Source organism: Vanellus vanellus (genome assembly GCF_965231255.1).
Source record: "Vanellus vanellus genome assembly, chromosome: 15".
Taxonomy (NCBI): Eukaryota; Metazoa; Chordata; class Aves; order Charadriiformes; family Charadriidae; genus Vanellus; species Vanellus vanellus.
The window spans coordinates 13,982,546-14,041,237 of NC_138920.1; the positions used below are offsets into that span (position 1 = coordinate 13,982,546).

At 55.4% G+C, this 58,692-nt stretch overlaps 3 protein-coding genes across 3 annotated transcripts; 2 read left to right on the forward strand and 1 right to left on the reverse strand.

The window, feature by feature from the left end:
- Window positions 1-3,942: 3,942 nt before the first annotated feature.
- STK35 (serine/threonine kinase 35) lies at window positions 3,943-10,749 on the forward strand (the record flags this gene model as incomplete). The annotated part of the gene is made up of 2 exons (XM_082491003.1): window positions 3,943-4,387; window positions 10,037-10,749. The coding sequence occupies exons 1-2, from the start codon at window positions 3,958-3,960 to the stop codon at window positions 10,747-10,749; spliced, it is 1,143 nt and encodes a 380-aa protein (XP_082347129.1). The 5' UTR covers window positions 3,943-3,957.
- A 23,944-nt stretch (window positions 10,750-34,693) lies between these two features.
- On the forward strand, window positions 34,694-35,581 carry FNDC11 (fibronectin type III domain containing 11; the record flags this gene model as incomplete). The annotated part of the gene is made up of 1 exon (XM_082490900.1): window positions 34,694-35,581. One exon carries the CDS (start codon window positions 34,694-34,696, stop codon window positions 35,579-35,581), a length of 888 nt encoding a protein of 295 aa, XP_082347026.1.
- A 1,947-nt stretch (window positions 35,582-37,528) lies between these two features.
- HELZ2 (helicase with zinc finger 2) lies at window positions 37,529-58,402 on the reverse strand (the record flags this gene model as incomplete). Its single annotated transcript, XM_082491338.1, has 19 exons — window positions 37,529-40,086; window positions 40,612-40,779; window positions 41,230-41,386; window positions 41,698-41,916; window positions 42,164-42,298; window positions 43,468-43,660; window positions 44,241-44,357; window positions 44,817-44,958; window positions 45,226-45,393; window positions 45,612-45,743; window positions 46,142-46,227; window positions 47,049-50,562; window positions 51,939-52,014; window positions 52,601-53,384; window positions 54,418-55,050; window positions 55,419-55,942; window positions 56,605-56,712; window positions 57,115-57,298; window positions 57,402-58,402. The coding sequence occupies 19 exons, from the start codon at window positions 58,400-58,402 to the stop codon at window positions 39,962-39,964; spliced, it is 8,466 nt and encodes a 2,821-aa protein (XP_082347464.1). The 3' UTR covers window positions 37,529-39,961.
- Window positions 58,403-58,692: the final 290 nt, after the last annotated feature.

Consider the following 58,692-nt stretch of genomic DNA (forward strand, 5'->3'; position numbering starts at 1 on the left):
CTGCATCTCCCCAGGGCCAACGAAGGAGATGTCTCCTGCGGGACCCATCCAGGAGGCAGCAGTGCTGTGGCAAGGGGGGACGGAGGCTCAGGCCCCGTGGGGGCACAGGCAGAGGACAGCCATGGCCCCCCCTCACTGCGGTGTGCTGGGCTGTGCAGGCACAGAACAAAGCCGAGGAGAACAAAACGAAGCTGCAAACCACCACAGATGCTGCAGGCATCCCCTGGGCAGGTTTAACCCTTGCTGCCGGCACCAGCAGTCCTGTGGGCACCTCAGACTCAGTGGGGAGGAGCATTTCTTACACCAAAACCATTCTTTCTATCAAATAGCCCTCCCAAACCCTGAAGTCCATCCCTAAAGCCCGACCTCCCTGGTTCAACCTGCTGTCATGCAGGCAAATGGCTCCGTCCAGGAGCCGTGACATGTCTCCAGGTGAGAGCAACGGCATCGCCCCAAAGGCCGGTGCCTGCCCGGGGGACACGGGGCACCGAGAGGAGTGGGGTGGCCAAGGCTGTCGTCAGCTCCCCACCCCAAAAGCAGACCTGCTTGCAGCACCCCCCTGGAGCCCAACGGCCCGGGGTGCAGCTGCCTCCCCGTGCAGGGTAATTGCACCGGAGGGAGATGTGCTTCTGGAGACAGAACAAACCCCACAGGCACAGAGAAAAAAAGTCGTTTGTAATAAGGTTCCTTCCTCGGGGCTGATTCTTTTTGCTCTGGGAGGGAGGTCGAGATACTCCTGTCCCTGGAGCAGAGTCGTCTTATTTTCAATATGTGCCACAGATGTGCTGAGCCAGGTGAGAAGGTCATCCTGGGGCTGGTCACAGTCCAAGCAGGCACGGGGGGGGGGGGGGGGGGGGTGACAGCGTCCCCCCCGGGAGAGGAGCTGGGAGCGAGCCCACCCACCAGCAACTTTAATTAATATTCATCTGCCGTTTCCTAATGGGAAACTGTCTCTGAGTCACACTGACATTTCCCTGGGACAATGGTAATTAAGCACCTGGGTAAGAGAAATGTGCAGTAATAGAAAAGTTAAGTTTTCTTAACTACATAAGTGAAAAGCAGGTTTGGCGAGGAGGGGAACGAGCGTGCGTACCAGGCTCCCGCGAAAGCAAGTGGGAGTTAATGGCAGATAACGTCACCCGCGACAGTGGCACAGCTCTGCCCTGACGCCCCCAGCCCGGACACGGCACCTCCGGCTCTGCTGCCATGAGGGTGTCCCGCTCCCTGTCCTGAGATGGGGATAAGTTGTCCCCACAGGCAGGACGAGCTCTGCCGGCCACCTGGGCTGTCCTCAAGCAGTGGGACCGTAACTCAGTGCTGCCAGCGGGAGCATCCCATGTTAAGGCAGTTACTCCTCTGTGGTTCCTCCAGCACCATCAGCTTTACCCTATTCAGTGGGACAGGGCTTTTTCAGAAAATCCTAAAATACTCAGTCTCCCACCCGGCCCTAAAGTGACACCACGCTGCTGCGGGCAGGGCAGGAGGTGGCTTTTTCGCAGGCAGATGTGGGCATGGGGCAGAGAGAGCTGCCTGCAGCTGCTGGCCTGAGGGTTGAGGGATGCGCTGGATCCATTTCATGGGTCATGAGTGACCCCGACAGCTCCGTGGGGAGAATTTGGGGGGGGTTAAGCTCAGGGGTCCACTCCCAACCACCCGCAGGAGCCGTGCAACCTCTGATTGACCATGATAGCACTGGAGTGAACCTCCGGTGGCTGAATCCACACGATCTGGAAGCAGATGCCAGGCGGGCAGCGCGGAGCACGGGGAGGTCACTGCTGTGGGGGATGCGGCAGTGGGCACAACAGCAGCGTGGGACCGGGAGCCGATTCAGCCCCTGTCTGCGTGACACAGAGGTGGATCACCGTGCAGCCCAGGCAGGCACACGTGCGGGCACTCGGTGACCTCCCTGCGTGGGCAGGAGCACAAGTGGCTACTCGACACCTGTAGAAAAAGCAAAGCCCATGTAAACACAGCAAGTCACGCTGCTGCCATTGTCCCTGCTGCCGGCACACGCCACACCAGGCTGCCGAGTGGCACTGGGAGCATGGGGCTGCGGCATGGCCCCCTCATCCCCCGGCCCAGGAGGTGAAGTGGCTCCATTTAAAAGCAAATCGAGTTCATACTACTTACAGGAGCTGCAGCCCGCACCGCGTCGCCGTGCTGCTGAGGGTCAGCCCCGCTGTGGGAGCCATCACCCGCCCCACACGCTGGGCCCTGGGTGCTGGTGGCTCCGGGGGTCTCAATCCCGTCCTGGGGGAGGGGACACCAGCATGATGCAGCCCGGAGCTGCTGTGGGCTGCGTGATCGGAAAGGCACATGCCTCAGAAATGAGTCAAGAAACCAGTAATTTTTCAAGCTCTTCTGAAAACTGGCTCTGCAGGCGCTTTCCTTGACCGTCGGCAGAGTGCCTGCCACAAACGTCACCCGTGCAGGGGGCAGGAAAACGCAGGGAGAAGCGGCTGGAAAAAAACCTATTATGGGGTTTTATCACCATTCTCCCCCCTCCCAGCCAACAGGGAGCCATATGGCAGCGTGTGGAGCCCCAAAACACCGGGGCCACCAGCTGCCCACCCCCAGCAGCACCAGGCCCCGGCAGCCCAGTGCCAGGATTAGCCCCCCCCCCCCCACCGCCCAGGGTGGACGGATGCTCGTGAAGTCCCCAGCCGGGGGGTCGAAGAGTAGTTTGGGGACAGTGTGTGGGACAGGGACGCCTGCGTGGGGACACAGCCACACCACCTGCAGGATAGATGCGGCCAAACCAGCCCCACGGGGAGCCAGGACCCAAATCACAGGGGACACGGCCATCCTGGGGGGACATACCGCAGCCCCCGGGGGCTCCCACCCGGCCCCCGTCGCCCCTCAGGATCCCGACACACAGCAGTCGCGGTGCCCCACGTTTGGTGACCCATTTCCCATCCCACGGGCGACCCCCCCCGGGATCTCAGCAACTTTCCTGGGAACTTCCAGCTGGAACCCCCCGGTGAGACCCGGGGGCGGGGGGTGTCGCAGCGTCCCCGGCAGAGTGAGTGCAGCGCCCGGGATGGACCCCCGAACGCCGCCGGTGCTCTCAAACCGCCCCCGAGCCCCGAGGCCCGCACCCCCCCTTCCCGGTGCGGCTGCGCAGCCCCGGTGCACCGACCCCCTGGCACGGCACAGCCGCCGCCAAGGCACCGGCTGCCTTCTCCCGTTGCACGGCCCCCGGGGCACCACCCCCCGCCGGTGCACCGACCGTCCCGGTGCGGTGGGGTGGTGAGGGGGTGGGGGTGGGGCGGATCATCCCCGCCGTTACATAAGGGGTTACGTCAGGGCGCGCGGCCCCGCTCTTATCCCGCCCCGCCCGTTCACGCCGCCGCCGCCGCGCAGCGCCCGGTCCGGAGCCCCCGCCTCCACCGCGCCCCAGGTGAGCGCCGTGAGCCGGGACCGCGCCGCGCCGCCTCCGCTAAGCCGTGACGTGTCCGGCGGAGAGGGGACGGGTCAGACCGGGCCCAGCCGGGGCGGCGGCGGCACATCGCGGCCGCCCGGATGACCGCCCTGTTTACACCGGGGCGGCGCGTACCACGCCGTCGGCGGGGGGGAGGGGGGGCGTGGGGGCCAGCCGCCGCGCTGACACCCACCCCCCCCACCGCGCTGAGGCGCCCCGGCGGCACGGCTCCCCGGCTACCGGGTAGGAGCTGAGAGAACCGAACCGCCGCCTCATCCACCCGCCCCGCCGCTGGGGGGAGGCCGGCGCCCGCCGCGGCGCCCTCTGCCTTCCCCCCTCCACCCCCCCGCTACCTTCGTGGTTCATCCCGCCCCGCCGTGATTGGCCGAACGCTTAAAGGGGCAGGCAGGGCGCGCTTTTCCGCCCTCCGACGCGGCGGCGCGTGCCCCCTCGCCCGCGCGGCGCTCCCCGGCTCCGCGCTCCGCGGGGCGGGCGGGGGGGGGGGGCGGCGGGCGGCGGCGGCGGCGGCGGGCGCCATGGAGCCGGCGGACGGCGGCCGCCGCGGGACACAAAGGGCGACGCGGCGGCGGGCGGCGCGGCGGGGCCCTATGGTGGCGGCGGGGCCCGGCCCGGTTATCGGTGGTGGTGGTGGTAGCGACGGCGACGGGGCTCCGCGGTACAGCCTGCTGGCCGAGATCGGCCGCGGGGCCTACGGCGTGGTGTACGAGGCGGTGTCGGGCCGTAGCGGCGCCCGCTTGGCGGTGAAACGGATTCGTTGCGACGCCCCCGAGAACGTAGAGCTGGCGCTGGCGGAGTTCTGGGCCCTGACCAGCCTCCGGCGGCAGCACCCCAATGTGGTGCGCTTCGAGGAGTGCGTCCTGCAGCGGCACGGCCTGGGGCAGCGCATGAGCCACGGCAACAAGCGCAGCCAGCTCTACCTGCGCCTCGTCGAGACCTCCCTCAAAGGTACCCGGCACCCCCCCCCCCTCCCCGGGCCACCCCCCCCAGCGTCATCCTCCCTTGATGCCCCTCACCCCCAGGGGCCTCCTGCCCGCCCCGATATCGTTCCCCCCCCAGGAGGACCCTGGGTCTGACACACACACACACACCCCCCGCTGTCATTGATGTTCCCATACCAGGTAACCTCTGGGATATACCCCTGGTGCTGCCTGCCTTCCCCCAGGGCACCCCCACCCTGGGCAACCCCCTTGACCCTCCCCCAGCATCACCCCATTGTTCAAATCCCTCCTTGGCATCACCTGCCCTCAGAGGAGCACTCAATGTCCCCCCCCTACCTCTCACAACACTCCTCCCTCCATCTTAACTCACCACTTTTTGCAGTTTAACCATCTCTGGGCTCCCCCCACTGCACCCCTGGTTGTTCCAGTCTCCTCTGTCACCCCTGCCAGCCCTGGGGTCCCTCTGCACTGCAGTGGTACCTGCCCCAGGCGTGCTCCCTGCTGCTCCCATCACCCTCCTTGTCCTGTCCCTGCAGGGCTCTCCCACAGCGTCCCTCTGCTGCCCCAGCACCCCTCTTTGCTGCCACCCACTCCAAGCACCCTCCAGGGATCCCTGCACAGTATCACCGGGCCTGGGCCCTGTGTGTCCCCTCCACTCTCTCCCCTTCCTCTGTGTGCTGCTCCCAGGGACACCCTTCCCCTCCCCGTGGGGTCCCTCCCTGCGTCCTGCACCTCTGCAGCACCCCAGCCCTGTGCCCCTCCTCTTGAGGGACCCCATTGTCACCTGCAGGCTCAGACCCAGCCCTGGGGAGCATCCCTGTGTGCTGCCTGCAGCCCTCCCCTGCACCCCTCTGCCAGCACTTTCCTCCTCCATTATACCCCCCCGGGGGCTCCCTCTGTTACCCTGACCTGTGCCACAGCCCATGCATGTCCCTTGGGGAGTTTCACCTGTCTTTGCCCTGGTCACGCCAAGGGGACATCTCTGCCTGATGCAGTCCCATCTCTTCTGAGCAGCCCAAGGCTGCAGCCTGTTACAGTGCCCTGCCTGTTTGCTCGAGGTCTTACAGCTTTGGGACCGTTCTTTGTGCTCTCCTGTCCCTGTGTTGCCCCCTCCCCCCCCAGTGCTGGCTCTATGGGGATAGCCCTGGAGGCACCAGTGCCTGTAGCCTGGGGTGACACCCCCTTCTTCCCCTGGGGTCCCTCAGCAGCATCATGGAGCTGTCAGGGGTCACCTTCTTCTGCCACAGTCAATGACTGTGATGGTGACATCTCCAAAATGCTCCCTCCCTCCCTCTGCTCTCTTGGCCGCTTGTCAGACCCAGCTCTGCCAATGTGCAGTGAAGATGTGGAAAAATACCAGAGCCCTGTATCCTCGATGCCCCCGTGCCCCCCAGCCTGCCGCAGCCAGAGCCAGCTCACCCCAACCCCTCCCTTCCCCTGACCTGTGTGCCAGGACTCCCCAGCTCTCCTTGGGGAGCTCAGTCTCCCCATTCTCCCCCAGTGGAGGAGGCAGCCTCCAAAGCCTGTGCCGGGCACGGACTTCACACAAGGCTGCCGAAACCTGAGCAAACCTCTGGCTCTCAGATTGCCCCTGTCCCCTCTGCACTCCTGAGGGGACATGTCCAGACCTGATCCTGCTCTCCCTTCAGACTCCACACACAACCATCCAAGGGAGCCTCCCCAAGAAGGGCAGTGTCCTAATTTCTGTATAGCCTGGGTGCTTCCTTCGTGTGCTCTCGTGGGCATGATTCCCTGGGAGAGGAGCCAGCTCTTCCCTTCGGGTGCGTGTCCAGCCGTAGCAAGTCAAGCTTTCTGGCAGATATGGGGGTTTCCTGCCCTGCCCTTTGTCATCTTACACACCCCAAGAAGAGGTGGCACGGCCTGGGGAAAGCTCTTGGGTAGCTATAGGTGCGCTCTGTCTCTAGGTGGGGAGAGAGCTCCCCGACTTCCCTGCCGTGGGGAGGGCTTTGCTTGCCCCAGTCCTGCTGCAGCCCTCTGAAGAGGGGAGCAGAGTTGGGCTTTTCATCCTGAGGCCGAAGAGCAGCAGTTTCACTCCTCAAACCAGTGTGCATTCTCCCCTCCATCCACCTTCCCCCTGACTGCTCTCTGGGCTGTGTTGTGCTGGCCACAGGCTCGGGCAGAGGCTGTGCTCGCTGCCTTCCCAAGCTTTGGGTCTGATAAGGCACTGATAAATTTTTTCGAAACAAAAGCTAGAGCTACATGAGCCTCCCAGGTCCGCTGGCTCTCCTTCCCTGTCTGCAGTGCATGGAGCCACTGGGCTTGTTGCTCCAGCCGAGGTAGCCAGCACGTAGCTGTGCTGCCGTGCCATTCTGCACGACCGCAGCTGGGCTATTTACGGGGCTGCACAGATGCTGTGCCAACGCGCCGGGGCTCAGGGCACGGGGGGCGGATTAGTCGGAGACTTTCTGAATTGGGAGCACAACTGTCGGGATACTGGGTGATGTCGGGTCTCAGCTACAGTGCGGAGCCTGAACCTTCATCATTTTAATGAGATGTGGAATAATAAATTTAAGGGCAGAGTATAAAAAGGAAGCTGAAAGCCCAGCGCTGAGCCTGGAAGAGAGGCATGTACTTGAGCAATGTGCCTGATGCCCCGATACACGGACACCTTTGGGGCTTGTGCACAGCCACGTGCCCCTCTTGTTGTTCCTAACCCACAGCAGAGATAGAGCTGCCTTAAGTGAACCTGTATAGGGTGCCGCTTCCTAGCGTGTCACCCGTGGGGCCACTGATTCGCTACCGGTGCTCAACCACGCTCGGAGGCTGTCCATGGGTGTTACCATCAGTCCAAGCACCCGGGCTTCATGCTGCTGGTTCTCATATCTCTGGCACAGCCTCTTTGCACAGAGGGAGTCGGAGGTTACACGTGGCAGTGGGATGCTGGTTCTGCTGTCATTAGATTTTTTTTTTTTTTTTTTTTTTCCCCCCCCAGTGATGGTAAGCAAATTAGCAAACTGTTAATGAGCTCCCAGGATAGGTGATGGGAGAGCTGCTGGAGGTTCAGAGAGGTTAGCGTGTGCCGTCCTGTGTTTGGGCAGGGAGCACATGGGGATGCTCGCTTCCTGATGGAGAACAGGTCTGGCCTGTCATCTGCATCTCTTCAGCTCTTGGCTGCTTGACTTCAGTTTGCGAACATCTCATCTTTAGGAAGCGGCTTGCCAGCTCTTTATGTTTAAAGCTGTTTGTTTTGAAGGCAGGAAGATGATTTAACAACTAAAACACTTTCAGATTATAGAAAGAAAATGAGGAAATATTACTCTTGGCTTAAGCCTCTCCTAGCAGCACTCCACCCAAAGCGAGGTGCGTGGTGCGAGCAGCTACCGCTGGCTCAGCGGTGTCTTCCCTGTGCCTGCTGACATCCAGGGGCCAATTTTTAAATTGGAGGCTTCATTATGCTAAAATCAAACCTTGGCTTGCTGGTGCCAGCAGGTCCTTGCTGCTGACAAGCCGGTGTTTGAGCCGATTCCCTGTGGGAAGGGGGCTGTCGGCAGCGCTGCCGTGTGAATGCTCTCGCCCTCCCACCTGCGTGCCCTGGCTTGGTGCTTCAGGCCACGTGTGGGCACGGGGTGCTGCTGTGGTCCCTGACATGGTGCAGTTCCTGGCTGAGAAAAGCCAAACCCTCCTACTCCCCGTGTCGGGGCTGCATGGATGCTGAGGGGACCGGGAAGGCAAAGCCCTGTGCCCCGCTGCGCTGGGGTTTAGCAATCCAAAGTGGCAGCGGTGGTGTGAGCTGGGGCTGTCCTGGCTGTGCAAAGGTCTCTGCTCCCGGGACGAGTGGGCTCTGCTTCCGTTTCCGTGCTGTCACACTAGTCGCACCAAAGGCTGGCTCGCACCAGAGAAGCTGCTTTTCCTCCTTGATGTTTCGATCTCCAGAGCCAAGCTGTCCTGCTCCCAGTTGGCCTTTGGGCTCACATGCTGAGTCCCCCTTCGGCGCTTCAGGTGTCTCATTTGGCCCCTCAAAGTGCACCCAGTGCCCCATGTCTCCATCCTGTTCACGGTCTCTCCCATCCCCCAGACCTAACCTTCATCTTCTGCTGAGGGCAGGGAGGTGCAGCCAAATCTTTCTGTTGTGCAGACTTTCATTTCCATAGCAGTAGCCATGGATACAGACTGTTTGTGCAAATAACCAATATTCCCACCCACACCGATTACTGGCCATCGCAGGCACAGGCGCCGGGCAGCCCAGGGCTTGGTGTCCATGGCAGTCGTTGGCTTTACCTGCTGCTGGAAGTTTGCTTTCCCAGATGCTCTCTAGGGCTTTGCTACAACAAAACCCAACTTTGTTAAATGGGTGGAGTTATTTAACTGCTTTCAAAACACTTGGATTCGTCTGTGTGACTTGTTAACTGTGGCAGAAGTGAGTGGTGTCCTCCAGCTTCTCCTTTATGGTGCTTGAAGGTTAAAAAAAAAAACCCCAAAAACTAGTTTCTAGAGCAAAACGATGCCCTGGTTGTGTGTGCAGGCTCTGCCTGTCACCTGGGTGCTCTGTGCAGGTGATTTGCATCCCGCATGCAGGATGCAGCAGGTTTTGCATCCTGGCATCAGCTAACAGGGCTGGGTCTGCTGCCGGCGCTCACCAGGGCATCTTGGCGTCGCGTCGCCAAGGATCCTATCGCTGTTAGCTGATACGATGCTGTTGCATTTCTGCACGTGTCTGGTTTTATGCGCAAGAGAGCGATATGCCTTGGCAGGGGGGTTGTGGAGTAAAACCTAGATGCAATGAATTGGACCTGAGATGCTCTGAGCTTGAAGAGCTCAATGAGATGTCTGGTGAAGGAGGAAGCTGTTAGGAGCATAATATTAAGTAGCAGCACTAACGAGCGAGGCAACAGTTATATTCATAAGTGTCGCTGAGATTGCACTTAAACGTTTCCTACTTGGGCCTCCAATTTCTTCTCTTTAAAGACTTGTTGGCACTTAAGGAAAGCTGTATGAAGTGGCAGAGCTCCCCTAGCACAAACACAACACTTAAACGCACAAATTTTAGCCTAAGAGGAGTCAGCATGCTGCAAAGCAGCGACACTGGTGTGACTGCTATTAGCAAGGCTGCACTGGCACAGCGTTAAGGGGTGTGATTTACTCCCCGCTTGCAGTTCTACTAGTAAAGCGTAAGGTATAAGCCAGACTTTGCATCCTGCGGCAGAGCTCAGGTGGGAGAGCTGGCATTCATGTAGAACTGTTTGGTTTGTTTTTTTTTCCACGTAGACTTGCTGCTAATTGTGCTTATAGTGTCTGCTGCTTTGGCTTTCAGAGCCTGGGGAGAATTGTCTGACGGTAGCGCAGGAAAATAACCCTCCACTTCCAAGTTCCCTGCAAGCACCCAAGAAGATGTCTGCTCGGTCTCACTCGCAACGCCTGCACTTTGCTGCCAGCAGGTCCCTGAGCGGGCTCCCAGGCACTGGGCTCAGATAAACGTGGTGCTGGTGTGTGACACTCAACAGGATCCTAAAGCACTTGAAGCCACAGCAGTGCCAGCATCACTGCTGGTACCCCATGGTGCGATGGGTCCCGGTCACATTCTTAAGGCCTTTACTGTCCGCATAAACCATACCCCTTCTTTGCCCGTGCTGAGTTAGTGTGGACATTCTGTAACGTGTCTGAAAAACCCACTCTTTCTTTTGTCCTTTTTGGTTAGGTGAGAGGATCCTGGGCTACGCGGAGGAGCCTTGCTATCTCTGGTTCGTCATGGAGTTCTGTGAGGGGGGAGACCTCAACCAGTATGTGCTCTCACGAAGACCCGACCCAGCGACAAACAAGAGCTTCATGCTGCAGCTGACCAGCGCCATTGCCTTCCTGCACAAGAACCATATTGTCCACCGGGACCTGAAACCAGACAACATCCTGATAACCGAGAAGTCTGGCACCCCGGTTCTCAAGGTGGCCGACTTCGGGCTGAGTAAAGTCTGCGCGGGCCTGACTGCTCGGGGCAAGGAGGGTGCGCATGAGAACAAAAATGTGAATGTGAACAAGTACTGGCTGTCTTCGGCTTGCGGCTCCGATTTCTACATGGCGCCCGAAGTCTGGGAGGGACACTACACCGCCAAGGCTGACATCTTCGCCCTCGGCATCATCATCTGGGCCATGATTGAGAGGATAACTTTCATCGACGCGGAGACCAAGAAGGAGCTGCTGGGGACCTACATCAAACAGGGGACTGAGATTGTGCCTGTTGGGGAAGCGCTGCTAGAAAACCCAAAGATGGAGCTGCACATCCCTCAGAAACGCAGGACTTCCATGTCTGAGGGGATCAAGCAGCTCTTGAAAGACATGTTGGCTGCTAACCCACAGGATCGACCTGATGCCTTTGAGCTTGAAACCAGAATGGACCAGGTTACATGTGCTGCTTAAATTCAGGGCAGGGCACTGCTGTGCTTTACCGCTGGTAAGTGATCTGCAGTTTTTGTATTATTCTGCCTGCTGTACCAGCCTGATAACGCACTTTGTAATGACACAAAGGAGTCTTTTATGTTCCCAGAGCTATTTCTATAGTGATTCATCAGAACACTGCTTCGTAATTTTTATTTTTGCAGTAGACTAGGTGGAAAAAAAAGTAGAGGTGGGAAACAGAATTAGCAGCTGCAGGTCCTGCTGCTGCCCAAAGCCCCAGCAGAACTGGCAGGGCTGGGCAGGAGCCCTGCTCCTCCGAGGTCCTGGCCAGTGGCTGAGACAGGCTGGTGCATGGTGGAGAGACCCACGAGCACCCTCTGACATCAGCTTTGGGTCTGTCCGTCTCTCCTCTGACATCAGCTTTGGGTCTGTCCGTCTCTCCCAGGGGCAGGGAAGGAGCTGCCAGTTCTGCCTCCTCTGCTGCATGGGGTAATGTCTGTGGTCGGTGCTGAGAGCGCCTCGCTGTCTAGCACAGTCCCCTTCCCCTCTGAGACTCAGGCGGGACACCTCGGGGCTCGCTGAGCGGGCACCGCGTGGAGTGGCAGGTCCGTCTCAGCGCAGACAAAGCTGTTTCCTTTGCTTTCACCTACAAGGCACGTGGGTCCGTCTCGTTTCGTTTCCTTGCTAAAGGCAGGACTTCCCTTTGGTGTGAACTGCAGTTTCCCAAACCCAGTAGGACGCTTTGGTCTCCAGCATCTGAGGTTTTAGACCCGTGTCTGCTCAGGAAGGAAGCTTACAAAAACAGTTGTGCTCAGACTGAGCTCAGCTCAAGCAGAGTCCCCTCCCTTCTCCCCCCAGCTTGGTTCCTAAATACTCTCAAGCTCAGAGGTCCCAGTTCTGCGGCCTGGGTGGTCACACGTGGTCTGGAAGAACCCCCAGGGACATTGGGTAGTTTGTGGTGTCATTAACCAGTGACACCGAAGGACTGGGAGGCGTTGCCTGCATGGCAAAGCTGTCTGTAAACAGGAGCTGTTACTAAGGTTTCTCTGGGCCAAACACTTCAATGAAACTGAAAAATTACAGATTACGAGGGGTGAGGCTGATGTCTTCCCAGCCCAGGTTCTTTCTCAAGCTCCTGCAGCACTGCCTGACCGGGGCTGGTCACAGGAGACCTCTGAACGCCTGTCATGGTCAGGCGCTGGCATTGCAGCCCTTCCCTCACCCCGAAGCAGGCAGACCCTGCTGGACCAGAGCAGACCACAGGTACAAGAGAGCAGAGGGGGATGAACCGGCTGCTCTTAACTGGCAAACACCCGGCCGTGAGCCCTGCAGCCGACGGCTGCGTGCCTGGCCCTCTCCCCAGCGCCACCTCCAGCACCAGGGTGGTGGGGAAGGTGGGGGGCAGGTTTTGCTTTAAAAAAAAAAAAAAAAACAAAACTTAATTGCTGCCCACCTGAGTGTTCCCGAGCTTACATAAAGCGATGTGCTGCCCATCCCCTCCCTGCGTGTGCGCCCAGGTAAGCTTTGCACTGTTTGCAGAGAAATAGGGATACAGGAATGGAAAGGCCCATGGGGTAGGTCTAGTTCTGTCACTGCTTGTTTGTCCAAACTGGTCCACAAACCGTCCCCTCCGCACCCCAGCACAAAATATTTAACGCCCTTAAGATTTCCAGCGCAAGTAATTGATGCGACTGCTTCCGCCTGGGGCTGGGGCTCGTTACTGGTCCCAGTGCAAATGTGGGCTGGGGATTAGGGTGGGGGAGTGAATCTGCAGAAATGTGAGCCTTAAGATGGGTGTGATAAAATCCTGGGGCAAAAGCAGGGCACCCCACCTCCTGCCCCGGGGCGAGGTGTGGGTCCCCTCTGGCTGTTGGGAGCAGCTCTGCAGCGGGTCGGTGGGTCAGGTCGGGGTTTGCGGCCGCCATCTGCCATCGCTCTGTGCTGACACGATGCTGCTGCGTTATGCAACCCGTGCCCTCCGGGGAAAATTCATCCTGCGCAGATCTGCAGAATAGTACATGCAGGGATAACAAACACCGAGGGGACAGTCCTACCCCGGGGCTGTTTGCTTAAAACCCAGCTGCCTTCTGCAAATCCCCCCACCTCCATCCGTGGATGGAGCCAGCCGTGAGTCTGCACCGATCGGCTCCGTCCGTGACACAGCTGCAGCGGAGATGGATGCTCTTGTATAACGCAGCCTGGCATACATAGCGTGGCTGCTTGGCCCAGATAGGAGCCCGGCGCAGGCCATATGTTTGCTGCAAATCCCGAGCATTGCGCTGTGCAGCGGGGGAGCATTCCTCTGGCTTGTTTATGGGCCGGCAGAATATTTGGTGTGCTTTCCTATAGGGTTTTTTTTCTAATGCGTTGTGCATTTGTGCATTCAAATCAGCCTGCCTCTGGCTGTTAGTAAATGCAGACCTTAAATCGGAAACCGGCTTGAGAAGCTTAAAATGGGATTTAGAGCAGGGCCTGAATCTGAATTCTGCTCTCAGGTAATTTACGTTGACCGAGAAACTCGCGTAACCTCTTCCAACTTAATTGTGGCACTGGCACGTAACTTACAGGGCTGCTGGGTCATGCAGTGGGTTCCTCTTCCCCAGGACAGCTTCAGGCCCTGCTCAGCCTTGGTTCATGTCATAACCTGGAAGACTGTAACCCTCCCTGACCCAGGCAAGCAGATTTTTGCTTATTCTTTGGTATGCCACTGACCTCTTCTGATTTTGCTTCATGTCCCAGCAGCTCTGCCTTTAGTTCCGCTACAGATGCTGCACCCACCTGCCAGTTGGCAGCCTTCATGCTCTGTTACCCTTCTAAAATGTAGACATTAAATGTCAGTTCTCAGCCAGGAAAGTATTTCTGGCTTGGTTTCTGCTGGACACCAGGGTGTCTGGGGTGGAGACAAGCCTGCTTCTCTCCACACTCCCCTGCCCAGTGCTGCTGGTGGTCCCGGGGCGGTAGGTCCAGCAGAGGTGGGCAGCGTTTCCCTGGGCAAAACGAAGGTCTTCTCTTATTTGAATGCTGTGCTTCCCCACCTTCTACAGCAGGAGTTATCTAAAGCCGGAGATTGCTGTTCCCAAAAGCATGCCTTTTGGGCAGAGGACAAAAGCCTTTCTAGTACAATTTGGGAGTGGCTGGACTGTGCTGGGTACCTGCTGATCGCCTCTTGTTTGCCATGTGATAACCCAGCCCTGTGATTGCACCGCATGCTGAGGGGTATTTCACCCCTCCTTGTCAGGTCCAGGAGGTTGGGTTCGCTCTGCCCTCTCCTCCTTTCCTGCAACCTGAACATCTTTTTCTTTGCGTCTCTCCTCCTTTCCTGCAACCTGAACATCTTTTTCTTTGCGTGTCTTGTAGCTGCCCTCCGAGTTCCCCACGGCAGGCGAGGGGCCTCCGGTGGACCCCGCCTCAGTGGGACCCTCTAACGCTGGGGGTTTGCACGGTGTGGATTGAGCACTTCTTAGACAAGTCGTGAAGGAGCGAGGTCCAGCCAGAGCACGTGGCTGTTTGCAGCTCGCTGGAGTGGCACCAGTGCTCTTGGCTGCAGAAACAAGGGGGTTACAAGGGGAGCAAGCGGCAGCATCACCCACCACCTACAGATTTACATTTAAGAAACTTTGCCGCTTTAATTCACTTAGGACACCAAACTGCAGTGGTTGTGTTCGGTGTAGAAGGCAGCTTGTTCTGGTAGTGCATGTTCCGTGATATTTTCACTGTGTATAAAGCAGCAGGTCTGATTTTGGGGTGGATGCTGGAGGTGAATGGCAGGAGTCTGTGTGTGCGGTGCGGTGCAGAATGCAGCATCTCGGGGGCTCTGACAGCCAAGGCCAGCCTGGTTCACTCCAGCGCTCCTCATCTGTCACCGCTTTTGATCATTCCAGTTTCAGCTGGAAGTAACTGTTTGCATTTCCATTGTTCTCCTCTTTGCGTTTTCAAATTGCAATGGCAGCTGATGCTGAACAAACTCATCTGATTTCCCTGTGTGATGGTGTCTATCCCCGGCGAGAGCTCGCTGGTGCTGTGCCTCCTCCTGAGCACCGCTAATAAACTGCTGTCCTACGGGATTTCAGAGCTGGAGGGCAGGGGTCGGACACGCATCAGCGGTGTCTGTGATGGTGAGCTGTCAGCAAGCAGGGCTGTTGCATCGAGTTAGGTCTTGTCTGTTAGTAGCACTCAACTCAAACTTTATCGTGCGGTGAAAGTGCCGTGACCCGGCTGGCCAGGAACAGGTGAGCAAGTCAAGGAAAAGGGTAGCGGTTTTATTTCTGAATGTTGGGTTTGACTTCAGACTGGTTTCAGTGTGGTTTGTGACTCTTGGCATGGTCAAAACAAGCCACGGGACAGTAAAAGCAAGATTGGTTCCTCTTCTCAGCCATAGTGGCGGGTGCAGCATCACAGGGCCACCCCACGGAGTGGTGACATCTTTCTGGGTGGCGGTGATTCTACCTGGAAGAGAAGCAGGACCCTGAGGATGAACTGGATCCCGTCACCTCTGGCCAGATGTGTTAGCGTTTTCATTTGCTCAGCATCACCCTCCTGTCCTGGGGGAGGCCACTGTAGCTGGATTTAAGGGACCTCCCAAGGAGTGCGTCACAAGTATACGTATAGGGCATGAAGAAGAACTCAGGAGATAAAGCAGGCTCTCAGCCCCCTTCCCTTGTACCCTGTGTTCCCACGCAGCGGTAGATAATGTGATTAACACGAGAAGGTGCTGGGTTATCTCTCCTGCCCCTGCGCCAGGTCCTCTGCTACCACCCAGACCTCATTGCCACCTCCCATCTCTGCCGTGACCCACGCATTAATGTCATCTTCCTCAGGTGCTGGATGAGGACTCCATGGGCTGCTGGTTCATATCCTGCTGATGCCGAACGAACATTCGAGCTGATTAAAACTATAAGTGGCATCAGTGGAGGGATTAAAAGCTCTTGAACAAGCCCCTGAAACAACGTGCGTCAATGGAGTGAGCTCTCCTGTCTCAGAGCTGTGAGCTCGGGGCCGTTCGAGCAAGCGCCTGCCCTGAAAATGCTCCTACTCCAGGGAAGCACAAACAGAAACGCTGCCCTACTTGCTAATGAAGCTGCATCACAGGAGAAATCTTCCAGAAAATTCCTTGCGCGATTGCCCCTGACCTGATGTCCGGGTGCCTCTCGCAATTCTTGCCTTCTCAAGCTGAAAGGCTTTTTTTTTTTTCCTCTCTGATTGCAGCCCGCAAAGACGACATCTTCCTGTTAACCTCTCCTGAAAAGCAGCATGCCCATGGCCGCGGCCTCTGCTCTGAGCAGCAGAGGCCAGAGACAGCCTCTTCCTTTAGAAATGTGTTCCTCAGGCACGGATTTCTTTAACGAGATTTCCTAGGGCTAAGGGATTTAAGTAATTTGCTGGGCAGTGGCAGTTTTTCTTCAGCAGGTCTCTCCTGCTGCTCCATCGCTGTCGCTCGGTGTCTCCGCAGGGCCCCTTGCCTATTCCAGTGGGAGAGGATGTGGCTGTACCCCCCCAGTGTGGACCTGCCCCTGCTGAAGGGGGGAGCTAAATCCACTCCCCCAATTATTTTTTTTTCCATGTAACTGTCTGACCTCAGAGCTCAAGTTTGGGGGAAAAAAAATGAACTGCTGTTAACTCCTGGAAAATTCCCACCCGTGCGTAGCACGAGGGGTGATGAAGTGGGGCAGGGTCCTCCCCTTGGCTTGAAGGTTTGTGTGTGTTTCAGTGACTTCCAGCCCTGCGCCCCGCGGCAGGAGGAGCCAGTGGGCAGAGCTGACAGCCGTGGGGAGACCCCCAGGTCTTCATCAGGCGGGTGGGTCCCAGCTTTCAATGAACCATCACCGTCGTTTCCCAGCACAACCCCTGGCCTCAGCTCTGCTGGTCCCTCCCCTGAAGGCTGTGACATCCTGAATGATGAATTTCCAGTTCCCATCTCGTGCACATGTGCTGTTCCTGTGCTGGGACCAGCCCTGCTGCTGGATGGGGTGTCCACAGGGAATTTGCTGGGTTGCAAACAAACTGGGAGGAAACTGCTGGTGGCTTATGTGCAGAGTTGAGCGTTTCTGCATCCCTGAGTGAGGACAGGAGGTGCGGTGCCAGGGCTGTGGAGGGATCTGTGCCGCGTCCTTGGTGCTTCAGTGGCCGTGGGGGATGCTGTATGTTGGGGCTTTGGCTAGAGCAGGGACCGGTGCAGCAAAGATCTGCCTGTTCTTCCCTGAAATCCCTGGCACTGAGCATCCTCATCTCAAGTGCAGGATGTGGCGTGGCCGTGCTGCCAACCCGTCCTGCTCTGCTTTCAGTTGCACCGAAATGGATTTTAACTGCCTCTTGGCAGAGCCACTTGAGAAGTCTGAGCTGCTGCTGACGCACAGGGCGCGAGCGGTGCAGGGCGTCCTCGGTGTCACAGCTTGTTCCACCTTTCCTGGTGGAGGACCAGGAGCCAGCGCGCACGAGCGCATCACGTGGACCCTCAAGGCCGGGCTGTGCTGCGGTAACGCTCATCCTTGTTCCAGTCAGGCTGTCACTGCAGCGAGCCCTGCGGGATGGGGCAGTTATGGGCATGCGGGGCGATGCTTAACCCCCAGCCGACCCATCCCAGCTCAGCCCACGCACTGGGGCAGCTGGAAGCATACTGACCTTGGCAGCAGGCTTTGTGCGGGGCTGTCTGAATCACTGCGGAGAAAGAAACAACTGTAACCTGAGTCCGGACCCACAGCGCCTGGATCGGTAACAAAAGCACTGCGAAGTGGAGAGATGCGGCAACGCTCATCTCTGACTAACTGGAACCAGTGGGAAGGCTGTGGGATGGGGTGCCCTCTCCGCAGCGGTGTCCTCCAGCCCTTCCATCCAGCAGCCGGATGACTCCAGCACCAGTCTGGTTACTGTTGCACCTTCCTCCGGGTGCAGTTGTTCGTAAGCATTGCTGTTTGCAGTCATCGTTTGGGGCCGTGTAATGAGAAGGCGTGCACTCGTCTCGAGTTCTCTCAGACCCTCGAATGATGCTTTACTTAAGGCTTGGCAATGAAAGGAGAGGTGCAGCAAGCACACGGAACCAGCCATCCTGCTTGCTTTACCTCCCTGCAGTCTGGGTTGGGTGGCAGCGGGAGGGTTGGCAGGACGTTGTCTCAATGTAGTGACTGGGACAAAACCACGGACATACCTGACTTCTCTTTCTCCTTGTTTTTCTTTCAGGTTTATTTACCAGGGACCCATAATCTCCATTATTTCCGTGCAACGAGGGAAGGCAAAGATAAGGGAAGATGATGATGCAGAAGATCCCTGGTCTGCAGGATCTCTGGCAATGTGAAATCTTTGGGTGTTAGTTTGTTTTGTTGGGAAGAGGTGTTCTGGCGGTGCGGGAGGGGGCTGCAGGGGTCTGTAGAAGAGCACAAGCTGGCAGCCGTCACGCTCACAAGACTTTTGAACAAGATCCGGAGAGCAGAGCTGCCCTTGCCCAGTGCTCCCTGTGTCTCCTGTGCTGCTGTTTGACTCAAATGTTTCTAGAGAAGATCTGGTTCCGTAAGGAGGTGGGAATTGGCAGCCCGGCAGTGTGGTGTGCTGCCAGACACCAGCTCTGAGTCTGGCTGGGCACAACTTTGGGTATAAAGCTATTGCTTTTGCCTAGGGGAAATGGGAGCAAAATGATTGCTGGGTTTGCACCGGGAGTGCAGTGCTTTAGAAACAGTGAGTCTCTTGGACCACATGTTGCAAGCAGCTCAATAATTTCATAGCCAGGCAGCTTCTGAATCGGTGGATGCTGCCCAGGCTGTGAGCAGTTGACATTAGGATAGAGTAGTGTAAACAAGCCGGAAAGCCATTCAGCAAGGCAGGTCTGCGGCTGACGGGCAGACCTTCATTCTCCCCGTGCTGAATTTCACTAGTGACGTTTGTCACAGTCTTTCTATACTGGGGGGGCCCATAGGTACATTTTCAGGTGGACGTTGTCTGTGTACAAAAGAAACAGAAAGCAGTCCACTACTCTGAACCATTTAATGCCAAACTTCAGTTGTTAGGAACAATACTTGGGAGAGGAGGAGGTTTGGCCTAAATGGCTCCCAGGCTGGATTCTAGCCTCCTGCGAAACACTTTTCCCTGCTAGATAACTATCTTCAGGAAGCAAAAGGCAATGCTGCTGTTTAAGTTTGGTTACAGTACAGCTCAGGTAAGGAGATTGGAACCTCAGGCTGAGCAGGTAATACTCTATTTCCTTGCCTATATTTAGAGCAACACTAATATTCCAGGCTGACCCCGTGTTGATGGTCTTTAGACTTTGCTCACTGTAAATGCAATGTAAAGCACCAACTCTTCTCCACCCTGCAGGTTCTCAACCAACTAAAACATTTCTCGTCAGGCTAAATCACCCGGCAGTGCTCTGGGGAGCGGGCTGGTCTGACCCAGCATCGCTCACGAGCTGCCCACGTGCTCAGCCCTTACCGCAGCCGGGGCCACGGGCCGAGGAGGCTCCCTCCGACCTCCTTGTCCCCGGCTGTGGGAACTGCTCCTTGCCTGTGCGCAGGCTGCAGCTTTCCTGGGTCGTCACTGACACATCAGGGTCCTCAACCGGCAGCACCTCCTTGTATCTCTCTACTTGGTGTACTTTGCTGACCTGATGGGAATGAATGGAAACGCAGGAGATTCAGGTGGGCTAAGGCAGAGCTAAAGCAGGGAAAGGAGGAGGGAGGGTTTTCTTTGTTCTCTTCCATCTATTCCAGGGCACGCAGCTAAGGCTGTTGCTGCGGGAAGGCCAAGTCCCTCTTGGGAGGACGATGCCGGGAGGCTCCAGACATCTGTCTGTGACTTGTGAAGGTTCGGACAGCACAAATTCAGCGTCAAGCCCCTGTTCCCACGCTGCTTTTCTGTTTGTTCCTAGGGATGCTCCTGTGGGCTGTGGCCAGCCGCAGCCAGACCGTGACTGTACCGACTCCTTCCAGGCTGGTTACTGGGGTTTGAGCAGTTTGGGGTTGGTTAGCAGGCGCTGTGCTGGGCCCTGGCCGCAGAGCACTCCCCAGGGCTTTGAACAGCGCTTTGGCTGCTCTTGTTTCTCTCTAACTAGCAGCAGATCCCTGCAGCGGCCGTGGCGAGGAGCTGCAGGCGGGTTTCTCCCCCAGCCCCCGGGGAGGGCTCGCAGAGCCCTGCATCCCGCAGGAGGCACGGGAGCCGAACCCGGTAGTTCACGAGTACAGTGTTAGTGCCCTGATCACTGGACCACCCTTCTTCCACCTGACAGAGCCTTTGCTCCTGACTGTTATAACTGTTTTAAACTAACCCTGGCTTGAACGCGTGCGGTATGAGGGCTTTACCCTCCCAGCCCTGCTCATGTGGCTTTCCCTGCTGGAAGGGGACCCTCGCCGGGTGTTACATCCCAGTTGAAGGGAACTTCCTAGCAGGAGGTTTCCATGTGTGGAAACCAAGCCTGAAATGCAGGATGCGGAGGTGGAAGGTGGTGAGCGGGTCGCTCACCAGGACCGTTGCTTCCAGCCAGCTGCCAGCACCCTGCTCCTCTCTGGGGACGGGGGGAGCCTGGCAGGCAGCGGCCAGGCAAGCCCTGGGAGGGTCGACCCTCTTGGTTCGCCGCTGTTTCAGGCCATCTTCAAACCACACGTCTCCACCTCAGCTTTTGCATTGCAGATATGTTTTTAAAGCAGCTTGATGTTAGTGAGCTAGACCGTAGTGCCTTACTTAGGATTTAGCAAACACTTCCGAGGACGAGTCCTAGGGCTGCTAGCCTTTGGCCACTGTGGATGTTCCCCTGATTAGTTTGTCCTTTTAAGAGCAATTTCTCCCTGATTATTTTGCTGCTGTTTGTGCTCGGCTCCCCAGACTATATGGGAACCTGCCTTGTGTTTACAGCTCCCAGCATCTCTCCTCCCAGTTACTTTGGCCCAGACCAGCACTCCCTCTAGAACAAGGTGGGAACAGCTCAAACCTGTGGGATGGAGGATGTTTAGGCTTTTTCTTCCCAGGTGGGTCTGTTTGGCCTCTCCTGCCTGGCTCCTGCGGGCTGACCTTCTCCCTCTACCCTAGATGTTTTTGGCATTAGGATGCACTGCTGGGAAAACTCAAGCTTAAGAAAGCAGCACCGAGCCTGCAGCCCATTGCCCAGCCCAGGGCCAGGCGGTCTCCATCTGTTCCTGGCCACAGTGAAGCTGAGCATCTGGGTGCTGGGAGGAAGGGGGGGGGGTGTTGGGGTCTGGTCAGCATGGGGGGAGCGAAGCACCCTCTCATGAAACCCTGCTGCCCTCTGAGCTTGTGGTGGGGGGCACAGGCGGTGCCCGTTCCAGGGGAGTGATTGTATGAAACTGTTTACTTCTGACTATGCTGTTTACAAGAGGGATGTGGGGTGGGGTGGGGGGGTGGGGGGGAACAAGCCAAGCCTCAGGAGGATTGGGAAACGTGTTATCTGCACCAGCCTGCAGCAAGGCTGTCACTGCCAGCATCGTGCCGGTGTCAACGGGGGTCTCTTGGCCAGCTTTGGTCCTTGGGGAGGAGAGAGCGGAGGTGGCTCTAGCCTAGAGGGGTTAGATTAGCTCCCCCTTGTCCCCTTGCTGCTGTGTTTGAGGTTCAGCGGTGCTAGTGACAGATAAGAGTTACCCCTGTGCTCTTCCTTTACTCCTCAGGACCCAGCTCCTTCACATATCAGAGGCTCCCAGAGCCTTTCTGGAGCAATAAGACTTAAAACAAGCATTGCCATCGTTGTGGAAATCCTCCGTTGTGTGCATTGTATGTCTCCTCCGTATGCAGTACCGAGTCTGGGTTTAAGCCTGCCAAAGGGTCGTGGGGCAACTGCTTCAGGGCACAAACTGGGATATGTTTCCCTGTGCTTTCTGCAGGTCATGAGAGCAGGGAAACGCATTGCTGCTTTCCTTCGTTACCCCGGGTGTGCGCTGCCCCAGCCCCCCCCTACAGCTGCCTGGGGCGAGGGGGGGCTCCTGGTCCCCTTTCAGGGATGCTGCCGCAGGACAGGCGTGCGGTGCTCAGCCCTGCGCCGGTTCGGCTGCGTTGCAGGAGCGGGCTGTGTGCTTTACCCCTGACTTCTCGCAGCCTCCCATCCCATCAGCCAGGCTGCGGAGGTCCGATGCTCAGCAGAGGGGCGGCATCTGGAACGTAGAGCCCCCGGCTCCCTCGGCAGCAGTGGGATGCAGCCGATGCTCGTGCTGCTGCCTCCCTCGCCGGGGCACTGCTGGGAAACCATCGCTGGTGGTGGGGAGAGCTGCGCCGGTGGCTTCTCTGCTGCTCAGCTGATTACTGGGCATGTCCCAGCGTGTGGCCCTTCATGTCCAAAAGCATTTCACGCTTGAGAGCAGGGTGTCGGGGTGGTGGGCGCAGCTGGAAGGAAAGTGCAGGGAGCTGCTCTCTTCCAGCCGCAAGGTGCCAAGTCATGTTTCTCCATAGTCTGCCCAAGTGCTTTTAGCTCTGAGAGTGGTGTCCAACCTGCTGGAGGAGCTCGCAGGGGCCACACAGGAGTGCTTGGTGTCCCCGTTCTGGCGCCTGCCCCCACCCCAGCAGTTGCCCAGCCCACCCTGGGCCTTCAGCTCGCTCATCCAGCAGAACCCAGCAGCTTTGCAGAAGCGAGCCCCTTCCTGGCTGCCCCGGGGAGGGGCCGGGGCCGCGGCTGGGCTGGGGGAGCCCCAGGATGGGGGGATCCCTGTCCCAACCCTGCTCTGGGCTCCCCCCTGCTCCCCGCAGCCCCCGTGCTGAGCTGGCAAGAGCAGAAGGCTTAAACCCAGACTCCAAACTAAAGATAATGATATTAGTAAATGAATTGTATTTTTCTTTTTTTTTTTCTTTTTTTTTTTTTTTGCACAGAAGCTGGTAATCTAGGACCTATGTGTGAACAAGTTTATATAAATATTTTTTGTACTTGGTTTACTTGGGTTGGTATGAGATGTTCTATTTAAGTTCTTTGAACACTGTGGATACCCTGATGTGTATGAGTGGCAGAGGCTTTGTAAATTAAGGGACGTTTGTGTGAATAAAGCTATTTGATGGGGTTGAAAAGCCACACACAACTTGAAACACAAGCCTTGCGTGTTTGTCCTCAGCCGTGCTGCCGGCAGCGGGTTTGTAAGGAAGGGGAGTCCCCGAGCAGCAGTGGGCAACCCCGGGCCCTGAAGCAGTCCTGGCTCCATCCCCGAGGGCAGATCCAGCTAAGCCCGGGCTGGACTAGCCAGCCTGACCCCGGCTGGGGGCACTAAACCAAGGCACGGTGGCCAGTGCCAAGCAGAAACGTGGCTGCCTGGCACGCGGCGCCCGCAGCCCTTTATCCTTGCCCCGGATTAGGATTAGCCCCGTTCTCGCTGCAGACACCAAGTAGGCCACGGCGATTAGCGGGGCAGACAGGCTCGGCCTCTGCCCCCACGCTGTCCGCAGAAACACCTCCATGTCCTTCCCCCCTCGCCGGCAGCCCTGAGGTTCGGGAGCCAAAGAGGGCAAGCAGCATCTCGCCTGGCTGGCCACCCGCTCCAGAGGTGGCTGCAAACCCAGTAAGGAAAATGCCCCGCAGAATTGTCGTTTTAGTAGCCACAAAGTTTTCTCCCTTTGCACAGATCCTCTGCCCCAAATCCCAGATGCACAGACCAAACCCAAGCCGGTCACAGCAGCCAGGAGCCCCTGTAGCCCTGTTTCTAGCCGGGACCCCCAGTGCCAGGGATGACATCCACCATGGGAAAAGCGCAGCGAGGCTGAGCCACATCCCACAGTGACGAGTTTTCCTTTGGGCAGGGGCCGGCAGCCAGCGATTTCCCGGGTGTTGAGCAGCGTGGGGCCACGTGGAGCCGATGTGGGGCACGGGATGTCCCTGCACATGGGACCATGCACTGCTGCTCGCCAGCCCTTGCGTAATGGCCTCGAAGCCTCGCACTGGGACGTGCTTGGTGGCCAGTCCTCCCCTCCTACCCTCCCCATCCCCCCCCGCAGCCCCAGCATGGCCGGCTGCGTGGCTGCGGGCTCCCCCCGCGTGGCTATCAGCATTGTGCTCCCTAATCGCTGCCGACAGTGACACAAAATGGATGCTTTCAGCCCAGCGGGGCTGCAGTGGGGCGGGTTGGCCCCGGCCAGAGCGATGCCGCGGGGCCAGAGCTGCCCTGCTCGCCAGCAGGCAAGCAAGGGGGGGGCCAAGCCACGTTTCCCATGGCCCCCCAGCTTCCAGCTGGGTTATCCCGGGGCCGAGGGGCATTGACTGCATGGCACCCACTGCGAGGGCAACCCCCGGTGCTCAGACATCCCCCCCTCCCCGGTCCTGCCCAGAGCATCCTGCCTGCAGGCAGGGAAGGGGCCACGTCGACTCCGCAGCGTGTGTGGGACAAGCACCGAGACTGTCGCTGTCCTGGTGACAAGTACAGCTGCTGAGAGCAGCTGTGCCACACGGCTGCCACCGCGTTGTCACCGGCTCGGTGCTCACTGGGCGAGTGGGGCGGCGGGGGGGGACCCTGCCACCGGGTCTGGGTCCGGATCCTGGCATCCTGCTGGAGGAGGGAGAGGAGGTGATGCAGCAGAGGAAAGGTTTGTTGGGAGATGCACACATCGACCTTGCCTAGAGAGACGCTGTGGAATCCCGCTGCCCTGGATGCTGCTTGCTCTCTCCCACCACATGCAGTGACCCCCAAACTCCCCAGGACAAAGGCTGCTGCACCTCCAAAGAGGCTCCTTTTTCTCCCATGACTTCCCTGTGTTTTAGGGTCCACCAGTGACAAGTGCCAACCTCCAGGTTCATGGCATCGTGCACTCGTCTGTGACCAGACACGTAACGTGCTCCATGCACTCCCACAGCCCCCGCCCCCCCCCAGCTCTTGTTAACTCAGTCCCTGCAAATGTGATGAAGATGAAATCACAGAATCACAGATTGGTTTGGGTTGGAAGGGACATTGACAATCACCTAGTCCAACCCCCCCTGCCCTGGGCAGGGCCACCTCCCACCAGCCCAGGTTGCTCCAAGCCCCGTCCAACCCGGCCTTGAACACCTCCAGGGATGGGGCAGCCACAGCTTCTCGGGGCACCCTGCGCCAGGAGCTCACCACTCTCAAAGTGAAGAATTTCTTCCTGATATCTAAATCTCCCCTCTTCCAGTTTGAAGCCATTCCCCCTCATCCTATCACTCCATGCCCTTATGAAAAGTCCCTCTCCAGCTCTCCTGGAGCCCCTTTAGGCACTGGAAGGGGCTCTAAGGTCTCCCCGGAGCCTTTTCTTCTCCAGGCTGAACAGCCCAACTCTCTCAGCCTGTCCTCACAGCAGAGGGGCTCCAGCCCCTGAGCATCTTTGTGGTCTCCTCTGGACCCGCTCCAACAGGTCCATGTCCTTCTTATTTTGAGGGCCCCAGAACTGGACGCAGTACTCCAGACGGGGTCTCACCAGAGCAGAGAAATCCAGCAGGAGTTTGGGGTGGGAGCCCGGGTCAGCTCACGTGTGTGCCACGGCGCTGCAGGCACGAAGCCGGTAAGGGCAGGTGACCGCACGGCACAGCCGACAGCTGAAAAGCTTTTAACATCATTAACAGAGAGAGGTTGGTGTCAGTCACCAGGAGAAATGTTTCACTCCGGATTTGCTCTCTGGAGACCTGCAATTTCGTATGCTAAGAGGGCTGCCAAGCGCCACGAAGACGCTTCAATTACTTGATAGCTGACAAAAGCACCCCAGCGCCAGCCGTCCCCTGCCCTGCCGCCCCTCGGGGACCAGCAGAGGGCACGTGCTGGGGCAGAGCGGCACGTGGCAAAGGCCACCGCCGGGCAGCAGGGCAAGGAGGGGACAGGGGAGGAAAGCCACGGCAGCCACCAGGGCCACGAGGCCATAGGCAGTCCCGGGTGCTGCCTGGGCAAGCACCAACCTCACCCCGGAGGGATTTAATGTCAGAGGACCGTGGTGAGATGCTGCCACCAGCTCCGCTCCCCCTCTCCCTCCCCCTGCTTCCACCCGTGTAGGAACATTTTCAAGAGCTTCCTCTCCACAGAGGCTCTGGCGCTGCGTTTTACAGCTCGAGCACTAAGTCTTTCAGTGCAAAACATAACTCCATATATCTTTTAAGATCTCTTGAGCTCCTCAAGCGGCAGCCACTTAAGCAGTCCTCGTCGGACCACTAAGAGACACTGGCTGCTCGAGCTGGTAGGAGTGCAAGGCCCGCTTTATTGGTACAGGGCATTCATCTGCCTCATCTCCACGTTGATGAACAGCTCTGTCTTACCCGTGTCAGGCTCCAGCAAAGCAGAGGCTGAACAGCTAAAGCTGCCGTAAGCCCACACACTCCACTCGGGCGAGAGATGACTCAGACGAGGCTCTGCGTGCGGGTGGAGGTGACGATGAAACTCGAGGCTACGCAAGCCAGCACGCTGGTGAGCGGGGGCTCTGCCCTCCCCGCCGGCCGCCGTGCTGCGGGGCAGGAGGGTGGACCCTCCTCACCCTCTTGTCCCCCTGTTCCTTCGCTGGACAGTCAAGGGGGTCTTCGGCACAGGAACAGCCCAGTCCCGATGCTCCACCACACCACTGATAAGGCCATGGATGGCATCAAGCTGTCACACGTTTTGTCCCACTGCACACAGCATCCCAACAGCTCTACCGTGCCGGCTCGGACAGGAGCAGTGCAGCCCCCAGTGTTTGTAGGACGGCCATGCCCACCCTGTCCTTCCTCCTGTGGAAACCCCAGGTGGCCCCAGGGATGGATGGAGGGAGCAACATCGCCCAAACCACCTCCTGATTCCATCCAAGACTTCAGAAAAGGAAGACGGCCAAGTCAGAAAGCCAAATATATATTTTTTTTTTTTTTGCCTGCTGTCTGCCTCGAAACGCACGCTTGTGGTGCTGCGCAGGGCGCAGGGCTCGGGGCGCCCACCCCGGTCGCGCTGCACCGCCTCTCCCCGCAGCGGGGACCGCACGTGGCAGAGGCAGCAGCTTCGCCCGCAGCCGCTTCGGGTCAGACTCGGTTCCACAAACAAAAGCCGCTTCTCGTCTCCAGCTCGTTTCCTCCGGCAGAGTTAATGGCCTGCGCTCCTCTGTGGACCCCGCACTTGCGAAGGCGCGCTGGGAGGCAAGCAGCAAGGGAGAGAATTAAGACCTTATTTCCTCTGCCAGAGATAAGATCTTTAAACAAGCTTCTCAGCCAAGAACTTTAATTTATATTATTTTTTTTTTTCACAGGTTTTGCAAGGGAATCTTGTTCTCTAGAATCGCGTCCGCCTCCAACCCCACTTACAGCTGCCAAAGCCTGCGCTTCCCCCGGGAGCAGCCTGCGAGCGGCGGAGATGGATGAGCTGACACGGGCACGACTCCCCCCTTGCTGCCCCGCCGCCGGAGCCCCGGGGCTGTCAGTATTCCCAGAGCAGCCCCCACGGATCCGCCGCACGGACCACGGCCATGCAGTGCCGCAGCCCCCTGCCCCAGCGTCCGGGCTGGATGAGGCCCCCGGGGGGAGCATCCCTGCGATGCACCGCTCCGAGCTCCAACTCCGCTCCCTCTGCGTGGATCTATCTCCGCAGTCGCGCCGGGTTTAACCCGGGAAGGGACAGCATCCGTGGTCTTGCAAAAGGTGCTCGTTTCCCCCTCTGAAAAGACCTCTGAAAACCAGTGAGGGGCACCAAACCGGGTGTGCAGGGTTTACCTCCCCTCTCCCACAAAGCCAAGGATGTTATCTTACCACGGGCCTCAATTCTTCCTCGTAACACAGAAATGCCCCGCTACCGCCCCTTTCTTTGGGAACACAGACAAATGTCCCCAGAGCCTTCAACGGCAAGAAATAAACGCCCCAGCCTTGCTCACGCCCTGGGGGTTTGCAGCCCTCCCTTGCTTGGAGGCTGCTGTGGGAACCAACGCTTTGGGCTAATTTATCCGGCACGTTGGCACTGCAGATTAATGCGCCGGCCCTGGGAGATGGCGGGGAGCTCGAGCCAGCCAGGCGATAAATCACAGGACGCTCTGCCCGCTGGTGCTAAAGGTGCTGGTCACCACGTTCCCAGCGGGCCGAATGCTCAAGCCTTGGAGCTGCTTTCGTGTCCCGTGCCCCGGGGAGGGGGGACACCCGGCTCTGCGGGATCACCGTGGCCGGACGTCAGCCTGACTGTGCTCCCCGCCACCCGCAGCCCCGAGCGGGGACTGCCCGCAGGTGACAACCAGGGGATGAGGCTCAGCAGGTTTCCCACTTTCCATCTTGGCTCTCTGTCCCACATCCAAGCAAACGTGACCCTCCTTGGGAAGCTTTCCTGGAAAAGGGGGCATGGACGCTCGCTAACCGGAGGAGCCTGCCAGCAAGGGCTGTCTCGTGGGATCTGGGACACGCCGGCCTGCCTTGAACTTGTGCTCAAGGACATGTGTCCTGCAAAGCGCAGCACAGCACAAGGATATCCGAACGGGCTTTTGATGAGCTTCCAGCAAGATGAATGAGCTTCTGTGACCCTCCTCCATCTTCCTGAGCTAGATGATCAGTAAACCAACCCCTGCGGTAGCCTACAGCTCAGACGAGCTCTCACCTCTCGCATCCCACACACGTGTCTGGGTACTCAGATTAATGTCACCGCTGGAGAAGGGAGGGACTGTCCGCCCTGGGACTGTCCACCCTAGGACTCCCCTTCCCTGCTGGAGATCTGTCCGGGCTGCCCGACCATCAAACACTCAGCTGGGGAGGAAAGGAGAGGTAACAGAGGAAGGCTCCCTTTCCCGAGGAATCCCGAGCACTCAGCCCTGCACGTAGCAGATCTCAGCGCTGGGCACAGACCGGGGAAGACTTTTGCCCCAAAGCAGCCTCCAAACCCATTCACTTCTCAGCTCGCTGCAGGCAAACAGCTCCCCCGAACTCCAGCGGGTCCGGGCTGTGGGGCTCCCTCCCAGGGTACCATTGGTGGGTGTAATGAGCTGGAGATAATTGCTGCCTCGGGGACGCAATTAACTCCTTCCTTGCCTGGTCCAGCTGGGGCTTTTGCATCCCAGAAGAGCAGTTCCCCCCACCCGGTTCCTTAGAAAACTTACATCCCTTTTCCTTCTCAAAGTGAGCCTTCTGAATCACAGCCTGACGAGCAAAGTGAGTTCACTGATGTGTGGCGATGATTTAGGTTTGGGATATATCTGGAACGTGTGATTTATTTCAGTTATATGAAGCACCGCTGAAACCCGGAGCAAGCAGTGAGTGAATCACTCACACCCCCTTGATAATGGGGTCTGAAGCGGCTCGGCGCAGCCAGCTGATGGGCTCTGAAAGTCCCACTCCCATGGGGCCAGGCAAACACGACGAGATATGGGTACCATCCGGGCATGCAGGGACACTGGAAACCCTGGAGGAGGTGGTGATGTCGGGAGACTTTAATGACAGCGCTGCTGCCAGCAACAGCCGTGGCGACACAACCCCGAGCAGAAAAAGGCACAGAGTGAACAGCCCTCTGTCCCCGGGACAGGGATCACCTTGAACCAGCCCAAAGAGCCCAAACCCGACCCCCACCTCCACACACGAGGTCCCATCTGGAAGCAGCAGAGGAAGAACCAGGCGCGAAGTCCAGCCTCCTCCCTGGCCGGGCGGTGCTCTCCTTTGCAGCAAATTGCTGTTTCAGAAATGCAGTAGACGTGAAATGTGAAGAGAGAAATTGCCAGCGACTTTTAATTTGGGTTCTGCCAATTTCTCTGTTCCAGATATTGATTTTCCATAAAGATGAATCCCCGCTCCCAGCTCTCTCTGACAGGCACTATCTGGGTGTTTCACTTATCCCGAGAGTGGAAATATATGTTTTATTAAGTGTCAGAGCTCACTAATGAGAAGAGGGAGGAAAATCAATTGTCTGCTTATATCTTGATCTCAAAGACAGGACTAACAAGTTCTTTATTTTGATGCTGTGGGCAGGAGGACGGGGCAGAATGACAAACGTGACAGACAACGGCTGTCAGCTCTGCTATACAGACAGCTCAGCTGATGGGGGGGGGAAGGGGGTATATGGTGTTTGAATGCTTCAAACGCATCTGCGTCTGTATGAATTCAAAGACATTCATAGAGTGCTATAAAATCCTATAGCTGAATTGATCCCTGACGCAAAGCTACTGAAAACAGTAACATTTCAGCTGCAGACTAAGCAGGTTTATGCTCGTATTCCTAAAATCACAACTGCAGCTTGGCCAGCTGTCCTGGACAGGGCAGCTGAAGACATCCCATTTTTCCACGCTAAACTCGGGACGCAGGTTAGCGTTTAGGACAATGAGAAGTACAAGCAAGCCCAGCGCAAAAGCCTCTGCACGACTCCAGCAATAAACCTCGTGTCAAACTTGCACCGTGCCGGGCTCGCAGAAAGTGTTCGGGTGACATCGGAACCCTGCCAAAATGAGGAGCAACGCTTGCTTAGCGCAGGACTTGGCCTTTGCTGCGCTGAGAAGCTCAGCCACCGCGCTCAGCTCAGCTGTGCGATACTTCCACCTTCTACCTCCACCTTTTCCAGGTCAGTTCTGGGGCACGGGAACACCCTGACCTCCCCAGCTCGAAGGCGGACATGCTGTCCACCGGGAGCTAGTAAATACAAAGACACCATCAACGTCTTCAGAAATCATGGGGTGGGAGGGTGCCAAGGGAAACGGAGACAAAGTGCAAGCTTTGCTTTAAGCTCCTCCCCGGGCATCTGGCACAGCCCACGGCTGGAACAGGAGGTGAGGTCCGCTGGACCTCCACAGGACTCTTCTAACGGCCGTAAGCCCTCAGACCACCAAGGCGGAGGGAAAAGGACGGGTCCCGATCCCGGCACACGCAGCCCGAATGGCAGATTGGGATCCACGACAGGAGCGTGAACATTACTTTCCTGCAGCAACTCGGCATTATTACCAAACACCCGTCTGTGCCCGCCCTCCCCGCCGAGCAAGGCTCTATCAGCCTTCTTTCACTCATATTTGTTATCGTGTCTGTCAGAGAATCGCACCTGACAATTGTATAGTTAATCTCTTGGCAGCTGTGAAATGAAACGGTAAGCTCCGGCTGCCTCGAGAAGATGCATTGATTTCTTAAAATGACAGATCGCCTCCTCCCTTGATGTTCAAGCAGAAGCTCAGGGCTGACGTTACGGATCTTGCCTATCATTCAATTAAAAAAGCTTAGCAGAGACGCACCAGCTAAGCGTGCAAGACCGCATTAAGGCTAAGCCCTGACCCAAAGATTTAATCACAGGGAGTATGAAGGCACCTTCAGCTGCAGGACGCCCCTCCGGTTCGCTGACGAACACACCGGCCGTGGTGTCGAGACTGCCACTGCGAACCAGACGAACCAGTCTCCTCTGGCCAATAAAACAGGGGACCGGCCAGCCGGGTCCCGCGGCAAAGCAGAGCAGGAAAATCCCTTCCTACCCAAAAGGAAGTTTGCCACACTTAAAGGAGCAGTTTATATCCTATTTCAACGCATCTCTTTAATAGGGAGTTATGTGTTTAAGTTCAGAAAACGCCTGGCACTTTGTGAACCAGCCCCCGTCTCACCGTGGAGAGCAGAGCACTGGAGTGTGTCCGGCCTCAGAGGTAAAGACTGCAAAGTTCACCCTCAAAAAGTGAAAACACCCCCACCCCACAGCATGCCATAAAGCCCAGCACATCCCATTAGTGTCCCAGAGCCGCCTACGCTTTCCTGGGCAAATATTACCATCTGCACAGCAGCAAAGAGCCACGCTGAAGTCTGTCTGTGGGTACCCTGGATCCGCCCCACGCTGCTCCCAGGCAGAGCCGCAGTGGGATGCGGATGCCGATGTCCTAACGCTGGGGAATCCAGGGCAGGGTCCTTCACAATCCTCCCCCCAGAAATGCTACAAACAGTGCCGTTGTTCGGAGCAGTCGGGGCTGCGAGGACTCACCAGCCCCAGAGGCAGAGGTGTACCTACACCGGGCGACCCGCAACCCCGGCGAGGCGCCTGCGGTGCGAGGAATGGGACTGCCGCATGCCGGCACGGCGCTTCGCCGCGGCCACCTCGCAGGGTGCCCCTGGCACGACCTTCAGGCTCGCCAGGATGGAGCTGGCTTTTCCGCTCAGCGCTGCGCTCACTACGCCTTGCGCTGAGGCAGCATTTACCATTTTCTGGCTGTTCTGCCTTAGCGACTTCGTTGCGGTCTGCGGGGACCCTTGGCTCGAGGCCGTGTCCCCGCAGTTCACCGCTGAGGTCGGGGCTCTGCAGAGAGAACAGAGCTTTGAAACGGTGAAGCAGCTCAGTTAGGCTCCGTGGCCTCGGAGCCAGCGCTCATAAACCACCGACGCCACTGCCTCTCCGCGGCACGTTCTGCTGGAGGAGCAACGGGAACGTCTCGCACAGGGAAGCAAAGCCTTGGAAATCATATTTCGGATGCCCCAATGATCACAAAGCCCACAGTCCTCAGCACACGGTCCTTTCGTCCACTTAGCGACCCCCCCAGCCCCATCGCGAGAGCAAAGGCACAAGATGGGAGTGAAACAAAAGGCGCCTGTTAAGGGGGAAGCACAGAGCTCAGTCCCTCTGCCCTTCTCCTCCCTGCCCTCCGCTGGGATGGGGAACAGCCCGGGCGCAGCCCCGGGCCGCGGGACGGAGCCTTCTCACACCGGGAAGAGCAGGACGCGCAGCCGGAGGGTGGCACCGACCCCTCGCCCCGCGCCGGGAGGTGCATCACGCCGTGGTTACCGCAGCCGGGCATTGTGTGCTGGCGCGCTGGGAGCGACCTGCGCTGCCAGCATAAAAACAGACTCCGCCAATTAAGCAGGCGGAGGGCAGCGTGGCCACACTCCTCTCCCCACGCGCGCGGCCATCTCCTCTCGGGGCCGGCCTGGTGTCACCGAAGCCGCAGGGACACAAGGTGCCACCTCTCCCCAGGGATCCGGAGGGCGAAGTGGGTTGCGGCTGAGATTTACAGCAGGGAAGGTACAAGTGATTTTGGGGCCCACAGTCCCCATGACAACCAGGGGTATGTCCCACCCCAAACCACCGCCGCTAAGAGCAAGAAAAGCGTCACGGTGAAAAGCGGTGGGTGCCGGGGGCTCGGCCCCACCAGCCGGGGCACGGCTGGGTGGTGGAACCCGATGGCAGGGAGAGAGAACAGCACCCATGTCCGCCCAAGGACCATGGCTCTGGCTCCCATGGGTGCCCCCGTCCACCCCCTCCCAACCCTGGGGGGAGCCCAGGGCCACACAGCCCCCCCCGGGGCTCGGGCGACTGCAGCCTCCCAGGCTGGAAATATAGAGATGCTACTGGGAAAACAGCCCTTTCTGAGGGGGAGGAAAAAAAAAAAAAGGGGATGTAAAAAGGGAAAATGAGCACAATCACAGCGCTGCCTGTGGGCAGACAGCTCCAGCGAGCCGAATCCTGCTGAAAGTCTGGTCTGGTGGGAGGTGTCCCTGCCCGGGGCAGGGGGTTGGAACTCGATGATCTTCAAAGGTTCCTTCCAACATAACCCATTCAATGATTCTCTGAAAGCAGAGTAACGGAACCCGGCGCGGTGCTGTCCCTGTTGGACTCCATACGGGGATACCAGGAACCGGCACGGCTTTGGTGTAGGGTTTGGGGTTTTTTTGTGGAAACAAACAAACAAAAAAAAAAGCGAAAAGGAAATAGAGCTTGTTTTTTCAAGTTGACAGCTCTCTCGGAAAAAAAAAAGTTGCTGTGAATGCGTGAATTAGTATAAATTGTAGTGCAGCCAGGGGCCAGACGTCTGAAAGGTTTACAAACACTTGGAATTCCTACGAGGGAGTGTTATTAGTCCTGTTATGTATTTAGGGAAAATGAGGCTAAGAAAAGTTGCTTTGTCAACTAGACATCACTATGTCGCTTCCACAAGACATGCAAGAGTTAAAATATCCTAGTTAGGTACTACAAGAACTTAAATAATTTTATCCATAAAATTACACAGAGCGAGGAAAGTCACCTGTTGTTAGACTGCGTCATCGCAGTCTGACGGGGGCCACAAAAGAATCCCGCTTTCAGGATTCCGTATTTCTTTCTTTTTCAAATCAAGGACGTTCAGCTTGTGAAAGCCACGTTCTCTACGCCACGCTGGGTTCTCATCACAGTATCGCCGACACCACAGACACAGGCATTTATTTAGCTAATTTCCGTCAAGCGCAACGGAGAAACGCCTTCCGTCCTGGCTGAGCGGGCACCACCGAGCAGGGCACGGCTTTGTCGGTGAATGAAGCAGCCAAGACTAAGACAGAGCGGATACGGCGTTGCGAAGGACCACTACCTAAACACCGTCTTACCAGCAAACCGTTACTTGTCCGCAGGTGCTTTACTTGCGTTTCAGTCTCTTACCACACATTGTTTATTGACTAACGGAGCTCCACGAGAACGTGAGTAGATATCACGGTCTGAGGTGATGATGTAAACTAAAACCAAAGAAAGGGAAAGCAGTGCATCACCGGAAATGCTGTCAGGTTACAACCGCCGATGCGCTGTTGAAGGTAGCGGTGCAAGGAAAACCGCCCGCGGCCCTCAGAAAGGCCTCGTGAGGCGGCACTCAGCGCATCGCGTGGCTGTGCCCGCTGCATCGCAGCTCGCTCGGGGGCAGAGGGTTAACTCGAATCACCAAGGTGATTATGTAGCTGTAGGAATTGGCTTAGAAGATGGGTCTCAAACCTCAACAGCCTGGCAGCTTACAAAGAGAGAAAAATAGACATCTCCAGAGATGTAGAAGAATGGAAAGAAATTGCTTACAGGAGTACAAAAGGCATCTAATTAGAACGAAACAGAAGATAATAAGGTAGGGAGACATTTTGGCAGAGTATATCAGAGAATAATTCCTGACAGTGAATCTATTAAGCAGAGGTAGAACCTCTCAAGGGGGACTAGCAGGAGAGCAGTTGGTTGGAATATATATAAAAGTAAGACTATACAAAAACGTTAGAAAACATACAACTAGAAAGGAAAATTCCTCTGGAACTACACCTAACAGTTCTTTCCCATCTATAAATTTATACGCTCAGCTTTGTCATTAAGAGAGAAGAGTCACAGCCATGACTATACTCCCTCACAGCTGCTCTTCCTTTGGCTGTTAATGCTGTTATTGCCGCTTTCTTACGCAGTAACTGAGCTTTGGAATCATGGCTGCAACTTTGAACAAATCTGAAACCAGTTCGGAGAGTACTGCGCGCGGCGGCGAAGACGACACCGGCAGCCAGGAGCAGTACTTGGAAAGGAGAAACCTTGTTCTGCAGTTCCTGCACTCCGACCTGAGCCTCCCCAACCTCCAGCACCACCAGAACAAAACTGAGCTTCTAAAGAAGTGTTACTTTTACTTAGAGATTGAACCCAAACAGGTGAACGTGAGAGACCAGAACCACGCCACGCATTCCACCGACACCTTGCAACTAATAGACCACTTCCAATTGGAGAGGATGAAGAAGGTGGGAAAAACCCAGACCGAAATCCAGCTGTTCCTTTTAACTGAGCTGTTAGAACAGCTGGAACGAGGCCGGGAGGAGCTGAGCCGTTACGTAGAGACCTGCGACACGGTAACTTTCCTCTCCAGCTGGGACCTGATTGTGCAGAGAATGTCCAAGCTCTCCAAGTCTATGAAAAATCTCCTTTCCTTGCAAGTGCCAGGAAAGCTCTATGTCAAGCACCGTTTGGTGTCACATGCAGGTCTTAGAGGTTCTGGGCTCTCCAACATTCGTCTTTCTCTCTCTACAAAGAGACCACTGATTTTTGATCGAAAAGAATCATTTGCACACAAGGACTGGGCCAAGCTCAAGTGGTTTACCGAAAATCAAGAGTCACACCTCGAAGAATATGAACTGCACGTTAAGTCAGTGACGAGTGGGAGTCAGACAGAACCGAGACGCAGTAGGCAGCAAGTGACCTCCGACACATGTGTAGTTCAGAACCTGAAGCCTGGCACATTGTACGAGTTCACAATTGGAAGACCACACACTCAAACATTTGTCTTCGCCAAATGGCACGACCGCATCACACTGAAGACAAAAGAATAACGCTGTTGGAGGCGCGGCCGGCAGCCCCTAGGCACCAGAAGGATGAGGTGGCACACAAGAACGTGTTTCTCATTTGGTCCATTTGAAAAAGATGAATGAAGAGAATTAAAGGTAAACCTTGTTTTTAAACATTTTGCGTAAACCTGAACTCATTCTGTTCTCAACAATTTTACACGCGCCTTCCCCAAACCTTCCCAGGTTAACAGTAACTTCTCACACAAAATAACATCCTTCGGCAGCATTTGAGACTCAACACTCACTTCCCACTGCCAGAACTCATAGGTGGGAGCAGCTAGAAGCAGACAGTCTTGCAGGACACCTTGGATGCAAAGCTCAGGAGATAGCAGCATCTCCATCATCCACTGCTCTCCACCCACCAAAAGATGCCCAGTGCCAACTTCTTGCAATGATATTGTTTTGGTTTTTTTACCCCAAGTTATTTTTTTCCCCACATCCTTCCTCCAAAACACCTGAACTGAACCCTAAGCTCTTTAAATCACTCACCCTAACTTACGTCCACCTCTGGTTCCTCTCACCCTCTACACCCTGTGCCTTATAGGTACACCTAAGCACGATTCATGCTCACCCCTCTACAGTGCATGAAAAGATCACTCTGATTAAAAAACAAAAACAAAAAAGCAACAAAAACAACAACAAAAAACCCCCAACCCCCCACAACAAACAGGTACGGGTAATACATCCGCACGATCAATACGTAGAAAACAATCTTTTCTGCCATGTAGCGCAGTCAATGCTCATTTTCTTTTTTACCATTTTGGTTCAGCCCAAATATAGCTGTCCCCATACAGAGTCTACTCAAACCACCACATAAACAGACCTTTTAGTAATAAAATTTATTATTTAAATAAATTCAAATCATTTGTACAATTATGGCTTAAATATCAAAAAAGGAATGTTGAGGTTCATCCTTATAAACGGTAGAAGCGGGTAGAAATATTTGTATCCAAAACATCATTTGAGGTTTGCTGCAAGTCACAGACATACAAAAGATAAAAACCCGCCACATTTAAAGTCCCTTAATTTACACTTCATGACACTTAACATTTCATTTCTATTTATAAAAAAAAAAAAAAAACAAACCACAACAATTTATTGCAGTAAATTGATGGTCCTACACAGATCTGCCCAAATCCCCAAAAACAGTCCGGTGGGCTTCTCCTTTGCCAGCTGGAGCCAAGGAGAGGTTTCCTAGTTCTGGAGGTCTGTCATTTGAGTGCCAGCCCCAGCAGGACGCAGGGCGACGGCCGCAACCGCAGGGACCGTCACGGGCTGGCGCCTGGCACGACGCTTGCTGCCCGCGCAGGTTCCCGTCGCTCACCTTGGGCTCCAGCTCGAGCTACTGCTGAGAACAACAAGATGAACCGACATTTGCGTCCCGCAACAACGTTCTTTTGTCCGTGAGCTGTGGAAAACCCAGAGTCTGTGACCAGACAGATACTCTGCGCACCACAGAATGATGGAATCGTTTTGGTTGGAAGAGATCTTGAAGATCGTCAAGTCCAACCGTTAACCCAATGCTGCCAAGTTACCACTGAACCATGTCCATCAGCACCACGTCTACACGTCTCTTAAATACCTCCAGGGATGGTGACTCCACCACTGCACTGGACAGCCTGTTCCAATGCTCGACAACCCTTTTGGTGAAGAATATTTCCTAATATCCATCCTAATAAACCTCCACTTGGCGCAACTTGAGGCTTTTTCCTCTTGTCCTATCGCCTGTTACTTGGGAGAAGAGACCAACACCATGCTGCCAGTGGTTTCCTACTGGAATTACCAAAGATTTGGTGATTTTGGTTTTTGTAAGTATTTTAAGAATATGTGCTTAAACATAAAATCCTTTCAAAAGTAAATTCAAAGCTCTGTGTGCAAATGAAACCAGACTACTTTGAACGTTTTCTCTCTTAATTTCTATGATTCCCTCTAACCATGAGCACGAGGACAAGAACACAATATTCAGCTGGCACTAACTGTCTATAAAAAGTTTGATTAATTGCACTTTCTGCTATCCCTGACTATTGCAGCTGCATGACCAACTCTACAGGCACCTGCTCACCGCCCGAGTCCACCCAGCAGCAGTAACAGCCAGGCTGGTCTGGGGCAGCGTTTTCTGAAAACCAGTTACAAAATGCATCTTCAGAGGAAAAAAAAAAAATATATATTGTCTTGCAACACAGAGGTGACCAAACATAGCGTTTCAGCCTAAGCTTTACTCTCCAAGGAGTAGCAGTAAACATTTTTTCCCCACTGAGGGCAAAGGGAGATGCTTTGTGATGCGTCTTTCTCGGTCTATACAACAAACACATGGCCAAACCCCACACAAGAGTATTGGACTAAGCCACTACACTTGGGGCGAGTCTCCTCATGAATGAAATAACCAGCGAAAAAAAAACATGGGAAAGACTCTTCACTCGCATTAGATCATGAAAACGAGACCTACTGGTTCTAAAGGGACCACGGTGACTTTGTTAGAATGATGCTGGCACCGTGCTAAAGTATTTATCCCAACAGCTCCAGCATCTTTTGCAATTCTCCGCGGCATCTTGGAGATACATGATTGCAGTTCTGTAGGCCACAAAATGATTCCCATACAAGCTTATTTTGGAACTGCAATAATATTTGCAAAATCAGGCTGGCGCAGAATCTTTTTAAGATCCCAGCCGGGATGACTTCAAAGAGGAACAAAGAACTTTACATCTTACCAGCTTTTATCAAGCATCTTTAGAACCAGCAGGAGGTACTTCCTACGGGGTTCTGTCCCTTATGGAATCGCCAGCCATATGCCCGTTATTACGCTTCAGTAAGACAAGAGCAAGCTTGGGTGGTCTTCAGTGTACAGATTAAACCCACCAAATGCAGAAGTGCAGGAAGGTACTTTAAAATAAGGAAGAGAAGAACAAAATTTCTCCATTCTCAAGTCTAACACAGAGTCATGAGAAGAAACACAGCGTTAAATAAGGACTTTTCCAGACACAACGCTTTCTTATTGCACATTCCTCCACACTGGAAAGAGCCAGGCTGCATTTTCAGTGGCAAACACGGGACAAAAGTCACCCATGCCATAGCGCTGTGAAGTCACGAGGACCCCTCAACTCGTGTGTCCCGGCACAGTATATACTTGTTGCTAAAGCCACCGTGATGGCATCTTGGCTCCATCCCACGTGAACATTTAGAGACAGCCAAGCGTGTGGTCTTGGGGAGAGCCGAGGCAGGCACTTCATACATTCAGAATTGAAACGAGATAAAAGACACCCTCCCGCAAAACTACCGTGCTTCAAAAAGCAGCTCCATGATTCACCACTTCCCCGCTACACATCTGTATCAGCCATAGGCTACCGGGCGAAAGCAGCCTTCTCTAGTGAATCACAGCTTCCAGTTCACAGCAGTTTGGCTACTTAAAATAATAAAAAAAATACATTATACACATATATGCTGTGGTACATGTATCAAATTTCCCTCACCGCTCTTAAAAACTCAGGCTGTAAGACTGTGAAACAAATTCACAGTGAAAAGTTAATAAATTAGAAGCAGCTTTAAAAAAATATGGAGTAGGAAACGGGGGCTCTTACAGGAGGAGGTTTCAAATAAAACTCAGAACAGTTTAAAATATGCTTACAATTTCCAATGTTTCCTGGTAGGAGGGGTCCTCGCTTTTCATTTACTTTATACGGGTGAGGACAACCCCCTTGGTACAAAGAATAAGGAAATCTATTTACAAAATCAACTTGGCCTTAGTTCTGTGATATTTACACTCTCAGAGAACAGCATTTGGGCTAGACGAAGAGCGATACATGGTTCTCTCTTTGCTTTCTTCCTTCACTTAAAAAAACCGAAACAACAACAACAACAAAAATTGGTTATCTGCTTTGAGAAATAAGAAGTCTTAAAAATTCCCTGGCCTTGCTTTTAAAATGAGTGGTAGTACTCAGAAGCTTTGGTCCTCTATGGCAAATCGCAGCGTGCCGCACGGCTCGGTCGCGTGCGGTCATTCCACCCTCAATGAATGGATTAAGTATTTGGTCCCCAAAACGCAGCTGCACCGGCAGATAGGATGGGGGCTCCGCTGAGCATCTTACAGTTAAAAAAATAGTATCATCAATAAAGTCATCCACCTGCCCATCCATTTCCAGTGCTTTTTGGTTTGCTAGAGCTGAAAGTTCCTGTCCACGGTTCCACTGATTAAAATAAAAAAACCAAACCCCAAGATGCCAAAGCGCACACTGAAGCTGAGCTGTCACTGTGCAGGGGAAGATCCTGGCTCCATGGGTCGTTAAATAATTAAAAGGTTTTGTCCTTCCCAAGGCACACGTAATGCAGTTCAGGTAGAGAGGGACGAGCTCGTCGAGGTACAACCCATCCTCACCGGTGGAAGGCTGAAGTCTTCCTGATGAGAATCCCCTGGGCTGCAGTGCAGCAGTTGTGCTGTCTGTAATGCTGAAGCAGTCTCCTCCACAAAGGGTTGCACTCCAGGAGGTACCGGTTCCCTGTTGGCACAGGGACGGGGACAGCAGGTTAGTGGCCAGAAGAGGTTTGGGTGACACCATCACAGACTGGTCCGGGAAGCTTTTGTCTAAGATTTCTAGCCTAAGGGTGCTGGATAACTCGCAGGGACGTTTCCTTCAGGCAGAGCTCTGCGAAATCCCCACTGCCTTTACACTGCTGTCTTATCTGCGAGCAGCTTCCCCACGCCTCGCCTCGCAGCCTAAGTCTGGGTGATTCGGAGGAAAATAAGCAGCCAAATTCTATTAGGAGAGAGCTCTAGCATGCAAGTGATGGAAACAATGTGGTCCGAATCAGAGGGTGAGAAAAACTGATTATATGTGCTCTACACGAGCCACAAACGATCTCTGCTTTGTGCAGGTTGCCCACATAGCCCAGTTTCAAAACCACAGACAGCCTAAGGGCAGAAGAATAAAGCAAGGCCATCAGTCGTACTAGTTGGGATCTCCACCCCTTCATCCAAGCATCCTGTTCCCCTGCAGGCCTGTGCACGCTCCCAGCAGACCCACCTACAATGCAGAGTCCTTCCTGAGCTCGAGTGATGCCGACATTGACCTGGTTTGGGTCGGTAACAAACCCCAGGTACTTCTTCTGCCAGCTCTTTGTGGGCTTCCTATCAATCTCCGATCGGGGGCAGGAGCGTACCGTCGACAGGATCACGTATCTCCACTCACTTCCTAGAAAGCAGAATTGAAACAGATTTTTTTTTTTTTTTTAGAAGGAAGCATCTGGCTTCCTTCCTCCATCCCACAAGACACGCATTTCTCCACAGCAAGACCCAAAAAACTGCAGCCACCGTTTGGGTTTCTCTAGCTTTGGAGGCCATGGGACCCCTGGTCGTTGCTCTCCAAAGAGTATGTGCTCCGGCAGTTCTTTAACACCCCCTTCAGACGTCATCCACCTTCCTATCTTCATCAGTCTCACCCTGCCTGGCCACTCCAGGGCTTTCCGAAGGATTTATTAAGACTGACAAATCACCCAGAAATCTGGCCCAGGGATGGTCCCTCCATGGCTGAAATGACCCTGGTGTAGAATTTGCTTCAAGACTGTCTCCATGATAAGTTCCTCCAGTTCTCAGGAAGGCAGGAGAGAACAGAACCAACCCTCCCCTCTCCTGCCAGCCTCACCTTGACTCTTCATGATGGTGCAGACGGTCACCCCACGGATGCCCTCTTTCAGGAGGCTCTTGCTGATCTCGGACACCTGGGCGTTGTAGGGGCTCAGGATGGCGATGCTCTCCGGCCGGATGGTGCCATCTAGTGTCAGCTGCTTCGCTAGCCTCACCTGGGGAGACCAGGGTCCTGCTCACCTGGGAGTGGTGGCCAGAGGGAACCAGCCCTCCAGCACCCTGTCCCCAGGGCAGCGATGGTGCCCGGCCGTGCTGCTCCCCCTGCTCTGGGTCACGCTTCCCTACGGCTGCCTCTGGCCGGGGGCATCGGGGAACGCTCCAGACCCGAGAAGACGCCAGGCAGATACTGCGCCCCACTGATCTTTGTCCTGTCTCATGACTCATCACCCCTCCACGATCCTCGGAGTCGCCCAGCACAACACCCTCCCCTTTTGTATCTCCAGCCATTCCCCAGGACCCTCCTCACCGCCTGCTGCACTTCTTCCAGGTTAGCTTTGGAGTTCTCATTTCCTTCCTCGGTAGAAATCATGAGGCTCTGCTCCTTCCCCTCCACGTGCCCAAAGACGATAGGGCAGCAGCCGTTATCTTTGTGGTAGAAGACACTGGGATTACGGAGAAGCTGAGGGCACGTTCTCAGTCGCATATCATAAAACTCCTTGGACGGGAAGTCGCAAATGCCTTTGTGCTGGCAGAGAAAAGGGGAGAAACTGAGGTGAACAAAACCCCAGGAACTTCTCAACCCGCGGCACCTTTTTGGGCAGGCTTCCCTTGCAACGCCACCGTGCTGTAGCTGGCACCGGGCGAGTACATTATTTATTACTCTAGGAAGGGAAAGCACTAATGGAGAATATTCGTTTCCCGGTGGCTTGAGGCAAGCCCTGACAGCAGCATTTGCTGTGATAGAGAAAAGACAATCCACTCGAGGGCCTCACCATGCGGTACTGCGTATCCAGCATCCACGCCTGATCGCGGTAGCGCTCAAAGAGAGACGTCTCCATGCCAAGACTCTTGCAGAAGTCATTGTTCACCACGGGCCGCAGCTGTTTGTGATCCCCAAGCAAAACAACCTGGAATGAAAAGCGGAGACCTCAGCTATGAGGGTGGTGACCCTGGTGAAGGCGATCAGCTCCTGGAAAGGCTATTTGCACACAGACGTTTGTTGCTCCTTATTTATGTTATGGTTACAGTGACCTCAATCAAGGACCACGTTGGGCCTTATATAAAGATTCTGACTCGGATAACGGGGAGCCTAGTTCTCGAGAAAGACATCACGTAGTAAGTCTGCTGAGATCTGCTCTATGCTTCTTGTCACGTTACTACTTTGTACTTGGGTCAGCACATTTTTTGGTGGCGGTGATACCCACCCTGTAAGGGAAGCATCAAAAATCCAGCCACAGCACCACTTGGTTTCTCTTGCAGAAAGCCAAGAGCAAGTTTAGAGGAGACAGTATGTTTGAAAACAAGGAGCTCAGCTGATACACGCAGCAGAGAGGCGAGCAGATGCAATAGTTCTCCACCACAGCTTTCAGGCCTACAGCAGGTCTCACGACTCCGCTTTATGTGATAAGAACAGATAATGCACAGCTCATGCATCTAGTGAGAATACTGACCATAGAATGGTTTAGGTTGGAAGGGACATTGACGATCATCTAGTTCCAACCCCCCTGCCACGGGCAGGGCCACCTCCCCCCAGCCCAGGTTGCTCCAAGCCCCATCCAACCTGGCCTTGAACACCTCCAGGGATGGGGCAGCCACAGCTTCTCTGGGCAACCTGTGCCAGGGGCTCACCACCCTCACAGGGAAAAATTTCTTCCTAATATTTAATCTAAATCTCCCCTCTTCCAGTTTGAAGCCATTCTCCCTCGTCCTATCACTCCATGCCCTTGTGAAAAGTCCCTCCCCAGCTCTCCTGGAGCCCCTTTGGGCACTGGAAGGGGCTCTAAGGTCTCCCCAGAGCCGTCTCTTTTCCAGGCTGAACAACCCCAACTCTCTCAGCCCTATGTACTGCATATACCTCTCTGTGCCTCCAGATTTTAATTATAGTTGGTAGAGTTATACCTCAAAGGAAACAACTCCCTGAAGGCTGAAACATTGATGCACCATCATAGATACTACCAAGAACAACCTTAAAACCTGGTAAAACTTGGAAGAGCAGCACGGTAAGGGGTGAAAGACATGCAGAGGTTCAAGAGCCCTGAGCAGCTGTCCTAGAGACACGTCTTCGGAAGGGACTTACCTTCTCAGCATGGCGGTAGCTGACCAAGGGGATGAGGGTCTCGGGCTCCGTGGACATGGCACACTCATCGATGATTATCTGCTTGACATTGAGCTGCTCCAGGCAGGTGGCAGAGGCGGCGGAGCATGTGCACAGGATGACATCGTGGGCTGCCAGTTCATGTGCACGAGCAGTCGACAACTGATTTTTGTACCTGTTGGTCGATGCAGAAGAGACCCGGTTATGCATAAGGGAAAGAGCTCCAGGTTCCTCACGCAGGAACCAGGCAGAGGCTATACTTTCCCAAATGATTATGGCTTCACCTCCCTCCCCAGGACGAGCTGGTGTCCCAGAAAAGGGCTTTGGACGGACACTGTAGGAAATGCACTTTGTCCTGAACTCAACAGGGCAGGGGCTGGGGGTGGAGGATGCAAATGTCACACACACATAATATGACTTTTGGTTCAGAGGGACAATAGCACCAGAGCAGAAGCGATGCTGATGCTCTGCACTGTACCACTAACCCCGAGCTAATCACTTTTTATCGTCATTCCACACACACAGCTTATTAATCCATCTCGATGTTTTCACCCAGTCCCTCGCCTTGCATGAGCCGGGCCAAATCCGCTGACTTTCACGCAGTCTACAAGTTTCTGTCAGCTGAGACCTAACAAGTGTAGCCCAAACTTCTCGCAGGGGAAGGAGATCGCTGCACCGCGCTCCTTCAGGCAGCGCTTCAGAGGCGGCACACGGCCAGAGTCAGCCATCTCCCACCAGGGTCTCTTTCTACTCACTTCCTCGTTTCTTCTTCTGTTATCTGCTCTCCTTTCTTCATCCGAGCGTCAAAGTTACAGATCTCCTGCCATAAAGGGTTGGGCGGCCGCCGGATGCGATGGTGCAGGATTATTTCACTGAAAGAAAAGAGTCAATATATAAATATTTTCCCCCAGACAGACCCAAGTGATCTCTTCTACAGGGAAGCATACCACATCTCTCTATGCAGAGAAACTCCGTTAGCTATAGAAGGCACAGCCAGACCGTTCCAGCTTTACAGACGTAACGCTTGGCTCACCCTCGAGGACACAAAATACAACCCCCGTTCTTTAGCAGGAATGAAGTCAGAGACACTTTGAGCTGTCCAAGAGAGAGATGAAAACATCCAGGGTGTTTTCAGCAACCTGGGTTTCCTGGCTGGGCGCGACATTAGACTATACACCTTCACTTGAAAAAATTCAGTACAAAGCAGGTTAATAGTGCTGCTCCACAGTAGCAGAGCGGAAACCGCATTTGCTCTGGCTTGTTCAGCTTTACCGCTGCAGAAAACATCACTCCCCAGCCCTCTCGGTGCCCGCGGGGTCACGCAGTCCTACCTGAGCTCATGCTTTGGTTTTGCATCCCGCAAGGCTTTGCGGTAGAGGTGCCGGTTGCTCCCCGGGTACGGGAATTCCATCGTTTCAATGGCCTCACCGTACACCCTCAGTGGTTTCAGGTTCTTCATCTTCAACAGCATCTCTGGGGAAGGAGAACGGGTCTGCTCAGACAGCACCAGGCACCGGCGATGCTGAGAAAGCTCTTGGCCTGTGAGGTACCCAGAGTTTGCCGTGCACTCGCCTCTTCTCCCCACCCCTCGCTCATCAACCACACCTTCACCGGTCCTCGCCCTGCAGCGAGGGGTCTTCTGTAAGGACCAGCCCCGCTTTCTGCCCCTCCTGCTCACAGCCACGCGTTCTCCCTTCCCACCAGTAGGAGCCACTTCAGGGGCTTAAAACCGATAGTTACCAGCAACAACATCAACAGACTTGTTGGATGGGCCGCAGTACAAGATGCACTTTCTCCCCTTGGGCTTTTCTTCTTCAGAGGATAGTGTTTGCTCCTTCTCGACGCTCTCCTCGTTCAGCTTATGGAACCAGTAGACAATGTGAGTTCCAACAACCGTTTTCCCTGTGCCTAGAAAAAACAAGGAGGTTGCCGAGAACACTTTAACCGTGACACCCATGCTCTAGATCAGCGTCCGGATGATCAGCCATGAAATAAAATCAAAAACTGAGGGGACTGCCTTGAACAACTGTGGGTGAAACCAACCCATGCTACCGTCTCCTGTCTCACCAAGGGTCCTACAGACATAACAAAGTAGGCATGTACTCGTGCCGTCCCCCCAACCTTACCTGGTGGGCCTTGGATGAGCGTGAAGGATTTTCTCAGAGCCATTAGGATAGCCTGGGTCTGACTCTGGTTAAGCTTCCTGCGGCTGCCAGGGAGATCAAAGGATTTTTGCTGCAGGATTTTGGACGTTGTCACTGTTACGGCAAAGAGTCAAGAAAACAAGTTTAAAGAAGGTTACTGAAGACAGCGCAGAAGGGATTCGACAGGAGGATGCGGTAGGAACCGAACAATCGTGGCCCATTTACAAGACCACCTAAAAGTAATCCTGGTCCTGCGCCAGGATGTTCTGCCCATGAGCCTTCTCTGTGGGTCCTGGGGATTAAAACATCCCCCGTGCCCCTCTCCAGCAGGGCATCCCATATTACCTTCACTCCGCCAGGCTAGCGGCTCCTCTCCTTCCCTCCCCTTGGCAGGAGAACCTCCCGGTCTGGGAGCGTAACCCCTATGGCAACGACCCACAGAAGCTGCCAGGGCACCTGCCTGGCCAGAAGTTAGTAGCCACAAAGTAAGAAAGGTGAATACTTGCACCTACCTTTTTTAGGAGGTTCATGACCAAGGGCGATGCTTTTAGCAAGCTCGGAGGCATGCTTGAGCTTCCAAATTGCCTTTTCTTTCCGTCTGACAGAAGGGAAAAATAAGAATGAATGGAATGTAGCTTAAAATAGCGAAAAATTGTAATACAGCTTTGTACATCTGCCTTGTTTATTCTTTCTCTCTGCTTTAGTGTTGCATTAAATCCATGAAGAACTTAAACCAAAACAACTCTTATTCTGCTCTTTTGTGTCTGGGACTATTTCTCAACTGAGATGTTGAGAGCAAGAAGCACAACTTCTGTCCCAACTCCATTTTATTGCAGCCCACCCCATTTTATTGGATTAGCTTCCAATTTTTTCCTAAAATTCGCAACACAAAAGGAAGCACGTTCTGCCCCGAAAAAGCTGCAGCAGTCATGGGTGCGTAGCAGGCCATGCTGTGTACAACGAAGGGCAAACTAGACATCAGCTCCGCTTTAAACAAGAGCGGATCTTGCTTCACAGCAACAACCAAGGGGAATGATTGGGAAATCAGGGAGCACTTCTGCTAAGCAAACCCCGATCCAGTGCTTCACACCACCTCTTATGACATGTATTGCAGCAATCCGGTAACGTAAGAGGCAGATGCCCGGGGAACTTTCAGCACGGCACCTTTCCCTATCTCCCCATTCGCAAGGTCAACCAGAAGAGCAAGAGGCCGTCTGGGGAACAGATCTGAGAAACACTGCCACCCCCACCAAACATCACCAGCCCGACAGCACGGCCAGTCGGAGCTGGGTAAGGACAGATCAGGGGATCAGCCGCACCAGCGAGCAAAGCCCGGTTGGGTGCAGTAAGGGAGTCCCGTGGGAAGCCATTGCTCTGCATGGACAGGTTGACCAGAGCACGACCGCTAAGCACACTTACACATCTGGCAGCATCTTTGGTATGAGCTCCACCGTGAACCTGGCAGAGGCCTGTGAGATTTCCACGGGGATGTTCTCCATAGACATATAGTGGATGTAAAAGTTCATAGTCTGCTGATTACTCCTGTCTGGCTTCTCATCGTCGCTGAACTCTTCGGTGACGCCGTGAGCCACCCAGGTGTAGGTATCTGGATCGACTGAAAGTTTGCTTTCTGACCTGCCCTTGTTAAGAAAAGTGAGATTCTGGAGGCTGTGGCTAAGGCATTCCTCATCGCTGTGAAGGCTCCCAAGCTTCAGCCCACCTAAGCGAATGCACAAGTAACAGTGGTTGAAGTCCACTTCAATGGAGCATTCCTCCAAAAAATTTTTATTTAGGACGAAAGTCCCTTGCAGCTGTCCTTTGCTTGTCCTTTGCTTTGCCCAGGTTATTTTGACATCATGGAGGACAATCGAGTCGTTTTCAGCCACCGCACACGAAGCAGACTCCATGGCGCTCATCGGCATCCACACCTTGTAATACTCCGCTGGATGCTTGTACTTGTCTTTGGACGGCAGGGTGGCGTAGGCAGAGAAGCAGTCAATGGGCTTTTCCGTGTGCTGCAGGCAGACGTCGAAACCCGGCGTCACGCACCACAGCTGCACGAAGGGCACCAGGAAGCCCCGGCAGACGTCCGTGGTGAGCTGGAACTGCAGCGCGTCGCCGGCACTCAGCTCCAAGGAGAGCTCCACGTAGTGCGAGCACTGGCTCTTCCTCACCCAGCCCATGTGCCGCTGGTACAGCTCCTTGCTCTTCCGAAGGAGGGAGGCCGCGGTCTCAAACTCCTCGTTCCTGATGGCGGCGAGCACCTCTTGCCAAGTCTGGGTGCTGAAGAAGGTGACGCTGAGGTCACGGAGACGTCCTTCGCGCAGGCCGTGCTCCTTCATCGTCTCCACAGAGTACACCCTCCTCTTCCACGTCAGCCTGATGCTGCTCCGCTCCTGGATGAACGTGGGCTGCTCTATCAGCTGAAGAGACCTGTAGTTAATTATATGGGGATCCGGGAGACTCTCTTTGTTCAGTGGAAACAGGGCTTTAAAATACTTTTTCATCCCCTCAATATCCACTACGAAGGCGATCTTCTGCAGGACTTGGCCCTTCAGGTGGGTGGCCATCTGCAGGCAGCGGGCTCTCTTCTCGTACGCCACCGCCTGGGAATTCTTCCTATTGAAGTCATGACAGAGAAACTCAATGTCGTCTGAAGAATAGACGATGGGCTTCTTGCGGAGCACGGAATGAAGGTGCCGCTGGACCACAACATCCACATACCGGCGGATGGGAGAGGAAGCCCAGGTGTACGAGTCAACGTGCAGGGAGTAATGGCCCGCTTTCGACTGGACAGTGGAGTTGGAGCGACTGAAATAGGAGCGGCTGAGCAGCCTCCTGAACTCCAGGGCCACAGGGGCCAGCTTCGGGTGGATGTCATCAGTAACGATAAGGTCTAGCATCTTGTGGAAGTCACGGACGTTAGCAGCTGACTGCAGGTGCTCCCAGATGGGGGCCAGGAGACTGAACACCACATTTTTAGAGGAGTCTTGGCCAGGAGGTGCCTCTCCCAGGTGGTGAGAGAGATGGATGGACAAAGGAAGGATGTGGCTGTACTTGTTTTTCATGAGTAATAACTGTTGGGGGCTTGGCTCGCACTGACACCGGAGAGGAGTGACATTTCTGGTGTCCTCCTCATTGGTGAGGAACTCGGCCGCAAAACTGTTGAACATGATCATTAGCTCCTCTATCATCTGATGGGACCCCCTGTTACCCGGGGAGCTTTCCTCATCCATCCGGTCGTAGAAACAGTCCTCCTGCAGCCGAAACTTCCGATGGATCCTGGAGAAGTGATAAGCCACAGCTACGCAGTCCTCCACGGTATCAAAATGAAGGGCCTCTGTCCCTCCCCTGTAGTGGTCCTTAATGCAAAGCTCTGCCTCTTCATAGGACAGCTGCCTGTCCGAGCGGATGACAGAGATGGTGAAGACTCCCTTTAACATCTCACCAGTCTTCTTATGTACGGTGACAAACAAGGAGATCACCCGACGATCTTTCTGTGGCAGGAGGCTGCAGACATCTTGGCTAATGTGCGGTGGGAACATGCACAGAGGCTCCTGGTTGGGAGCGTAGTAGGTGACACCCCGCTTCTTTGCTTCCAGGTCCAAGGCACTGCCTTTGGGAATGATGCCAGCCACGTCTGCAATGTGGATCCCAATCTCATAGTGATGCCCAAGATCCCTAACGCTCACGGCGTCGTCCAAATCCCTGGCCCCTTGGGGGTCAACAGTGAAGGTGAGGTAACTCCGACAGTCCTTCAGCTTTTCCTTGGTGAGGTTTAGTTTGCTGCTGGAGGCGTATTTGGCCGATTCCTTAGTGACAGCAGCTGGGTATTTCTTCTCCAAACCATACTCCAAGTCGAGGATCTTCAAGCCTTCTTCCAAAGTCAATGCTGCATGCAAAATCTCCGTTATTATCCCCAAAGGGTAGTAAAACCCTTCCCGCCAGGAGATAACCTGGACGCAGAAGAACTGGCATCTTCTCGTCTCCTGGCTGATCTTCTCGCAGCTGACCACTCTGTACTTCCCATTGACAAGCCGGCGGATGGGAATGACGTTGGGTTTCTCTTTCAGCCCCGGGACGAATATTTTGGTGACAGTGCGGTCGATGGGTATCATCACCCGGGGATCAAATTCATCCATCATGCAGATGAAGGTCCTTTCTCTCTCCCCACGCTTTAAGATGCCCACCACCTTCCCCTGAGGGCGGTGGCTGCCGCTATCAGCTGTGCTGCTCTGCAGGATTTCCACCAGCACCTCGTCCCCAGTGAAGGCCGTCCCACAGTGAACTCTGCCTTTGATCTGAATGGTCATTGCAGGAGAGTCGTTGAGGGTGAAGGCAGAAGCTCTGTCAAACCCTTCTTTGATCAGCTCGCATCTCTTATACATTTTGGGGTGCATGTGCAGATACTCCTGCATCATCTGAGAAGAGAAGCTGACGTATTCCTGCCTGTCTTCCCACAGGTTTGAAGCCTCGGTCTTCACGTTCAGCAGCCCTTCTTCGGACACCGTCACCAGCACGTTCTTGCTCTCATCTAAGAGCTCCTGGAGGATGGGGTCGTCAGGATTCATGCTCTCGGCCTCAGAGCTGCAGGAATCCGTGTCGCTGTCCTCCTCCTCCCCCTCCAGGCTCCTCCTGCTCCAGATCTCCTTGTCGCACGCAGCCTGTTTGATCTGGGCCATTGTCAGGTTCTCTGGGAAGATGCTCCCCTTCTCGATGCACTGCTGGATGAAGCGCTTCCACACCTTGCTGCACTGGCCATGGGAGCACAAGGCCACGGCATCCCCCACCGCAATAACCAGCGACTGAGCCCGGGTCATGATGGTGTTGAGCACTCTGGCTTCGTTGAAGAACTCCAGGTGGTGGGAGGCTGAAACGCGCAGGCTCTCGCTGGTGTGGACTGTGCTGATGATGATGACCCGGAACTCCCGCCCTGCACCGGAGGGGACAAGGGAGAAGTCACTCACAGGAACCCAACGGGGAAGACCCTGTCTGGCTGCCACCCGGCGCCCTGCCCGTCTACGCTGTGTTACATGGCCATGGGCTGATGGAACCTCGCTGGGCTGAGTCACGGGAGTCGCCTGACGTGAATAAAGCAGCTCTTGGGGATCGCGAAGGCATGAACCAGGATGGACAGACACCATGAGGCCACCACCACCCACGCCCCAGGGAGCGAAGGGCAGCGTGGAGATGGGAGAAAGGCAGACAACCAGACCAGTGCCACCACGAGCGCCCGTGGAGCAGCCCTGCGTGCTCAGTGCCACCGGCAGCCCACGCCAGCCACTCCTTGCAAACATGGATAGTTTTCTGTGAATCCTAAATTCCTGGGGCAACTGAGGGCCTTGCAGGAATGAGAGCAGTGACCATTCGCAAGAATCCCTCTCCCCTCAAGGACAGCTCTGCCGATCGCACGACAAAGGACAAACAGCGAGAGGCACCCTGGTGATTTCAGAGCTGGGAAGAGACTGCGAAGAAAGGGTGTGGAGATCAGAAACAGACCCCAGGGGTCAGTTATTCTCACCACGAGGAGTCTCAGTTGCACAATAAAAAAAAAAAAAAAATAAAAACATGGATGAGTCATAAACTAAGTCCTTGAGGTTAAAACCAGCCCCATCCCTCTCTCATCATCCAGTGCAGCAGACTCCTCCTTTAGTGAGCTGTTCTGTGATTTTTTTTTTTGCTGCGACTGGTACCCACAGGCCATCCTGGTTTCAATTCCCTTCTATTACTAGCCTCCCCCACTGGTATTTGGGGCTTCCACATGATTCACACATGCTCAAGCCCCCGGGATCGCACTTACAGGGTTTTCACCTTCCTACAAAGCAACATCCATAGATTTGAAACGAGTTGATAGTTGGGTGCAGATTTAATTCAGTGTGAAATCTTATTCACTAAGGAAAGGACAAAAATCAAAGAGTTACCAACCAGAAGGGGATGGAAATCAGCCAAAGGGTTTCCAGGCACTCCCTCCTAACCAGCACTAGATGGGCTGTGGCCGCTGGCTGCAGCGGTGGCAGAGCCACAGGGAAGGGCAGGGGAGCTCTGCCTAACTGCACCGCACGCACCCTCCCAGAGAGGTATTCTGCCATGAGATCGGCCAGTATGTTGCATTTTAGCAAGGAGGACAACGTTAAGATGCGGGAAAGACCTCTGCTAACGACCCAGTGTCTCCTCCCCCTGCCCACTGCATAGTGGCTGTAGCTGCTATAGACTCTCCTGTCCACCAACATGGCTGCAAAAGCTCTCCATAGAACACAAAAGGCCTCAAAACAGAACCAGGAATGGCCAACTAGTGCACAAAACACAAACCTGGCAAGTTCTCATAGTTTTCTACCACCACATCTTGTAGCTGCTTTTTCCTCAGCTCTTGTCTTATTGCAGAAACCTGGTAAGAAAGAAAGAGGCACAACTGAGGAGGTGGTCAAGTCGCCATCAAGTCGGCATTTAAAAGACATGTAGATGTAGCGATGAGGGACATGGTTTAGTGGTAACTTGGCAGTGCCGGGTTAATGGTTGGACTCGATGATCTTAAAGGTCTACTTCCAACCAAAACAATTCTATGATTCAGTTCAGAAACGCCCCCCGCCCAACACCAAGGCCCCTCACCCTTCTCAGCTGCAGGTTCCCCAAGAAAGTTACTCAACAGCAGCCACCCATCCTGGGCTGACTTCAGCCAGTGCTCCCAGTCTGCCCTATAGTTAACCTGCCTAAAGAATGCTGAAAGACATCTTTGACTAAACTACCCCACCATGAGGCATCTCTGCTCCGACCACCCACAATATACTACTCAAACGGAGGGCACCTCAAAAAAACACTGGTGGCATGCAAGACTCCGGGTTCCCTATTTTTACTAGCACAAGAGACAGGTTTATCATAAATAGAGTCCAGCATTTATTAGGGAGTGTTTAGAGAGCGGTCAGCAGTGCATGCACAGCCCCCTCAGGTGGGGAACACGTGGTTCTCCTACATACCTGCATCCCATGGGAGACCACACAGATCCTCTTCAGATCTCGGACACCCCACTCATCCGGCCACCTCTGATGTATCTCCTTCACTTTCTCAATCACTTGTATTATCTCGGAGGCGTTGTGCCAAGAAATCATGGACATATCCCTTTCAGCCACGCCAGACACATAGCAGAAGACGAGCGGGTAGATTTCGGGATGGGGTGGGATGTTCCCACTGGCTTGGATGGCATTGCCTTTGCCAACGTAGAAGTGCTTGGACACAAACTCAATTATGCCTGCGGTGGAACGATAATTCTCATTGAAGATAATCCTGCTCTTTGTGGCCACTTCGTGCCTCTCTTTCTGGTAAAACTGAAAGAGTCGGTTTAACAGGGTGTGATCGGCAGATTGTCCATCCCCAACAGAGAACAACTTTGGGGTTATCTGCATGTGGTCCCCAGCGAGGACAATCCGTGTCTCAAAAGTGGCGTAGGAGAGCGGAACCAGAGCTTCGCACTCCAGCATCTGAGCAGCCTCGTCGATCATGATGTGGGTGAAGTAGCCTGGGGCAACCTTCAAGTTCTTGGATAACATGGAGGTGGTAATGATGACGTGGTGCCTGTCGATCTCCGCCCGCGTGGGGTGCCGGAAGGAGTGCTGGTCTGGTGAGAGGCAGCAGTACATCTGAGTGATGGGGTCCGTCAGGTTGACGGGACGGTCAGTAGATATAATCCTCAAGGGAACAGCCCAGGGATGCCCGCTGGTCACGTAGTTATGGAAATACTCCCGGATGTAGATGTCAGCAGCACTGCAAAAGGGGAAACCATCAAGGAATTGCAAGTGCTATGGCCAAACGCCGTGACCATCATGCCAGTGCGCTATCTGATCATTCACCAACATGCACCCAAACTCTCCCCCAGCTTTGGCTGACAATGCGCTCGTCACAGGATATACTCACACATGCACAAAGAAGCTGGTGGTTACGCAGCCACCAATTCCAAAAGCCTATTTTGAGAGTGTGGTTTAAAATAGGAGTTGATACTCGAGACTAGGGCATCTCTCCATGCTCACATGGAGAAACGCAATGTGCCCAACCGGATCTGTGGGGCTGTTGCTCTCCAGGACCAAGTCACACAGACGTCTCCTCTGACAGCTAACCAACCCCAGCCCGGGCAGGTGACACAAGATCCGCAGAAGAAGCTTCAGTGCAAGCAGACTGCCTGAGCCCGGCTAAGATTAGCAGTCACCCATCTATTATACATTAAAAACCAAGGCAGTAACAGCCTGCAGGATCGGACGTGGACACTCTTTTCAGCGTAACTGCTCTAATTTTAACACCCTTGGCCTGTTTTCTCTGAAGGCAGATTCAGTGGCAGTCAGACCAGATCTGCATTCCCTCTTCCCCAAACTCTCCCTGGAAAAGTCACAAAATTGGCATGCGCGCAGAGCACAAGAGTTTTCAAGGGCAAGTACAGCACAATATTATCCCAGCAAGGTCAGGCAATGGCTTTCTACTTCTTCCAGTAGACAGTAAAGGTTAGAAAGAACTAACCGTCTCCCCAGCCCCATCCCCGTTTTATAATGAGGCAGGAATATTCTGCCTTTTCCACAAGGACTTCCACCCGTGCCGGGCTTCTTCCTAGCAAGAAGTGCGCAAGCAGTTTAGGACATATTAAATAAATATGAATTTATTTCGACACGTAATTGAAACGCACACTAAGAAAAGGGCAGCTCAGCTCTGCCGCATATGCATTCCCTCCCACCGCGCCAGGCAAGCGTGGATGACCTTGCTTGGACCCAGCCCACACCTCTGGTGCCCTCTTCCCCCACACCCCACTAACCTGTTAGTGTGAGTGCAGATCAGCACGCGCGTGTTGGGCTGCCTGAGGATCTCCATGGTGGCCATGGCCAAGGTGAACGTCTTCCCTGTGCCAAAGGGCCCGTAAATGAGAAGAGGTGGGACCTGCCGGCTGCTGATTGCCTGGCCCGTGATGAAGGAGATGGCTAGTTTCTGCTTGCTATTCCCTTTCTGTGGTGACCGAAGAGAGTAGGGAACAGAGCAACTGGCGACATCTGGTAGGACCAGCTTCTCATCCAACAGGCGGTCCACAGCCTGGTGCCACTGCCGGAACAGCAGCTGGTCGATTTGGAACTGGATCTCCACCTTGTGGGAGGTGTTTGGCTTGAAGTTCAGCTCTGAGCAGCACCTCTTTGGTATCTGTAGCCAGATGGTCTTCTCCGTGATGGCTTTATGCTCCACACTAACCTCGTAAACCCGATTGTCTACAGGTGGGTCAAGTGCCAGGAAAGCAGTGGGCACAGACCTGCTCAGCAGATACCCCTCATCTGTGTCCGGCGAGAGGTTATAAGGAGTAGGCACTTCAGCAAACAGCTCACCGGAGAGGGCAAACTTCATCCCCATGGAGAGGCTTTGCAGCATGGGGGTCAGCGAGATGAGGACCCGCAGGTTGAGTCTGGAAGGAGGAAACACCCGAATGAACAGCAGAGAACCCACCCATCAGTTCATCGGCAACCGCCCTCCCCGCCGCAAAGGGGGGATTGTCTCCTACACCCAGAGAGGGGCTGCTGGCCCCCTGAGCCCACAGAGACAGAAACTGTGCTTCTAGCTAATCCACGGCCGCAGGACAAGACCCAGCCCTTCCCTTCCTATCACTACCCAGCAAGCCATCTTTCTTGGCAGCTTTCCATTCTTCTGGGAAGGCGCCCCAGGACCCAACCCAGCAGGGACAGTGACAGCAGCAGCACGGCCCCAAGGGTTAGCAATGGGCCCACGGTCCACAGCGAGGAAGAACCCCCCTCTGGATCCACACCTGGCACTTACTTGGCAATCAGAGCTTGTTCGGCTTCTTCCTCGCGGAAGAGGAAGCTGTGCATCCTCTCACGATAGTTGAGACGGGTGATGGGAATGGTTGCACCACCCTCACGTTGGTAGTCCAGTGCAAGAGCAGGAGGTTTGTACTTGGCCAGCAGATCCATATCTTCACCGGTCCTTGGCACGCTGGGAATGATGATGCGGTTACCTCTATCCCATCGCACGAAGTTGACGGGGCGACTGCTCTCCCTGCTGCCGGGGACGTGCTGGGGGGTGTCCCGCCGGCCCACCTTCACCTTGATCTTCTGCATGAGGACGGGGCGTCTGCCGAAGTCGAATACCACCCACTGCTCGAAGACGCCCAGTGCGCAGCACTCCATGCAGACCTCCACCAGCGCAGCGGGTGGGGAGGAAGGCAGGGTGGCCACGTGCTCCCCCCGAATGTAGTGGAGGCCCCGAGAAAGCCCATCCCCCGAGAGGTAGAAGTTGACTCCAGGTTCCCGCTTCAGTAGCGCCACGTGCTGCAGAGGCATCTGCCGGTTGAGAAGAAGACAGGGACACGGTGAGGGCAGCCCACGGGAAGAGTCCAGTGGCTGGTGAGGTCCTCCCAGCAGCATTTCCTACCAAAAGCTGCTGCAGGAACCAAATGCTATGCCGGACCGACGGAGCACTTGAAATTCTCCTTAAAGGAGCTTATTCCTCGTGCAATCCCACGGCAATTATTTTAGGGTCTTAAAGAACCTCAAGTTGCAGTTTGATAGCAATTGAGCCAGTCTGCTGTAAATGGGAAGTCTCCTGGGTTAGAGGGGACAATCAGACCCGGCCTCTTGGCCCCAGCACCCACAAAATCCTGGGCAGGAAAGCAGCTGAATCTTGTTATTTGTGATGATACGTGGGAGGTGCTGAGGGCAGCCGGGTTTGCCCCGGCCCCACCGCACAGGACGAGACAGGAGACACGGTGGCTGCACCCCCCACGCACAGCCCCAGCTCAGGAACCACCTGAGCCTGAGCTGCTCCCAAATACCCAACGCACATCCTCATTTGGACATTCCAAAATCCCTAGCCTTCTGCCCCTTCCAGAAATAATAATTAAAAACAACTCAAACAAACAAAAAACCCCAAGGGACAAGGGCTGTGCACAGCGGCAGGCGCTGCCAGCGGCTCACCACCTCCCACTGCGCAGAGCTGGCCTTACCTGGGAGTAGACCCTGAACTTCCACCGGTATTTCATCCTCCTGTCCTCCGACTGGACGTGGAGAGGCTGCTCACACACAACTCTGACCCCCTCCACGTGCTCGGCCATCTGTGAGGGAGACACGAGAGGAACGGGACTGAAGGCAACACCCCGGGGACACACCGCAGAGCCATCTTCATCCTTTGCCTTTAACCCTACGTCCTCCCGAGAGGGGACCGCCAGAAAATCCTCATGCTCGGTCCTCACCCCCCGCTGCTCAGTGTCCCCACGCAGCAGCCGTGGGAAACGAAAGGGCCCCCCCGGCACAGCAGCGTGGTTGGGAACCCCGAGCAGGCTCTCGGGTCACGGACTCGAAAGGGGTAAAGGAAGGGGGACGCAACACCCCTTTCTGCAGCACCATTAGAAAGACGAGCGGTGGCCCCCGTTCCCAAGCTCTGACACAAGAGGCTTCTCGTGATGCACCAACCTCCGGCAGCCCAACGCGCTCCCACCCTGCCGCCCGCGACTCACAATCAACACCTCGTTGGAGCACGTCCGATACTCGGCAACGAGCCGGTCCTGGTAGGACAAAAGCCCTTCCTTCAGCGCTTGCTTCTTTTTCTTCACGGCAACCTTCACCCTCTGGATCCACTCCTGCAGCTCCTCGGTGGAATGAGCCTTGGTGCAGCTGTTGCCCATTTCGCACACCTCCACTCTGTCGGGAGAGAGGTGGCCCGCGGTGGCGTGGGGGTCCGCAGGGAGGCGGCGGCTGCCTGCTGCCCCCACCCTCCCCCCGCCGCGCCGGGTGGACGCCTTACCTGCTACACAGCGAGAACTTGGTCAGCCCGAGCGGCGGCGCGCGGTGGACCCACTGGACAGAGGTGTCGGCCGAGAGCATCTGCGCGTGCTCAACAGAGGAGCAGTGGCTCTCGAAGCTCTCCTGCGAGCTGAAGGTCACCAGGCAGAGCCGGCAGTAGAAGTGCACCGGCGCGGGCGCCGCCGGCTCGCCGTTGGTCATGCAGGTCCCGGCGGCCGGCAGCAGGTCGGAGCGAACCAAGCTGCGCTCCCTCTCGGCCTCCCAGACGGCCATCTCCACGTCGCTGTGCGCGTACTGGCAGCGCTGGGGGCTGTGCTTGCAGGGCTGACCCCTGGAGACGAACCTGCAGTAGCTGAGGGTCGGCATGAACTCGGGGCAGGGCCGGATGGCGGTGTACTGCTGCTTCCTCCGGCTGTCCGACACCACGTGCACCAGGAGGGGGTCCCAGGTCCGGTGGGACTCGCAGAGCCGCCCCTGGCCGCCCGCCGAGATGCGCTGGGGGCAGCCGTAGAAGCAACGCTTGCAGATCTCCTGGAACCGCCCCCCGAATTCGCTGGCAATCTCGCCGGCGGCGCTGGCCGCGGGGTGGGGGGCGGCAGCGAGGCGACCCCCCAGCTGCGCCTGCAGCACCGCCGCCTTCAGCCGGCTCCGCTCCAGCTGCTGCTCCCTCTCGAAGTTCCAGACCATGGCCTCCTCCGGGCTCCAGGCGAAGGTGCACTGGCTCTTGTGCTTGCTGCAGCCCAGCCCCGCCACGTAGTACCTGCAGACGGCGTAGCGCGCCGGGTTGGGGAAGCCGGGCCGCCTGGACACCTTCCTCCAGGCCGTGCTCCGGCGGCTGCGGCAGCGGGCCAGCAGGATCTCGTACATGCACTTGTGCTCCACCTCTCGCAGCTGGTAGGTGATCTCGTTCTCCTTCACGCTGCACTTGGAGCAGACCAGGCACAGCTCCAGCTGCTGCTGGAGGCTGCCCAGCGGCACCGCCGGGCCGTTGGCCGTCGGCATCTTTGGCGATGGCTTGAGCGGAGCAAAATTAACGGCGGGAAGTTCCTACAAGGTGATGCCCGGGGGAGGAGGCGCCATGGAGCAGCTGTGTCCTAGCTCGCTACGTACCTGCCGGCCATTGGTGCAAGTTCACAAAGCCTGACAAAGAAACGAGGAAGAAGCGACTTAGCAGGAAACATCAGCCCTGGCCGGGCACGCACCGAAGCACCGGCACAGCCCGATTCCGCTCGCCACCAAGCAGCCGGGAACCTCCACAGGTGCCCAAACCCACCGGACACCCTCGCCCTTCG